The 65,175-nt window shown below is 36.9% G+C and overlaps 1 protein-coding gene across 1 annotated transcript; it reads left to right on the forward strand.

Moving 5' to 3' along the window:
* The first annotated feature begins 11,218 nt into the window (after window positions 1-11,218).
* On the forward strand, window positions 11,219-51,861 carry LOC112322896 (desmoglein-1-like). Its single transcript, XM_053913337.1, has 15 exons — window positions 11,219-11,431; window positions 21,673-21,708; window positions 22,141-22,272; window positions 23,507-23,662; window positions 25,087-25,231; window positions 27,613-27,779; window positions 29,069-29,203; window positions 29,505-29,690; window positions 31,831-32,090; window positions 33,527-33,666; window positions 38,543-38,779; window positions 42,336-42,469; window positions 42,801-42,858; window positions 45,167-45,375; window positions 47,616-51,861. Exons 1-15 carry the CDS (start codon window positions 11,387-11,389, stop codon window positions 48,675-48,677), a joined length of 3,102 nt encoding a protein of 1,033 aa, XP_053769312.1. The 5' UTR covers window positions 11,219-11,386; the 3' UTR covers window positions 48,678-51,861.
* The last annotated feature ends 13,314 nt before the right edge of the window (window positions 51,862-65,175 follow it).

Raw genomic sequence — 65,175 nt, forward strand, 5'->3', positions numbered from 1 at the left:
TTGGTCCCAACACTTTCCTTCTTAACGCTCTACACTATCTCTATGAGACTTCATCCAAGCCCTTTCTTAAATGTTCAAAATTTAACTTACACTTTTACCACACAAATATCCCTCATCCCAGTAAATGTGACCTCATTGACCCATTGCTCAGGCCAAAAACTAAGTACTTCTCCTGGATATCATCCTTTCCCTCATTTCTTAACTTTGATCTGTTAAGTCCTGTTGATTCTACAACCAAAATATATCTAAGTCCATCTAAGAGTTTCCAACCCCATTTGCCACCACCCTACCACAAGTGCCTCAAAAATAGTCTCTCTACTTCCATACAGGTCATCTCCAAATAATTTTCTACATATGATCTGGGTGGTCTTCTAAAACATTAATTAGATTAAGTAAATTCTTACTCTTTTGAGCAGATTAGTGGGTTCTCTAGAGAATTCTGTACAAATTTCTCTTACAGAACTTATTAACTTCTATAACATTTTATTCATGTAACATTTTAATTCATTTTTATTTGCATATTAAAAAAACAGTGTTAGTTATTAGCATGAATGTAACAGGGTACAGCCAGGGCCCACCCCGCAAAAGAGGGATTTGTAATGGGGTCCAGAACTCAGGGTATCCAGGAATTATAAAATATAGGATATCCTCACCCCCTCAAGTCTGACCTGGGGGATGGGACACATGGAACAGGGCCATTGAGAGCTATTTTGCATATCAACAGTTGGCCAGCTTCATAGCTGATATGCAAAAACAGTTATTTTACATATCTATAACTGTTGGCTGGCTTCACAGATATGTTAAGTAGCTGTGGCCATGCTTTGAGCCAGGGAGATGGGAGTGACTTCAACCCCTGACATAACTGGGAGGCAGCTCCCCCTGGTTACAGAGTCTGCATGAAAGCTTGGAGGTGGTTTGCTCCATGCCATGGGGCCATGCCTGCCCAGACTTACTATGGCAGCCCAGAAAAGCTGGGAAAAAATGTGGGAATGCTGGCAGGTGTAGCTAATTGTAGGAGGAATTGGAAATGGGGATGCAGAGGAAGATTTGTGACAGAATTTAAAACCCAGACATGGTAACAGCATGGTGTGGGGGCAGAACCACAGAGTTTTGGGAACTAACCACATGTTTTGGGAGCTCCGTTAGCCATGAAGCATAGGAAGCAGGAAAGCAAGATGTAGCAACCACACAGAGCTCTCTCTTAGCAGTTTGGAAGCATGCACGACAGACATTGCAGGAAGGAAGGTGGTGAAAGGACTCTTGCTGGTGGGCCATGAGAAGGTGCCACATGGGTTTGGATTAAGAATTGGAGAACCCGGCAACACAGCTGATGGTGCTGGGACCTGTGGGAGGCCTGCCAGCAGAGCACAGATTACTGGGAAGAACTGGGGGCTACCTGAGCCAGGGACTTTTCTTTTTTTCCTGAAATATGGTACCCCTGACTGGGCAAAGGGGGGAGGAAGGACTGTATGTGTTTGTGGGTGTTTTAAGGGACTTTGGGATTTTAACAAAGACATTAAGTCATTACTCTAAGTCCATATAACTTTTTAATAAATAGTTCCTTTCCTTTTCACCAAACTCTGGCACTGAGAGCCATTATTCCTAAGGGCTGCAGGCAAGGCAAACCTAGTACAGAGGGACCCCAGGTGGGAGGGGGCATGTTTTGGTAACACTATCTTGGCGCCCACCCCAGGCCAATTCTGTAGCATGCATACCTCACTTACATTCATGTCGCAGACCCTAGCACACGGCGTGCTCTGTCATGCTTAGTGATGCCTCCCAGCGCCAGTGAGTGCACCACTCTCCCCAACTCCCCAGCAGCCTCGGAGTCAGCCTGGTGTCCATGGAGAGGACGCAAGTTGTTACCGATGACCCCACTGACCAGCAGATTAGCACAATTCGTGTCCCTTCCGTGTTCTCTAGACTTCTCAGAGCAATGCCCCTGTCATCTTCTTCGGGATTCTTAGAGAGTGAGGCTCGAGTTCAATGGAGCTGAGTTTGTTGAAGGGGAGAAGAGAGGCACTACTTTGGTAATGCTAATAACGTAAAAACCATGAGACAAGGGTGTTTTGGATTTGGAAAACCATTAACGTCGGGCTTAAACGACTCCTTATGTCTATGAGGTCATTTACGACCTGGCTCCTGCTGGTCCCTCTGGTTTTCTCTCTCACACTTCTCTTCACAGGCTTCATTTAATCTTTGCTAAACTACTAAAAGATTCACAAATTCACTATCCAATTCATAGACCTGGGCATTTCTCTTATACTTACTTCTCTATCAATATCCCTGAATATAAGCAGATTTTACTGGGTGTTCTTCTCCCTGACTCCAAGTCCACCATTCTATGACTCATAATATACACGCCTGACCGCTCGCATGTGCGGTTCCACAAGTTAGTCATCAGCACTTCGTAGCACCAGCTTGATTACATGGAATTTTGAAGATGTTTGCAGTTGCTTGTGCTAGAAAACCCTCCCAAGAACTAGAAACATATCTTAAATCTGTGACCAGGTTTCCTGTTGTAACTCTGTCATAATTGCCAAAAGGTATATAGTGCTCACTGATAACAACCACAACTTTATTCTTGAAATCCTCAATAATAAAAAAATAAAGAAAAAATTTACTGTTTGAGATCAAGCGATAAGGAACTGAATGTAACTAATACTAATTGTTTTTCAAAAGTTGGGATGAAAGAGAGTTTCTATGGACATGGAGACTAGAAACATGCTATAAGAGCTAAGGTGGTAGAATTTCTGGAAAATGGGCTTTTAACTTAATTAAACTTAAAATATTTATTGGGCATGTATAGGGTCACAAGACATGACAAAGAAGCACAGGGAAGACGACAGATTTCCCAACTTTAAGGAGCTTTTAATTACTCAGGAAGCCTGTTCATAATATCTACAGTACAAATCATACCGTCATAAATGACAGTTGCTATGGCCACACCCTAAGCCTTGAGAGATTGTTCCACGTCTAACATTTAAATTACAACACAAAAGCTTTAGGACAACAACCAGCTCTGCTTCCAGAAGTCTCATCCTTTTGCTTCTAACACACATATCTTTGACTGCATTCAGACTCCCAGACATTTATGCTCTGCATTTCTTCAGAATCAATCACTCAGGGGATATAGTCCTTTTTTTTCTCCTTTCTAGAGCAAACTCCACAGTCTTTCTCTTTGGATACGCTTTCACATTACCCATATTCAGTACCCACTTTCACATTATTCTAGGTGTCTCTGGAATTCACTAACCATCACCTATTTTCAAAATTTGCGGCTTCATCATCTTAGCTGTCACACAAAGTTTGAAACACACATCTTTCCTTCTTGAAACTCCACATTCTTGGGGTTATTTATTAATTCAAAAATATTTATTAAGCACACTATCATGTGTCAGGTGTCAGGAATACAATTTTAATTTTCAAAAAATATGATTTATTTTCATGGATATAACATCCTAGTCATGAGGACAGAGTAACCGTAACACAAATACACATGAACTTGGAACTATGATAATTGCAAAAAAGAAGATGTACAAGGACCCAGACTTTTGTTCCTATTTTTCTAAAAGTCATTGAAAGTTTCTTTAAGGAGATGCTACACTTAAGTTTACTCTTGGAAATACTTTTTTAAGCACTAGTGTAGTAAACAGGTAAGAAACAGGCCAGAACAGATGCTGGTCTGTTTGGAAGTTAACAGCAACAATCCAGGTGACGCACAATAATTACTTGGTAAAGACAGTGGTTGTCAATGGAGGAAAGGAAATGAAGCTGAGAGAGATGTATTGGATTTAATATTAATAGAATGTGGTGGTGGATAGGAAACAGAAGGGTAAGGGAAAATGTATTGATAATATCACTTGGGCTTCTCTCTTGCACAACTAGATAGATGGGCAGTCTTATTGCCTGGTCAAAGGGAAAGAACCTTTTCTGAGAGGAAGAACACAAATTTTCCGCATGTTGAATTTGAACTATAATTGAAACTTTCAAGAGGAGATTTCGGGCAGGCTTTGGAGGTCCAGAGTTCAGAATAAAAAGAGCCTGGCCTGGATAGATCTACGTGCCGGTAGTTCTTGCATGAGACCAATGAGAGACTACAGACAGGGGAGAGGGGTGTAGATGCAGGGCCACACCTACAAGGAAACAGTGCATCGAATGAGTGCTAGAGAAGAATTTGTCTAAAGAGAAACAGAGAGTAAGAGCCGGATTGTGGGGGAAGAAATCAGAAGAATGTTGCACTCTTTTTATTTTCCTCCTGTCTTCAGGACTGTTTTGGAACCTGTTCATCTCAACATTCTTCCTTTGATCTAAATTACCTTGGTCCAAACTGGTTCTACCACTTTGGAACTAGTCCTTTGAAGGACTATTTCTGTCTGTTTTGTTGACTTTTCTTCCCGTTTCCTAAACAAATGTAAGTATGCAAATTGTCTCTTCAGGTATTTTCCTGTCTTTCTTTTCATGCTCCCCTAAGTGATCTCCTCCACTCTGCAATTTCAATGTCACCTTCAAACTTACAACGTTCACATACATATCTCCAATCCTATCTCTCTACCTGTCTTCAGACAGACACTTAACATTAATTCATTTCTAAATGGTCAATTATAAAGCTTAAAATATTTTTACATTTTGTTACATAATGAAGTCCTACTAATAATAAAACATAGAAATGGACAAGCAGAATGCAAAATCAAATATACAATTTGTTTTCCAATACACAGGTTTTTGTAAATGTTTCCAGAAAATATTTATGCATATATAAAAGTGTGTTATATACACATTTATACACAAAATATATATACATATATACACAAAATATATGTTTACACACGTGTGTTCATACTCTTCTACATCTTGATTTTAAACTTACTGTAACCTGTACTGCTTTCCATATAGGTAATAAGGATCTGTTTCACTTTTTTATTCCACTATACAAATATGTCTTAATTCATTTAACAAATTCTGCTCTGATAGACATTTCAGTTATTACCTTTTTTCACTAGTACAACAATAATGCAAAATCTTCCTTTTACGTGGGTTTTTAATCAGTTGTACCCAAAGTACATGGGGTTAAATGAGACAATAGAAATTGTTACATCAAAGTGTGCGCATACCTAAATTTTTGTTTGCTATTGTGAAATTGCCTTCCCAAAACATTGTACCAACTTTCACATCCACATTCAGGCAAGACAATGATTTCCTATTTTCCTACTTCCTCCACAGCAATGGGTGTCATCTACTGTTTTTGTTCTCAAATGCTAATCTGATGCATGAAATATTTTACCTGTATTTGTTGTACTTATTTGTATACCTAATTCTGACTAAGGTTGGGCATCTTTTCTTCTCTTTATTAACCATTCTGTGTCTTTTCAAGTAAAAGATCTGTTTATGTCCTTTGCCTATTTATATATTTTGGGTTGTCAAACTTATTACAGATTTGCAATAGCTCATTGTATGTTATGGAACTGAACTTTCATTGTTACATGTAAAAAATCTTTATTCTAACTTATCACCTTCACCCCCGCTTTGGTTATACTTGTTTGCTATGTACACATCCTGATTCTTATACTTCTCAAATTCATCAATTCTTTACTTTCTGGGGTCTGGAGGTAGGTAAACATTCCTAACTTCAAAATATTTAAAGTTTTACTCAGTTGTTTTCTTCTATGATGAGTTTCCTTTACAAAAAAAAAAAACACCTTTTTTGCATCTTGCTTTTTCCATTACAAGGAGAACATTAATTTTGTTCTAAATATCTAGTCACATGCTCAACACCATCTTTGGAATTGTGTGCCATTTCCTCGCTGCTTTGAAAACCCATCTGCATTTAAGAGGAGAGACCTTCTCTTATCCACACATTAAGTCTATTCCTGGATCCCTTAACCTACTTCATTGATCTTTTCATCTATTTTCCAATTCCAACGTGTGTTTTTTACTGCAGCATTAAGCTGAACTCTTGTCAGGCTTGACTTTACTCGTTACTGTATTTTTCACATATTAGAATTTTAATTTGTATTCTTGATTATTTGTTACTCTATATGAAATTATATTGTCAAGTTCCAAAAAATAGAGTATGAGGGATTTCTTAATCATATTAGATCTTCCTATAAAGTAAACAAAGTATAGCTTCCTATTTATTTATGTCTTCTTTTTGTCCCTCTGCAAAGCTTAAAAGCTTAAAGGTTTTCAGGATGCAAGTTCTACATATTTCTTCTCTACTTCATTATGAACTAATTTACATTTATAGTCGCTACTATAAACTATTTTATTACATTTCTTTCATGATATCCCCTAACTAATAACTGTAGATTACTAAACATTGTTTATTAATTTGCTATTCAGCCACCTTAATACATTTTTATGTCATTTGTACTATTTTTAATTGATTCTCTTAAAATTCTTATGTAGAAAAATTTATGATCTGGGATTAGTCATCATGATAATATCTTGTAATATTTATATTTGGTTATGCCACAGAAATATTAAGTAATGTAATAGTGGGATTTTTAAAAATTGTAATAAAAATGTGTTTACCATTTCACACTAAGCATAACGGTAGATTTTTGTAAGATACACCATTTTTATCAAGTTAGTGACCATTTCTTTATATTTTAAAAAACCCATGAAAGCTATTTTTTAAATTTTAGTTGTTATAATGATTAAACATTGTAATTAAGCTTTCTAAAATTGAACCACCTTACATTCCTAGAGACAATATCAACTGGTCTCCAAATTCATCTTTCTCTGTATCTAGTATCTCTTCTTCCTCCATTCATCACAAAATATCCATCACAAATTCTTTAAACACAACTATGACTCGGTCAATACCTTGCTCTGAAGCCCACCGTGGTTATCTGTCTGCCATAGAATGTCATCCAAATTCCTCAGGAGGGCATTCAAAGTCCTCCACATTGTGTTAACTCATCAGCACTACAACCTCTCACAAATCTTACACTTAGGTCAGATAAGACTCCCTTTTGGCCTAAAAAAAAAATACATATTCCCTTCTGTCTTCTTTTTCATCTATATCTTCATTTATTAAAAATATAGTCATCCTGAAAATCTCAAAGCTACCTTTTCCATGAAGTGGTCTACAATATCTTTCATATGGAAATCATTTCCCTTTTGCTGGACTCATAAAACACTATAGGCCTTTCTTATAACACATATATTAATGTGCCTTGTAGTAGAGACTTCATCACCCCTTTGAGATGCAATTAATAACATAGCATTTGTAAAGAAAGAAACTTCTGTTACATAATTTTATCTCCCTTGTCAATTATCACCATCTCTAGAGTGACTCAGAAAAACTAAAGTGGAATTCAATTTTTAAACCTTCAGTCAACAACATAGTGAAGTAAAATTTTTACTTGTTCATAGACTATAAGCACACACTCAAATAATAAGTATTCTAGGCAAATATTAATTAATACCTTACCCTATATCATGTTGGTATCATCATCACCAAAAGCAGGCTCTTGAAAAATGAAAATCAAAGGCAGAAAATCTTAAGACTGTAGAGGTGATTGCATTTTGTTTCCACCAGATATAGTAAATAACCTGAGGATATAGAAGCTGAAATACAAAGATACTTTGACCTGGGAGGAAATATGGAGTTCCTTTGGTTTCTTGAGAAGAGGCGTGATACATGGAAAGTGACGTTTCAGAAACACTACTCTGGACAATGAACACAAAACGGATTTGGAAGGAAGAGTGAGAGGTGGAATTAGAAGTGTGGCACAGCAACGCCAGGTGGAGAGGAACACGAGCAGATCTATAGCAACACAAACTAAGACAGAAAGACAAAGTTGAGATAAAGCAAGAAATAAATTTGAAAGTATAATGTGGGTTGATTTAGGTAAGCAACAAAGAAAAGAGGAAATCGAGCATTTCAGAAATCAATTTTATCATGTTGAGGGTGTAACCTTCAATAGTAGAATAAGTCCTCACTTAACGTCATGATAGGTTCTGCAACCTTAAGAGAGATGACATATAACAAAATCAGTTTCATCATGGGCTACTTATAAAACAAGAATTAAGTTTCTACAGTATCATCACCATTAACGAAATGATGTTGAAATGGCCTCCTTATTCAAAGACCTGCATGCTTCCAATTAGCAAGTTGGGAAAAAGTCTGTTGTCTTTCTCACTCAGCTAACCTGGAGCCACTTGAGGGTGAGGACCAGGACATCCATGTTTGTGACTCTAGTACTCAGCATAGTGCAAGGCAGACAGTAGAACAAAGAAAAAATATTGTAGAACTTAACTGATGATCATTTATTATAAGAAGAACTTAAATTGTATCTTTAACATAGTTCCCTCAATGTCTTCTCTATTTAGGATTTATGTTTATGTTTCATTTATTTTTAAATAATTTATAGAACTGATTATGTTAGATTAGACAAATACATGAACACAGAGGTTCACATACAGCATAAAAGCGTATCCATGGAAATATATGATCCACGCTATGGGTGCTGTGTAAATAAATAGGGATGAAATAGCCAGTTACTTTTATTTGGCTCAAAAAATTCAAGATCAGTAGAATCCATCATCTTCGGTGAAAGATGCTGATTATTTTGTCTTTCAGGAAAGACATGACAGTACCCCAGGCTGTGAGCAAATGTAGAAATGCAGACAACTAAGATGCCATTCAAGAGTTTGCAGTGCCTTAGGAAAGAGAAGAAAATCCTTTCCCGGGAAAAGCTTGGTGCCTTTAAGAAAAATCTGTTAGTTTACCAGGAAAATTCCAAAGAGAAAATCACTCCAAATTTCATAAAATTTCCATAAAATGAGGACTGCTGGTACGTATGTGGAGGAACACTTAAAAAACATATTCAGAATAGAAACAGGGCATTGTGAAACCATATGGAAGAAACAACCTTGAGTAGTACAGGTATGTGTGTGACAGTGTAGTGTGAGCTCACAGATAAGGTGGCTGGAAAATGTGAACATGGAAATGAGAGGGGTTTGTGTTGCCTGTGATTTAAAGCCTCTTAACTTGTTAGCATTAGAGAATAGGATCAACAAAAGTCAGAAAAATGGATTGGGCCAACCGAGATAATAGGACTACACAAAGAAAAGGGAACCAAGAGGTGCTGATTGAAAACTGGAGCAAAGTTAGGGTGCCCTCAGTAGAGAAAAGGAGTTGAATGTATGAAGAACAGACAGAGTTGGTGCAAAAATGTTAGAAGATAAAAGCATTCCGCAATATAGTAACTGCAGGCCACATGTGGTTATTTAAATTCACTAAATTGAAATAAAGTTAAAAATTCAGTTCCTCAGTCATAGCAGCCACTTGTAAATGATCAATAGCCATATATGGTTAGTGGCTAACCTTGTATCGGAGAGCACAGGGAGAGACCATTTCCACATCTCAGAGAGTTCTATGAGATAGTACGGGACTGAGGACATTAAAATGAGTAGGAACGAGAAAACAGCAGAGGAAGAGGTGAAGGAGGAGGGATGGTGATTCAGAATCTCGATTTCCCATTCATGCTTAATTTCTCACATGACCAGTCAAGACAGTGGCTGCTCTGCAACAGTGGGGTCTGCCACACCCCCTCTCACAAAGGTGCTGGAGAGGTTGCTGCTTTATTGACGCTCTAAGTGTTGGGATCTTTGGAGCAGGGCATTGAGTTAGGGGTGGAGCCAAGGTTGGTTCTGGATGAAGAGGGCTTGTGCAGACCTTCGTGCCATGCCCAGAATTCAAGGTCGATAAAGCACTCACTTGGCCCTCAAAGGCTGCAAGAGTAGGTTCCTTCATCTCTGGCGTCCAGTGAGTCATTCATGGTCATGCAACCCTCCTGCTCATACATTGCTCAGCCTAAGTCATAGGGTGACACTCACTTTTTATCTTCTTCCACTATGAAGAAATTCATAGAAATTTGACCTGACCATCTCCTTATATTTTATTTATTCATATCAACCACTTGTAATTATAAGCATTCATATTCACTGCACGTAAATTGAGGCAGCCTATCTCTTCCATCTAAGCTCTTGAGGAATAGCATGAATATTCAAACCTCTGTTGAGTAACCTTCTTTGTCACACATCTGCAGTGACATGACAGCATCCTGTATAAGATCTGACCTTCAGATCATTCTTCCTTTCTAGGATATTTTTAGCACCCTTTGGTCAGAACCAACTTCTTATACAATCCACTAGGTCTTTTGTTCCAGACTGCTATTTCAAATTCCAGAGACTTCCTGCCACACACAATGTTCATACCTGACATTAGGAGGTGAAGAGAACATATCCCAAGAACACTGTCAAATGCTGCCTGCCTTGTGGGAGTCACTGTTTATTTCACAAACTCAGGGCTGCTCAGTTTCCCACTTGCATGTGTGGGCGGCTGTCTCTTCAATGTATCCCTTGTGTTGTAATTGGCTCACTATACAGGTTCTTGGCTCTGTGCTTGGGAATTGTCACTGACTTTTAACCCACCTCACCTGAAGAGGTTTCTGTGTGTCCATTAGTATTTCAGGCACCGATCCTCATCTTAAAAATTATCAACAGGATTTTAATTGGAGGTTTTGATTGTTTACTTTTAATCTAACTTAGTGATATTTTTCTTCAGTGATATTTTACGGCAGTTGAAAAAGGCAAAACTTGAGAGAAAAAATGTTGGGGAGAGAAGACAATCATTTAGAGACAAAAACAGAGACTACCCTGGACTTAGGCTGGTCACTTAAAGGCAGACGACCTTATAATTGTAAGTATCAGAGTTTTGTTTATATGAACTAATGTTTTAAAAATATCCTCCCTCTTAATGTTAGCAAATTTTCTGTCTCATAAAGAACAACTTTGAAAGTGACTGGATATTTCTTAACGTCTACTGAAATGGAAAGTTTATAGTTTTCTACTGTGTCCTGAGTGGCTATGAGCATGGGCCAGATAATGCTCTTGGAATACTATAAGCTCACATACAGACTCTGCTTGGCTTTTAATAGGGAAAGAACCTAAACAACCTGCAAATAGAGCTTAGTATGAAAAGCCCCTATCAATTGCAGCATTCTCCACACACCTGATCGTTTTAAAGGCCTGCCCTGAAAACCTTCAGTAAAGGAGTGAATCTGCCATCCCCTACGGAGAGCTGCCTTGCAGCTGGAAGAAGGGTGTGTCCCCATCTTTTACCTGGGAGCAAGGATGATCTTGTTAAGCATCTTCATGAGACCAGCCCAAGTTTTTAGGGTGGGGATCTAGACTGGTTATACCTACCTTCAGTCCTTCTCCCAGCAAAGGCAGAAACACCTCAAAGCCTGCATGTGGAACGTCTACTGAGAAGTTGTTTTCATCAGACATCATCTGATTGGGGGGAAAGAAAAAGAACAGAGAAGAACAGACAGCACTGCCCTGGTCTTGGATGTGAGAGCACCCAGCAGCAATGGACTGGCACTTCGGAACAGCTGCAGTGCTGTTCATTTTTCTGGTGAGTGGATTCTGTTAAAAACCCTTCATGATCACTCTTGTTGTCAGCAGGTGAGAACTTTTTTAATAGTGTATATTTATTTATTTTTAGAGCAAGGGGAAGGGAGGGAGAAAGAGAGTGAGAGCAATATCAATATGAGAGAGAAACATCCATCCGTTTCCTCTCATATGTGCCCTGACTGGGGACCAAACCGGGTACCCAGGCACATCCCCTAACTTGGAATTGAACAGGTGACCTTTTGCTTTGGTTGATGATGCCCAATATAGAGCCACATTGGTCAGGGCAACAAGTCAGAACTTTTTAGACAATGTTGTTTAGTATTATTTCTAACCTAAACCCGTTAAAAGTTTATGTCAATGACAATGTGATTTTATGAACCAGATTTTTAAATAGTGTTTCTCTCTTTAATTGAAGGCTCAAGATCATATTAATGCATCAGTGTCAACTCATCAGATGAAATCTCTGACATCAAAGACATTGCTATGTCACTTAGGGAAAATATTGAATTGGGGGTAGTCATCTCACCATTTAATTGCACTTTGTCATTCAAATTCTCTTTTGCAGTTGGGCTTTTAAAGTGATATCACAGACATGTCCTGACTTTTAACCCAAACAATTTTCATTCTTTTGCTATCTTTGCAGGATGCATGTAGTGTTGTGGTTCATATTTGTTTCTACTTGCTTAAGTTTTAACTGGATTGTTGGGTTTCTATAATAACAAGTTACATCTTTGATTCAAAGTATGCTGGTTAGTTTTAATTCAGTTCATTAATTAAGACACATCATAACCAGTGGATTTAGTTATAAATGAGCATCAGCAAGCTGGCAGCTTTAGAGCCAAGTTGCCCTTTGAACATGAGCTCTATTCCAGGGACTTTCTAAGGGATCTTTAGGGCCAATTGAAATCATAACTTGGGACGCGTCAGGGCTTAATGAACATTATGTAGTATGTGTGTGAACAGAGGGGAATTTATTTGTACATTGTGAAATAATGTAATACTTTCCTTTTTAATTTTATACAAATTTGATCTATTAAGGCCTATTAGTGTTTCAGTTGATTAAAGATTATTCAGATGCTTATGTACATTCATAAATCTGTAAGATACCTTATTTGATTTTATTTATGATTATTTTTAATTAACTACATCCTATAAAAATGTCTTTAAACAGCCATTTTCAATTAGTCATTCTTTAGTAAAATATATCATTTTATTAAAAGCATAGTGAACTTTCTCTGTACAGAGGTTTCTGCGCATTTGTACTCTGTTTTCTGAGTCGGATGGGTGTCTTCTGTGTGCATAATTTGGTTTTCGCTGTATTTTTCTTTGGAATCAATCACAAGTTTCTCATATGTCTTATGAAAATTATTTCTCAAAGAACTTATTCTATAATGAATTCAAATGTTTCACTTTTAGGTTATTGTAACATTTTTGAAAAACATTTCAGTTTCTAAGATTTGGAAAATCGTAATTTATTTTCACTACTGATTTTACCAGATGATTTAGATAAATGTACTTAGAAGTTCTGCTGTCTATTTTTGCTTTAAAATACTTTTTACTCTGAAAATTAACCACCACTATAGAAGACTTTTCCACTAATCTTTTTGCTAGCCTGTAAATGTTTACTTTTACAAAAAAAAAAGAAAGAAAAGAAAATGAAGAGAAAAATATTTATGTAAAGCATTTATATTCTACTCTGCTCAAAGTGAAAGTGAGGGAGAGTAGTTGAACAATTTGGAATATCTTTAATACATTTAAACTGACCGCACCTTTAATGCAAATCCATTTGAGAAGTGGGCAGCCATCTACTTGCAAATATGTTGTGTAGTCTTCTCAATATCCTGAAGCTATAGACCTTGTTCAAATTAGTGGGTTAGAGCTGGGAAAATAAAAATGAAAAATCTGCTCTTACAGAGTCCAGCATTGTCAGGTGATTCTTCTATTATTTAGACAAATCTCTTGGACAAAAAAAATAGCTTACACTTATTATAACATAGCAAGCCAAGTAAATGTTTTTGATTCTGCATTTATTTTTCGTTCTTTTTTGTTGCCATGAAATTTTTGTATGGGGGCGGAGTGGGAGTATTCTAGGCCAGAGAACAAAGTTACCTATGCACCAAGTACAAGGAGTCTCTGAGAGTGTTTGTGACGATGGTATGAGGTGTGTCATGGTCACTGTGGGAAAGCAAAACGGAACCAGTGGAATTTTTATGGTTCCAGTGACTTCTAAAACTTATTTGTAACATTGTCAGTTCCAGTGAGTACGATCAACATACTTTCAAGGTGTCTTTTTCTAGAAAGCAAACTTGTGCAGCAAAGAACTCAAAAAAATGTTTTTATCCAGTACCTAGAATGATCCAATTTCTTCAGTATATAATATCCATCTAACTTTGTCTCTTTCCATGGTTAATATTTCCTTTCCCAAAAGCCCTGTGACAATGTGACTACCTGATAAACTAAGCCCTCACTTTGAACTTAGCTAAATTACTTAGTCTTTAAGCAGGAGTTTACCTGATTATTTCTCAACACTCTGTCAAAAATACACAAAAAATGACATAGGCAGGAAAAGTCAGGTTTATAGTCATGAATAACCTAAGCACAGAATTTATCCTTGCATTATTACTTACTAATTATTATATTATTTATTTGAATGAAAACAGTAAACCTACTTTTGTCCACGCCTGTATATGCTTTATTACATAGTTCATCAACTTATTTGAACTGGACATCTTAAATACCCACAACTGTGTTCACTGATGCATAAAGCAAAGGAAGGATTAGCAAACTCCTAGGACTGAGAGAAGACAAACAAAAAAGAGGATTCTTTAGGATTTCTTGAGTACATGTTATAATAACATATTATAGATATAAGTACTTCAATAAAACATTTTATAGAAAATGAAAGCAATATTTCTGTTCACATTTACTAAAATTTATAAATAATATTTAAGCAAAATCCTTTCCACTTACATGGGGCTCTTAACTGCAGATTTTATGGCACATTTAAGACCAGCATCTTCTTTCACCTTTATGAAAATGGAGACCTCAAATGTATCATCATTTAATTGGTTTTTATTGCTGCAGAGTAAATACATTGTGCCATGCCTGATTTAGACAATAGAAAAACTTAAAATGCTGCCCCTTGATAAATCTGAAGGCTTGGCCCCAAGGGGACAAGATACACCTATTTAACGGGGCTCATGAATCTAGAAAAACAACACTCTTGTCTCTACCCAGAGGACTGAACTCCTGATAACTCTTTCTTCAACATGCCTTCTTCAAGGACATTATTGCTGAATATCCCCATGTCCTAACAGGAATTGCCTAACATATGAACAGGAAGCATGCTTGATGATGCAGTTAGGCTCACTGTGCTCCCATCAGTGAGGGAACACCCTTACAGAATGCTGTGTCATCCACCCTTGCTGATGATGCTTGGCATGCAAATTCTTTTAATGGACTTGGGTGGGTCAAAGTCATTTAAATGCCATTGGCTGTTGATCTTGCCCTCAACTAGTCTATAAGAATAAAGCTCAGTCCTTTACACATGTCTAATGAAAAACCACATGGCCACAAATTAATGGGTTTCTGTTGCTCATAAAATAACTTGACCGTAAGTTATTCTAGGGCAGGTTCTGTCTGATTCACTTTTGTACCTTTCATAGCACATTGCACCAGTGCAAGATTGCTCAGTAGGTACCTAGTCACACAACATGGAGTCATCAGAAGGGAATGTTTGGATAGTTCATTTTTTCCTTCACCTACACTCCAAAAATTGTCAAGGTAATAAACCTGGATATCGCCATGTCCAGTTTCCCTACCACTTACTTTGATAATGTACTATTACACTTCCTTTACATTTTATCTAAAGCTTACCATAATATTTTTAGTGCTTAAGGCCTTTCAATGTCTTAATCTGGCCTTGGATTCACATAATATACATTCAATAAATATTTGTCAAATAAATATATAAACCAACGAACAAATAAGAGAAATCAACCTATCAAGAAGTCAGCTAGTGACTGATAGCTTCTGTCCAGTACTACAATGGAAACACAAAAGAGAAGTTTCTTAAAATAAACAAATTATATTTTCACTTTGTCTCAAGTTCATTCTTGTGATGTTTAGAACAGTTAAATACCTTAGAATTTGATGTGTAACAAGAGCTGTTAAGTAACTGGAAGACCTCCTCATAATTGTTAAATGGAAGATGTTTTCCTTATAAAAATTATAAATTACTACATTTAGAAGGTTTTTGTTAAATGCAAAGAAATGTGAAACTGAATTTAAAGGAAAATAACTAAAAATGAGTGTAATTAGTAAATCATTGAAATTGGCATGCAATGTTGTATCCTGTGGTAGTTGGGTTTTGCTTTTGTTTGTTTATTGTTGTTTTCAGATTTTTTAAATACATGAATCAGCCTCTAAAATAGAGATGAAGGGGAGAAATATTGAGGATTCACTTGAAGTGAATTACTCACTGTTCTCGTTTTTGGATAAAATGGGCTTTAATCTCATAGAGAAAAGAGGACTGCGTGACTTACCCCAATGCCCATAGTCAGGGGGCAAAAGGCTGAGAGGTATTCAGTGTGTTTGACCACCCTGTATTCATCTCTAAGTAAATCTTTTTACAGCCTCCACACAACGAATTCCCAACTTATTTTGGAATCCAAAGCATGCCCCTAATTACCAGAAAACAACCTTACCCTTACCCTAGGGACAAGGTCTGGATCATCCAGTGCAATGTCCTTCAATCTCCCTGTCCTAATCGATTGATTTCAATATCCATCATTTCATCTTCCTTACTCTCTGTCTTCAAAGCCCTTTCTCTCTGCTGCTTCCCTCGTGCTCATCACATATCTCCAGCAAGTACTTTCTCAACCTCTCCTGTTTCAAATCAAAATCTCCTTTTCTCCTCATTCTCTGTCTTCAAAACCTACATCTCCTTCTCCCCAAATATCTCCTTGTATACTTCATCTTATCTACTATCACTTCTGTTTCCTTATATTACCAAATTTCTCAAAAAAGTGGTATCTTTACGCGTGCCTTGTCAGTCAGGAAGGGCCAATTCCATCCAACTGAAAGCATTCTCCTGAAGGCACAGAAACACTCAGAGTTTCTCAGGATTCACTCTGCTCAACTTTTGTATATCATCTGACACTTGCTCACAGTCCATCTGTCTTTCAATTCTCCTTCCTTTGACACCCATGACATTGCATTGTATTTTCCTCCTATTTCTTTGGCCACTTCTCTTCTCTCTTTTGATGTTTCTTGTTTACTGTCATGGTTCCCAGTTACATAAATGCAGGAGTTCCCCTGGTTTCATCCTCAGCCATGGGCTATTTCTTTCCTGTGTTCTCTACTTTAGGGATTTCAAATTCTCCCATGATTCCAACCATTCTACCTGAGCTGGTTTCCCTCAAATCTGTGTATCAGGCCTAAACATTTGTTCACGGTGCTGACACATATTCCAAATTCCTAAACATCTTCACCAGGCATTGCTCTGGCATCCCACACTGGATGTGTTCCACCCCTGATTGTGCTTCTGCCTTGCTCCTCATCTCCTAGTTTGTAACTGCAGTGGTCTCAGACTCTCTCTCTCATCACACCCACACACCACTTGTTCTCCAACCTGTCCATTTCAATCCAGCTGTATCTCTCCGTGGATCTCTCCATGGACTGACTTGATGCAGAAGTCCAATGTCCTTTCCTATAATCACTGCCTCTTCCCACCATTTCCGCCAATTATTATCAGAGGCTCCATTAAAATCCACAACTTTATCATGTCCTTCTCATGATCAAGAAACTACAATATTTTCCTACTGCACAGAGATTTGGTGTTAGAATTCAAAAAGTAACTGTATGTAATATAGTCAATGCCTATCATTTTATGAATGAGAAAACTAAAGATCACAGAATGTTGGTAGTACAGTGAACGTTTTCTGAGTCTACCTAATGCTCCTTGAATCTCATCATTTTGCCTTAAAGGTCAAAGAATGACTTTGTTTCAGAGTTTATTTTACACTCTGAGCAAAAGGCACTATGGATATGTCAGCACAATGTATTTTTAAGAAGACCTGGCAGCTTTCTAATTGCTAATCCAATTGAGAGCCTGATTATACAGTGAAACCTACTTGGTCTTCTGCCTAAGTTGCCTCTCATGGCAAAAAGAACAACCCAGGTTCATAAAGTGAGAAGGTAGTGGCCTCTGGCATGGTTCTCCAAAACAAACGGAGGCGCTGACACTTCAGTGTGGTGAGGGAAGCGCAAGAGAGAGAGGAGGTGAATACACAATCCTGTAGAGATGAAGAATAGGCTTCCAAACAGACAAATGAGGTGTCCCCACACCCGCCTCCAACACCCACAAATGAGAGGAGTAAGTGTTCACGAGTTCAAGGTAGCAAGAAGCACATAGGTGAACTATCATTTCAACTCTGCACCCAAGCGGAACAGTATCATTTTGGTTACTTGTCCAAAGCATTGGACTATTCACTTTTCTTTCTTGCCTTCCTAATATGACTATTACTGTTGCTGTATTATTGTATGTAAGCATTCTTAGTCAAAAGGATAATATGAGATTAGACCAAAATTCAGAATTTTTTTGAATTCCTAAAATTGCAATGTCAGTTCTCTGTAGTATATTTTACTTAGGGTTTTACATAAAATTGGCTATTTTGTACTTAATTATAAAACACACATCTCAACCACATATTTAGGCTGAATACTATTGGGTTGTATTAAGTCATTGAATTCAAAACCTCAATTTCTCATCTTTAAAATGAGATAATTATGGTATTGACCACATGTTCTTGTTAAGATTAAATGCATGGATTTCTCTAAACTTGTTGTCTAGTACTTAGTTATCATTTAGTGCATTGTAATGATGATAATGATAATGATAATGATTAACATCAACTATATACCATGAATAGATAACTCCTATAATAAAAATATTATCTTTTTTAAAGATTTTATTTATTTATTTTTAGAGAGAGGGGAAGGGAAGGAGAAAGAGAGGGAGAGAAATATCAGTGTGTGGTTGCCTCTCACGCATCCCCTACTGCAGACTTGGCCAGCAACACAGGCATGTTCCCTGACTAGGAATCGAACTGGCAACTCTTTGGTTCACAGGCCAGCACTCAATCCACTGAGCCACACCAGCCAGGGCAAAATGTTATCTTTTTAAACCATTCATATTAACCATAAATACAAATTTTCTTGACTTATCAATAATGGGATTTAAAAAAATATACTTAGACATTAAAATATATTTTAATTTAATGATGAAATTAGAGCTCACTGCTTAAAGTCATTACTATATTTTGAATATACTATTATTAGTATTTTTAAAACTATAATTTTATTTTTCAATAATTCAAATAGTGTGTATTTATAACAACACTTTTCATATTTTGCAATTCTAAAATTAATTCAAGTTGAAATTTAAAATGTCTTATTTAGGCAGAAATAAGAACTAAAGGTTCATACTGTATTTATTAATTCTGAGTGCAATTTTTAATTGTTTTTCAGCTACAATTGTCCCCATTTTCTCCCACCACTCTCCCCTGCCCTACGCACCCCCACCTCCCACACTCCGTCCTACCACTCCCCTGTTGGTTTTATCCATGTATCCTTTATATATGGTACTTGACAACCCTCTTTTTCTTTCCCCGGTTATCCTCATCACCCGTCCCCTCTGGTTACTGTCAGTTTGTTCTTTATTTCAACGTCTCTGGTTATTTTTTGCTTGTTTGTGTTGTTAATTAGGTTCCACTTATAGGTGAGATCATAGGGTATTTTTCTTTCTCTGCCTGGTTTATTTCACTTAACATAATACTCTCCAGTTCCATCCATGCTGTTGTAAAGGGTAGGAGCTCCTTCTTTCTTTGTTGTGTATTATTCCATTGTGTAAATGTACCACAGTTTTTTGACCACTCATTTACTGATGGGCACTTAGGCTGGTTCCAGCACTTGGCTATTATAAATAACGCTGCTATGAACATTGGGGTGCATAGGTTCTTTTGAATTGGTGTTTCAAGATTCTTAAGATATAATCCCAGCTGTGGAAATGAAACCCATAAAAATCCTAGAAGAGAACATAGGCAGTAAAATCTCAGCAATTGCTCTTAGAAATTTTTATCAGATATATCTCCCCAGGCAAGGGAAACAAAACAAAAAATAAGTAAATGTGACTTCATCAAACTAAAAATTTTTTGCCAGCAAGGGAAATCATCAACAAATTAAAAAGGGAACCCACAGAAAGGGAGAACATACTCGCCATTACATCTGATAAGGGGTTAATATCCAAAATTTATAAAGTACTTACAAAACTCATTACCAAAAAACAAACAACCCAATTTAAAAATGGACAAAGGGCCTGAAGAGACACTTCTTCAAAGAAGGCATACAGATGGTCAATAGACATATGAAAAGATGCTCAACATCACTAATCATCAGAGAGGTGCAAATAAAACCCTGAATAAGATACCATCTCACACCTGTCAGAATGTCTATCATCAATAAAGCAACACATAACAAGTGCTGGCAAGGATGTGGAGAAAGGGGAACACTTTTGCACTGTTGGTGGGAATGCAGACTTGTGCAGCCACTGTACAAAGCAGTATGGAGATACCTCAAAAAATTAAAAGTGTATCTGCCTTTTGACCCAGCCATCCCACTTCTGGGAATATATCCAAAGAAACCCAAAATATCAATTTGAAAGAACATAAGCACCCCTATGTTCATTGCGGCATTATTTACAATTGCCAAGATACAGAAGCAGCCCAAGTGTCCATCAGCAGACGAGTAGATAAAATGACTATGAGATATTTACGCAGTAGAATTCTACTGAGCCATAAAAAAGAAGAAAATTTTACCCTTTGCAACAGTAGGGATGGATTTGGAGAACATTATGCTAAGAGAAATAACCTAGTCAGAGAAAGACAAATACCATATGATTTCACTCATACGTGGATGTAACGACCAAAGTGAACTAACAGGTAAAACAGAGACAGACTCATAGATGAAGAACAGATGACAGCTAGTGGTGGGGGTAAGGTGAGGGAGAGGGATTGAACAAAAAGGAAAAAAGACTCATGGACATGGACAACAGTGAGGTGATGGCTGGGGGGGAGGGGATATAAAGGGACAAAATGGTATGGAAAAAACACATAAAGATACATTAAAAAACTTATAAATGCAAAATAGCCTTCAAATCCACACCTAACTTTTTAGGAAGACATTTTACAATGCCTTAAGCATGCTCATGTATTATTAAACTTAATACATAAGTGTTGTGTTTTTAGAAATGCCTTTGGTTTTTAGAGAAAAATAAGTTAAATTACCCTGACTTAACATTAAAAATCATATGTAAAAGTCAAGGCCATGGCTGAGCTGAAACTAGGCAGAGCTGTGCTTGACTAGCTCACTTATTTAATGCAAGAGAAAAAAACTAATGGTGGTTGCTTACCCAGCAATTAGTCCCTGCACTCTGAAATTTCTTCTCCTTGCTATAGAAAGATGCATTTATATCATTGACTTTGATTAGTGTGAACACTGAAACATCACATATGAGCTCATTTATACATAGAGAAAAGTATTTGTTTTTATTTTAGAACTTTATATCTCATATTTCAAAGCAAATAATAAATTTATCATCTTAAGATTTTCAAGAATAATAAAAATTCATTCATTTAGAATTAGAAAATTAAGAAGCAAACATTATGAATCTTTCCAGATACTTTACTCTTCGCTATGCTTTCTTCACCCCCAAACATTTCTTTTTCTACTTCCATCTGAGTCTACTCAGGGGCTAAAACTATAGTCAAATGTTTTACTATCATAACTTATTGTTGAACATCACTAAATATAGCCAGCTCTTTAGGCGCAAGATTTACTAACAGGAGCCTGTTTTCCAACCCCCATATCCACTGGGTTCTAGCTTTAAATGTCCTCACTCATGTGAGTATCTGTATCTTCACAGGCTAAGAACGGGGAGGGGGGGAAGTTAGAATAAAAGTAACAAGAAGAAGAAGAGCAAAATTGAAAAGTAAAAACTAAAAGAAAAAAAGAATCATTAGCATCATTATCAGACCTGAGAGATTAAAACCAGGTCCACCTGCTATGTAGATTGAGAAAATAATTTTAATGACTCAGATTGTTCGATTTTTGAATGATTTGATAACATAAATTGTAAGGCATTTATTTAAAAGTTAAATATTGTGTTTATTGTATTTTTTATAGGTGGTGGTAGAAGTTAACAGTGAATTTCAAATCCAGGTAACATAGAAAATTTATTTTTTCAATTTAAAAAGATTGAGCAAAAAGGAAAAAGGGACTCATGGACATGGACAGCAGTGTGGTGATTGCTGAGGGGAGGACAGCATCAGGGCACTAAAGGGTAATGGAATAATACAATAAAGGGGAAAAATTAAAATATTTAAGGAAAAAATTATTAAATAATCCCCCCCCAAAGCCCAAAGAAAATGGTTTGGGAGTAACTATATATACCTGATGCCCCATACGCACCCCAGAATTCATTCTTATAAGAAAAGTTAATTTTAAATATAAATTAAGAGTATCAAAATTACCAATTTTCCCCAAAAGGCATCTTTTCTGGCTTTATAATTACTCCTCCTACCAATTCTTTAGTGGAATGTGATTTATGAATAAATGTTAATAGGTACCATTACTTTACCCTGACCATTCAAGGTGAGGGATTATAACACTAAAAATGGCACCATCAAGTGGCATTCAATCCGAAGGCAAAAACGTGAATGGATCAAGTTTGCTGCAGCCTGTCGTGAAGGTGAAGACAACTCAAAGAGGAATCCAATAGCCAAGGTAAGTCTCAACCCCAAAACATAAAATAAAAAATCAAATGGATGAAGTTAAAGTTTCAAAAGAACCTGTCTTTTAAATATTTTATGGACATATCTCACTGAGAAGATATGATATAAAACAGAATAATACTCAGTCAGGTTTTGAAAACTGAAGCCATTAGAAGGATAAATTAAGATTTTTAGGCACTCACATAAACAGTGAAACACTGACTCAGCTTACTGGTGAAAGTAATACACATGATCATGTGTTACCCTAAACTCTAGATTTTGAAATTATAGTGATTTAAGTAATGAACTTACCACTCAGCACAATTAGAGTAACTGTTTCAATGCATGCTCGTTCTGCCTCATAATCTACTAGAATTAAATTCCTACTTTTGGTTTGTTCATTTATGAACATTCACAATTCACTGTCTTTTGTAACCTTTTTCCTTTCACTTTCCTTTATATGCCTTTGTAAAGAACACACACATGTGCACACTCAAAAACACATCAACACACAGATTCACTCATATACAAATATATACATACATACACTGACACACATTCAAACATAACACTTTCACATAGATTCACACAGGGACACTCCCATACAGTAGTTTATTTAAAAAAAAAAAAGTCCTGATTTCTTTAGCCATTTATTTACACTGGTTTCTTTACTTTCCTGCTAAAATTTCCTCTCCATTTTCAGAATTAACAGCTTCTGCATGCAGTCAGATATCTTTTCTTACCTACATAAAATTACCTCAATCTTCTTTTAAAATAACATTTAAATTTCCTTTTTAATTGGAAGATCAAAGTTATGTAATAAAAAAACACTGGTCTACTCACTAAAATAGTAAGGCATTCACTCCTGTAGACCTTGTTGTAGCATAGAACCCCCAAATCATATAATCAAATTGTAAATGCTAAATGAATGAGTGAATGAATGAATGAATATATAAATGATGATTGCATAAACTTACATGTATTAGGGTGATATTTTACTTTCTTACTTTTTATTATTTGGTAGAAATATAAACTGAAATTCTAGTATTACATTAACAGTTACCACTGAAAAACTAAAGCTGTAACTATTCCCTTTATCTAGTAGGATAATTCTCTCCTTCCAGAATTTGCCCCAAAATAAAAAGGACAGAATATTCAACACTTGTCGAAAAAGACAGCAATTATATATCAAATATAACAGACTTATTTTGCATCCTGTAATATTTTCAAATGTATTCCTTTTGCAGATTCATTCAGATTGCGCTGCAAACCAGAAAGTTACATACCACATCTCCGGAGTAGGAATTGATCAACCACCTTATGGAATCTTTGTTGTTAATCAGAAAACGGGTGAAATTAACATAACATCCATAGTTGATCGAGAAGTCACTCCATTTTTCATTGTAAGTGGGTGCAGTGTGAATATACAAGTATATGTTCAGGCCTCCTAAATTACTTTTGGATTATCTCAAGCTCAGCTCATGCTTATTTCAAGAGTCTCAGTATAGATGTTTTTGGCTGTCCCTTAATTCATGAGCAGCTGTGACCCAGAGACACACAGATTTTGAGAGACAGATGAGTGTTTTGCTTAAGTGCCTTAGCAAAAATGCAAACCTGGGGTCTGGCCCCAGTGGCAGGCTAGAGCATTTGCGTGGAAGGGCAAGTACTCAACCTTTACTTCTTTTTCTTTAATCCAGTTGAGCATGTTGGTCTGTGATAACTCCAATGCCAAGTAATGATCCTATAGCTACTGCAGGAGCCTTCTCTGAGTGAACGCACTTTAGTATAAATGCACATTGCTCAAGCTCACCTGAGCACAGGCTGTGCCTTGGAAAGACTTAGATCCTCTTTAACAGAATCTTGCTCTGTCCCTTACAGTAGCTGTGACAAAGCTTAAGTGTTTACTCTTCAAACCCTTAACTTCATTCCTATTTTAAGCAGCTGACCTCATGCCAATTTCATTTAAAAATCTGAGTCCTCCTACAATTAACTCTTACAAATCAACAAACTCTTACAATTAATTCTCTCTACCTGCTCAGAAATGTTCTACATTAAATCCAAAAGGAAGATGAATTTCCTGTTTTTTAAATATATCTCAAGAGTTTCTATTGTCCCATAATTATCTGGTATTGAGGAATCTTATTCTATTAACTTTGACTTTTCATGTGTCTTCTGCCTGCTCTGTAGGTTGCTTCCATCATGGTTCACACTTGTTAATACTCAAAATTAAAAATAAAGAAAATCTTCCTTGATTTTCTAATTTAATATTCCTACCTTATTTCCCACAATGTTTTCCCAAAAGCTCTCTATGTCAGTATGCCAGCCTATTAGCTTTTGTTAAAGCACAGTGCATTTTGTATGAAATACACCAAATAGGTAAAATAGTATCCATTATATTGTACTCATGTGCACACCTAATAATAACGATAATACAAACACCCATATAGCCAGGACCTACTGATGAGTGCTGTTTCTTTGAAGCCCCCATGTGACTTTCCATGTGACCACAGCCTCCACCCCAATAGTCCCTATTCCTGACTTCAAACACTGAGTTTTCATTACTTTGTTTCTTCCTCACATGAATGCCTTTGCTTGGAACACCCAGCCAATTCCCAGCTCCACCTGTTGAAATTCTCTTTCAAGATCTACCTCAATCATCACATCCTCCTATGACATCACAGTGCTGTTGTTTTCCTTTTGTAACTGATCAAGCTACCTGTCATTGAAGTCTTATTTTTTTTTAGTTACACAGTGCCTAGTATAGTGTCCAAAGTAAAAATGTATTATTTGTTGCATCGTATAATTATTCCTTTTTATTTCTCTCTAGATTTACTGCCGGGCTCTAAATGCACAGGGCCAAGATTTGGAGAGGATTCTTGAGCTCAGAGTTAGGGTCTTGGATATAAATGACAACCCTCCAGTGTTTTCCATGTCTACTTTTCTAGGACAAATAGAAGAAAACTCTAATGCAAGTAAGTAATTAACTTTATTAAATTAACAAGAGTATGTTGGCTTCCAGATCATTCTAAACAGCCAGTCAACTTGAGGCTAAATGATGCCAATGTACACGTCACATATGTAACAGATAAGTATAGAAAAGCATACAGAAGACAGAGGCATGAGGAAATCTCCATAAAGGCTTTCCCTTCAAGGGCAGAAGCAGCTCCAATCTGTCATACACAAGGAGCAACTCCAAAGTAATGAAAACCGTTTTCTCATGTAATTCACGTATAAGCTGTGTCCTAGATTCCTAAGGAAAAATTCCAAAAGGACTTTGCACAGTGTTGGCAGGACCCCTTAGAGGAGAATTCAGCCCCCCAGCCTGACTGTTTTGAAAGGCAGTATCATCCACTTTTATTCATGCTGCCTTTTTTTTTATCATGGTTTAAAAAAAATTGAACAGCTTTAAAGAACCCATACAAATCACTTCTGGGCAATTTATTTTGTGGCCACAATCTTCAAGAGCTTTTTTGACAGCAGATAAATGCAAAAGAAGTATCTGGATAGATAAAAGTTAAGTAATGATATATAGATAGATAAATAGATAGACTGGCACAGATAGCACCCCTTTTTATTACATAAAAATTTTTATTACAAAATCACAAGCATGTAATTCTGTAACATAACAATATCACACTCAAACACACCATATGACACTTTAGATGAAATATTCAACATGTTGTCCATCTCCTGCAAGACAATCACGTACCCTACCAACCACACTCAATGGCATTACTTCTTCAGGACACTAAATAGATATATATTTATTGTTGTTTTGGGCTTTTTATTCAAGCTACTGATTTTATGTGTTTCAAATGTATTATAAACTGAATCCTGTTTGGCCCACCATGTACATTTAAAGCTGAATGTCTCAAGTGGTGCAGGTTGAGGGGCACCAGAAAATCTGTAACTAGACAGAGCATCGGCCTGCAAGAGCTGCGACCATCCACAGGTGCCATGGCCTCCTTATGGGTCACTGTAAATGGCAACATTTTGACTGCGAAATATTCAGTCTCTTGGAAGAGACAGTATATCAAGTGCTTAGCACACTATTGAAGGTTGTGCTACACATATTGAAAAATGCAGAGGTTATTTTTATTTGAATATTTATCAGAACTTAATTTACCATAGTTACTTTTAATATTTAAGTGGTATAACTTCTTATAAATTAAAAATCTTTACATTTTACTTTATGCATTAAAATATCTTGATAGTGTAAACTGTTAAAAATATCATTTTTAAAAAATGTGTATTAAAAATATTCACACAACATGGATAATAAAAATGGAATAGAAATTTGGCTTTTCTCTCTTCACTGGCAAGCACTGTCATAAGTTGCTTAAGTGGATATGTTCTATAATTACATAGATATATATAAGCATATTTTGAGGAACTTTTCTACATATTAATATACAATGTGAACATTGATTCAAACATATTCTGAACACTTTTCTACATAAAGTAATATTAGTTTTTTCAATCCTTTTGACAGTTGCATCAGATTCTTTGTATGGATGTACCACAACTAATCAATTGCATTTTGAAAACATTTTTTAAATGATGCTAAAATGAATACACACAGAGATGGAAAGAAAGAGAAAGAGATGGGAGATTGTCTAGTCATTTTTGCCTATAAGACACAGATTGTATTTAAAACAGTTTGAGTGTAGAAAAGAATTCTAGTTTATGAACACTGGCGGCTTTTCACATTCTCTGGCATCCTTCATCAAAACTGCTTATAGGATTAAAGATGAGGGATAGGACAAAGTAACTAGTTAAACAAGCTTGTCTTCAAAACTCCTAGTTACCCAGCACTAAACTAGGAACCAAACAAAACAGAACAATAATACATATTTACTGAGTATGCATTATTCAGTAGGAAGTGTATATAATTTTCTCTCTTTAAGCTGCTTAATTCTCTCATGAACTCAAAGAGGATTGTCCTACTGTCATCCACATTTACAGATGTGGAAACTGAGGCCAAGGTCGTATATCAAAAAAGTGCTAGAAAGTTTAGAAACTATTGGTCTGACCTTAATATCATTTTGTTTCACCACAGTGACCTTAAAACAATGCCATTATACTAGAATAGAAAGTGGAATGGCAGAACAAAACTTTTGTTTGTTTTCTAACTATCAGCAATATCTAGGTTCTTAGGAAAATGTGATGTTTTGTCAATGCTAAGCTATGCAAAGGAGCTGATATATGACTACGTTAGAGAAGGAGAAGGAAAAACTGGTAGAGTGCACTTGTAGGAACCGACCAACCCTAACATCATGCTGAGAAAGCAATATGCTGTGTTGTACCAAACATGCACACTGTCCAATCACAACCAATTTTCCTCGTGTTCTAGATACACTGGTGATGAGACTCAATGCTACTGACGCGGATGAACCCAATAATTTGAACTCGAAAATAGCCTTCAAGATCATAAGCCAGGAACCTTCTGATTCACCCATGTTTATTATCAACAGATACACTGGAGAAATTCGAACAATGAATAATTTTCTAGACAGAGAGGTAATTTCTTTTTTTTAAATGAGTTATTAATTCATATGAATTGATTCTAGAAGTTAGAGTACCTAAAAAGAAAAAAAGGAGACTATACTTTTAATTTCTATATACGTAATCTTTTCATATAATGGCAATGACATAAATATCTTTAAAATGAAGATATGGGGATCCCTCACATACATTTTATACTGTCACTTGTTTTCATTTAATCTTACTTAGGATTTGCCTTAAATTAAGAAAACTGTATTCTGAGAGTACATATAACATGCTTTCAGTATTTTGCTGTTACATCCCCCACCCTGCAGAGTCAATGCATGAACATGGTCGAGGCTCCAAGAAATTTTACACGTTAAGCAATTGGTTTCTCTTTCTTTAATGCAGCCCATTTTAAGCTCCTTTGACAAAAATCTTTTGCTCACTGTGTCACACCTACTGACAGCCCGTCGATTCTTTTGAGAGATGAATCAACAGCATGATTGATAAAAATTAAGCAACATCCATATCAATGTTTTATTTAGAAATGAGAAAACAAATCAGTGATTTATACTTCTTAGGAAATTATAATCAGAAGAAATTGACTATTTAGCTCTTTCTCAAAAGAGTTTTAGTGGTGAGGAGCTAGAAGAGGGAAGGAACTCTGCATTTGCTGGGACTCCACCAGAGCCGACATTCTTAACCTGGGGTCCAGGGAGAGACCTCAAGATGGCTCTAACTATGAATCCCCTAAGATCACATCGCATTTTCAAATGAGAATGCAGTTGTGCGTGCTTCCTGAAGAGCAGTCATAGCCCTTACCAGCTTCCAAAAATTTAAGCACCATTGAGTAGAATCAAGAAGACAGATCATCAGTAATTCCACCGCCACAACTGCCACCACCACCCCCCCAAAGTGCAAACCATTTTTGTCTCTTTATTTTTTCCACAATAAGGGCCTGATTATCCAAGGTATGGAATTTTTAAGCCAAAAATCTTGATAAAACTTAATCTCTGTACTCCTGATCATTTTGACCCACTCTACCCTTTATAAACATTTTCAAACATGAGCATAGAATAAGGAATGAGGCCTTTAAGAAATGTTGCTTTTTTAAAATGAGGCTGGATAAATATTTTGGGGACTAGAAGTGGAAACTTTCAAGTGATTCATGTGAGGTTTGTGAATTTTCAATAATCTGTGTTACCCGTATCCCCGCCATAGATTTATGTAACTGATGAGCCAACATTTTAAAAGAACTTTGCAAGAGACAGAATAAAGAGTGTCTATGTCAACTGTGCTGTGGTTTGTCATGTGTATTTTAGCAATATGGCCAATATTCTCTTGCTGTAAGAGGCTCAGACCGAGATGGCGGGGCAGATGGTTTGTCAGCAGAGAGTGAATGCAGCATTAAAATCCTCGATGTCAACGACAACATCCCATACTTGGAACTGTCCTCAGTAAGTATTTGTCTCTGAAATTAATAATTTTTAACTTACCACATTCTGAAACTTGTCTGAATATTCCTACTTACAGATGTATATGTAATCCTTAATCACATGCAACCGAAATGTAGACGTGTACTTTGTCAGTGCTTGTTTATAAAATGCAAGGGGGAAAACATTTGAACAATGAAACGTCTGACTATAAACACAGATCCCTTTTCTAAATAATGAGTAACTATAAACATTTAATATAAGTCTACTATAGTTCTCTCTCACACATACTTGGTGCTATGTTTTTTTTTCCTTCTTGTTCCAGTATTCCATACGTATCGAAGAAAATGCTCTGTATTCAGATCTGCTCCAAATCAGAGTCATCGATTTGGATGAGGAGTTCTCAGCTAACTGGATGGCAGTCATTTTCTTTATCTCTGGAAATGAGGGAAATTGGTTTGACATAGAAATGAATGAAAGAACAAATGTGGGAATTTTAAAGGTTATTAAGGTATGGTATCATTATATTACATATTTTTTCTCCTTGTCATTTTGTAAATGGTAATATTAAAATAAAATGTTAAGATTCCAGAAATTTGAGCCAGAGAAAGAAAAGAATTCCTGTTTTAAAATGGTATATACAATAGAGCTTTTGCATAGAGTACTTTTGCTTATATAATTTAATGAAAACAAGCACTGAATTCTAACTCATAACACTTGTATCTATACAGTACTCCACCACTGATCATATGACTTTTAAGAATTTTTAAACATGAGAGGTACTTAATGCTTACAATGAAGTATGATCAATCATTAAGGTCTTGTTTTAGAATATTTAGAAAAATATTTTTAAAATCAGATTTAACATTAATCTTTAAAAAATGTGACAACTATTATGCACTAAGAATACTCACCACATAAATGAAAGTTCTTTATTCCTCCAGTGTCTTTGTATGAAGTTAACATTCAATTGGTGCAACTGTAGAATCACATTCCCATTTCATTGTGGCTGCTGACCACAGTTTCTTATGACATAAATGCACTAGAGATTCCATCCAAGTCCCTAGAGTCCTCCTGTGTCCCTCTTACACTGACGATGCACCACATTCACCTGCAGTGAATTGCCTCTGAGAGGTGGGGGGACATGTCGGACTCCTAGGGAGCTGGTGGTGAAAGTTTCACCCTGTGCTGCAAGACCTGCCCAGTCTGCGTGAAAATTCGTGACAGCTGTACATGGACTGTAGGTGGTGCGTGCACTATGGACCTTTATAGCAAACTGTAACTCCTTTTCCACTATTTCCTCCCTTCAGAATAATCCTCAGAAACACACTCCTAAGGCATTCTGTCCTCCTAGGAAGGTGTGATCACCTGTTTCTTGTCTTCATAAAGCGTCACCATGTCTATAGCTTCCGTTTAGTGAGGCCATGAGCAGAGGCTTTAGGCTGTTCCCCACAGCATCCCTGTGATGGGTTATATGCCCCCATTACAGATAAATGCATTGGGGTTCAGCGAGAGTACGTAACCTGCTCGAGTTCTCATAACTAGTAAGTGGTACCTCTGGCATTCACACCTACACCTCTCTGGCTACTCAGTCCATATTCTTTCCATGACACTACCTGGGATTCCATGCTGGGTAACTGAGTCCTAAACCATTTCACAGAAAACTTCTATATTACTTTAGAAAATTAATCTTTCCTCACTAACCCTATCTGTGAAACAGGAATGATTTTGATTTTCTCCTATATATGGCATCATATATTATTTCCTTTTTTGAATATATACTATATATAATATATATTTGTGTTTCTGTGTAATATATATGTACACATGATTTTATAGCCATTCTTGGAACTGCAGTACAGCCCATATTAGAGCAAAGACTAAACACTTTCACTAAGTGAAGAGTTCAGTTTGTGAATAAATGGTCATCTAAGTTACTCTCATGTGAAAACTTAGAAAAATATATTTGGCATAATGCATAGTTAGAGGATTATATGAGGAGTTGATATTGAAACCACCCTTTATAATAAAAATGACTACTTGATTATTTCATAATATGAAAAAAATTTTCCAGAATATATTGAAAATATAAGCATTTCTTCTCTCTCTCTGTGTGTGTGTGTGTGTGTATTACATTCTAACACCAGACTTATTGCAAGAAGTCACATTTATAGAAGTAAAATTCTTCTAAATTGTTCTTTATGGATAAACCAGTCAAATGATGGAACCTACAATGTATCCTCCCATAGTTTGTGTACATAGAACTACTTTCTATTAACACGAAGTGATACAAGCTAACATAAACTGTCTTTGCCACACAAAGTGCAAGGATTGACCATATTAAGTTTTTTATTTGGTTTTCATTTTAAAAATGGTTCTATATGAAGTTTTTAATTTGATGAACAACTAGGACTCATGTCAGACATTATCAATTTTTGCAACAAGGATCTAACACAATTGGATTTTTTCTTACTATGCATACTTTATGTGTTTGTGCTCAATTAGAGATAAAAAGAGAATATATTCTATGTTTATATGTATCTATATTTAATTTAAAAAGAAGCCTAAAGTTTTCCTTGTCAAAGGATTTATTTCCCTTCGACAATTTCTTTTCCTCTGTTAGTAAAATTATTTGACTCTGTATTTTCTAGCCCTTAGATTATGAAGCTATGAAGAACCTACAACTTAGTATCGGTGTTAGAAATAAAGCTGAGTTTCATCATTCCATTATGTCCCAATACAAGCTCACAGCAACTGCAATCTCGGTGACTGTGTTAAATGTAATCGAAGGCTCAGTGTTCCGTCCAGGTTCAAAGACGTATGTAGTGACTAGTAATATGGGACAAAATTACCAAGTGGGAGATTTTGTAGCTACTGATCTGGACACTGGTCTCCCTTCAACAACTGCTAGGTAAGACTGACCTTTTCAACTAATTTTCATCACATGTTGAATGAAGTACATATATTTTTAAACAAATGTTAAGTATGAATTAAAATATTTTTTATTATTTTGAAACCATCATCTAATAATAAAAAGTACTAACCACTCAATTATTACTTAATTTAGTGCTTAACTTAAGAACATATAAAAATGTGTTCAAAGTGCAAGATGTAAAGTGTGAAGCTGTAAATTGTGAAAATATTACATCTTTAGAGTTTGACACTCCTGTGTTTATATATTTTATTGACCAATTAGCTGATTACCACATGCCAAGGTTATTTACCCTGCAACATTGTATGGACTGATTTTCCCATTGCCTGTTTGCCCAGATTGAAATCCATTACATTTAGTTACTCCCTTTGCTTTAATCAGCACTTAGTTGGTATTGGCCTTTAATAACTTTGGCATGAAAAATGAGGTAGATTAAGGAAAAATCATGTTATGTAATTTTTGTAACTTTGCATATCAAAATATTTCGACTTGATCATAGAAAATCAGTGTGGCTACGTGCACACATGTTTTACACGTGTGCTTGTGATCAAGAATTACAGTGGGGGAAAGGCCTCACAAATGAGTTCTACAAGGTCTTTCCTGCACTCTGCTCACACCACGTGAGTACTTCTGGCAGACTCTTGTCACACTGTACCCCCACTGCTGGTAAAGTCCTCATACCCTGCAGACGTGAGTCACTGAGGGCAGACCACCCCAACCGCACCCCTGGGTCCTCTTAAAGTTCTCTTCCCTGGGTCTGGTGCAATGCCTGAGACAGAGTTACTAACCAGTATTTCTTTAACAAAAATTAAATGAGGGGAAAAACCACATGGAAGTGAAAGACGAGGAGGAGAGAAAAGAGAATAGAAATAGGGCAGAAGCACAAGGAAAGGACATACGTAGTTTAGTATTCAAATGAAGTTCTGTGAAGTCATTGTGTATATGGAGAGGGGGAGTGGAAATAGGGAGGCCAAGCTAATGATGAAGTAACTTCTTTGGTAAGAGAATACTTTAGAAGTATTAATGAGCTCAGGAAGTCCTAGGATCTGGGTCTTCCAGGATAGCGCTGATGGTACCAAAACCAAATGAAATGAGACTGCAAGTATCAATGGAAAACTCCAACATCCAAGTGGTCATAAGAGACATTCCATCAGAAATGGCTGCTCAGAAACTCTTTTTCCTTAAATTTACATCTTTGTGTATTTGAATGTCCTCAAACACCTGGAACCGCCCTGAAAAAAAAAACATTGTCTGTAATAACTGAAAAGTACATACAGGGGTCATAACTACTGACCTACTGACCAGAAACATGTGTTTTATAAACAAAATCTCTCTCTCTCTCTCTCTCTCTCTCTCTCTCTCTCTCTCCTGTTAGAGAGCTGACATTAATGTGTACTGTTATCTTTCAAATACAGATATGTGATGGGGAATAATCCAGCCAATCTGCTCGCTGTGGACTCAAGGACGGGCATAATTACTTTGAGAAATAAAATTACCTGGGATCAATATAATATGCTTAATGGAAAATACGAAGGAACAATTCTGTCTATAGATGGTAAGAGATTAATTGATCAATTTATTACTTTTCCTTTGGATGGAGTTATGTATAACTCAGAAATTAAAATTTAACCATTGTATTTTGAAGTAATTATCTTTCTAACAAAACTTGTTATATTGGGTTTTATAGAACCAAATCTCTAATGATATGAAAGGCAGTGTAATTTAGTGGATAAGACCATCAGCTCTGGAGTGAGACTGGATTGGCATCCTGCACTTACTAGATACAGGATTTTAGATAACTTATTTAACCCATTTTTCCCTCACTCTTCAGTATGTATTTAAGGAGTTTCTACATGTAAAGCACTTAGATGTTCAATAAATGTTAGCTCTGTTTAATGTAAATAATTGAATATTTTAAATTGTATGTTTGTAAAATTATTTTCAAATAGGCCAGAAGCCAAGCTAACTGAATTTTACATAATCTTTAGACAGTTGATGTAAAACTTTGTGTAAAAATTTTGGAAGTAGCATCCTTATGTCACTCTTCCAAACCAATACAATTACATTATGCTGGTCACTGAACTAGGGAAGTTCCTGAGCTAATTCTAGTAAGCAGTACTGCTACTTCAGTCATCCTCCTCCCTTCCTTCTCCCTCTCTTTTTTCCTCTTTCAGTCATCCTACAACAGGGTTGACAGTTTCCACTTGCTTTACAGATGAGAAAGTAATAATAATAAAATAACATTGTTTAAGTCATTAAACAATTCAAAATTATAATGTTTTTTCCACAATCAATGAAAAATAAATGTAGTGCCTGGCTGGTATAGCTCAGTGCATTGAGGGAGGGCTGTGAACCAAACGGTCGCCTGTTCAATTCCCAGTCAGGGCACATGCCTGGGTTGCAGGCCCAGCATGGTGCATGCGAGAGGCAACCACACGTTGATGTTTCTCTCCCTTCCCGTCTCTCTAAAAATGAATGAATAAAATCTTTTAAAAAATAACTAAATGTAGTTTTAAAACTAATATTACAAATGAAAATGGGATTCCATCTATCAATAAACCTTATTTTGATTCAGTGCTGAAATAGGCTTAGGTGATTACTGGTTTACTCCTTTTCTTACATCCTGATGTGGATCCCGGCCCACGGGACCCGTGTGCTGTGGCTGCAGTGGACAAATGCACGCAGACTACAGAAATCCTGTGGAGAAAAAGGGGCGGCATGGCCACTCTCTAAGTGAGAGAGAGGGTGAGAGGGCCAGAGAGCCTGACCCCTGCCTGGACAGGCTTTTATTGCTTTTCTGGGTGCATTACATCTAGGATGATATACATTTACTATGCACAGGTTCACTGTAGGTGATTACCTTTTAGAGATAACAAAGGAAAGAATGTTGCTAATTACATCAAAGAGAAGGGTGTTACAGATCAAGGGGGAAAGTGGTTGAACTGGTTACACTCCATGCTAGGGAGGTTTAGCAGACTTTAGGAAGTTAAAGATACTCAGTAAACATTTGCTGCCTCAATTCAGGGTGAGGGAGTTTTAGCAAAAGCAAGTCTCATAGCAGCCTAGGTACACTGCAGGTCTGATTCCCCACAGGAGAACCTGTCTGTGGGCGTGGGTCCTGTGTGCCAGACCTTCTACCCCACTGGCTTCTCTGAGTGGGGGCTGGGCTACATTTCCCACGTGTGGAACGGTTCCCTATAACATCCAACATCAAGCTTAATTGGAGACATGAAGGGAAAATTGGAACTTAGCTTACAAAATTGTTAGGCTCCTGGCAAGGAGAAAGAATGCTTTTTCTCTTCAAAAATTGCAACCTTCTGGAACTAAATATTACATGTGATGGTAATGATAAAAGTAACAACAAAACAATAACATTAGAATTAACAGAGCTGAGATGAAAGGCATGGGATTTGCTATCATGGACTGGATTTAAATTTCTCTGGGATGTACTTCCAGGGGTATCTTTATTCATTAACTCTGAAACTATATATTGAATCCCAACCAAACATCAGCCATTGTGCCTGGTTCTAGGGTTACACCAATGGACAAAGGCTGACCACTGAACTCACATGTATATTAATATGATAGAGGTGAAAATGATTATGCCAAACAAAATCATTCCTTTATTTTTATCAAATTTCAAGAGTCTTAGGAAAATCCCTTAATATAGAAGATAATGCATATAGCTATTCCTTGTAGCATTATGTATAATAAGTAAATATAGAGGGCAATGTCAATAACAGGGACCTGGGTGGGTAAACCATTGTCTGCTTTATATGAAATTAGGTAGTCATCAGAAATTACTTTCATTAAATGCTTTTTTTAAATATGGAAGAATTCTTAAATGCAAAATAAAAAAATATAAAATGGAATGAGCTATATGATCTATCAATGAAACTTAAATATGTAAATTATAGGTGTTATAATTAAGGCCAAAAGATAATAAAACAGAATACCAACAGAGGTTGTCCTTGGGTAGTGCAATTATCAGTTTGTTTTTTCTTTGCTTTTGTTTTGCTCCTTTATATAATACTATGTTTCAAATTATATACAGTATCCATTTATTTATAATATAAGGAAATAAGCCAATAGTGTTACTAGTAATAATTCATAGTAAGATAGGTTGTAATAATTCCAACAGTAGTTTAGCATATATGCTACACACATGTGAAATACTATGGCAGGCACATAAATATTTCTACTTCTCTTCCCTTGCAGCTGGATGAAATTAGCTTTACATGACCTGAGTTTATAGACAGGAGTAGTACAGTATGTTAATAATTTGAATAATAAATCACATTTTCTTTCTTTAAACAATGTGCTATAATGACTTTTGTGGCAAACTTAGCTTCATAAATATAGGTTGCATAATATTTAAAAGACTAAGTGTTCAAAATATTAAAAATAACCTATGTGGCACAAAAACATTTAAAATAGCAGGAAAAAAGCTGGCGAAAGGGGCAAAAGGGGAGATGTTTCTCAAAAACTACAACTTCCAGTTACTAAATAAATATTTTCTGGGGACCTAATCTACAGCAGTGTAATTATAGATAACAATATTGTACTAATGATATATCCTTGGAAGAGTAGATCTTGAATTTTCTCACCACCAAAAGAAAAGAAATGGAAACTGTGTGATGTGATGGAAATGTTAGCTAACACCATCGTGGTAATAATCCTATTGTAATATATAAGTGTATCAAGCCAGCACATGGTACCACTTAAATTACATGATGTGACATGTCAATTATAGTTTCTCAATAAAGTTGGGGAAATAAATGGGGGGGGAAAGATTATGTTGGATTTTAAAAATTCCTTTAGTAATAACCACATGTAAATAATTGCAAGTGGGTTGGAGAAAAAGCTAATGTTCCATCCACATCATCCCGACGCTGCAGCAAGAATTACTGTGACCACTGAAGTCTGGCCTGCTAGCACCTGCTGATGAGGAAACTTTCCTACATGGTAGATGCTGCCTTTGGAAATCTCACCTCTAAAGGAGAAAACAGTCACCCCTGGAACTTTCAGTAACGTGGTTTTTCTGGAGTGAGCAATTCCATGCATTTTCACATTCAAGTCCTACAGAAAACAAATAGTGCAGATGTGATGAATAAATCTCTTTTAAGGTATCGTAGGAGAGAATAGGTGGAACAACTGTATACAAAATACAAATACAAGGAGCTTCCATTCATTTCAATAGGTGCAAAATATGACTGACTTTGTAAATCAAAGGTAAATGATCACAATAATGTGTTTTTAATATTGGTCTGAGCAACTTTTTTCATTTAAAATATCTTTTTTATCATCTTTCACATATACTATTTTTGGGTTAAATTGTAATAGATTGAATACATGGTTACTTTGATAGCTTTTAATGGACTAGTTTTGTTGCAAGATAAGGACACAAGTATAGATTCAAATATATTTCTCATTCAACTTTATTGAGGTATAATTTATATTTAATAAATACACCTCATTCAAGTGTAGAGCTTGATGGGTGTTGGCAGATGTATGCATGCATATATACTGTACATTGCCACAAACAAGATCTAGAGCATATTCATCACCACGAAGAGTTCCCTAGCACCCTTTTGCAGTCATTACTACCTGTCTGCCTCAGCCCATGTGCCTGCTGATCCAAATGTAGATGCCTTTTGATGTACTGCCCTTTGTACCACAAGCGCTCGAAATCAGCCTACTGTTTTGAAATATGGGTTGCTTGGTTGGTTGAAATAAACAGCAAATGTAGAGCAATTAAGTTGAAACAAATAACAAATATCCCTACCCCTGTGTTTAGTCAAGAAACACAGTGACACATGTAAACTTCAAAGGACAAGAAGAAAGGAAATTAGGAATGTTTGCTTGAGAAACAAAGTGTTTTACCTTCTGTTTGAAATGAAAGTTTGCCCCCACTTCCAATACTGTCAGCTCCCTCTCCTATAAGTTATTGGTTGTGAGTTTGGAATATGCTGCTTTATCACTAATAAATTTTTGTAGAAATGATATACCAGCCTGCTTGAACATGTTCATTTTGTCAGCCCATAAACAGAGAAGCACAAACATAATTGAAGAAGAAAGACAGTAAAATAACCAACAAGAAAACTGCTCTCTAATATAAGAAATGTGTAAGAACATAGTCTAGAAATGCCTCCACTGTGTCTTTTAACACACCACTGGCCAATACGTACTTTCTGTGGCATTTGCTGTTTATGCTTCTCAATACATGAGACCGGTTTTCCGGAGCACTAGTAGTCACAATGGTTTGATTTAAAACTGAGTCACGAACAAGGGATGATTCAGGAAGTTACTGATGGATGGGACTAAAGACGTTGAAATAAGTATTGATGCAAAAAGAAAATAGTTTTGTATTGTCCAATAATTATTATACTAAATGTATAAAATATTTCTTCCATTTTCAAACCTTGTTTCAGATGCTCTTCAAAGAACATGTACCGGTACAATTATTGTGAACCTAGAAGGTGGTGGCTGGAAAGGTCCTGAATCTACTACTATAAGAGTTATCGACAGAGATAAACCTGAACTTACTACTGTTGATACTTTTAAAAACACAGTTGGCATAGAGACGAGGCTGCCCGTTATCAGAGATAATGTACATTTTGGTCCTGCTGGCATTGGACTACTGATCATGGGATTCTTGGTCCTGGGATGTAAGTACTTTAACAGTTCAATTCCTATGTACCACACCTCAAAAATTGTTTTTGATCTTTTGAATAAATGCATTTTACAAATGCTTATTTTGTTCAACTATCAAGATATTTCTAGATTTGGTGCTGGATTGATAAAAAAAAAAAAAAAAACCAGCTGCTTGGCAGTGGAGGAGAAAAACTCTTTTGCATTAAACTTCAGTGTAATCGGAAGTCCCATAATAGGCAGGTCAAATTGATATTTGAGTGAAGAAGATAATGAGAAATAATCAGCTAAAAGAGAAAAGCCTACATAAAGAAAATAAATTCTCAGTGGGGTAATAACAGCATTAGCCTGATGAACAAGAAAAAGGAAACACAATATAAGGAGAAGAAAAATCTATGGGCAAACCGCCCACAGAATGAAGTGCTGGTCACTGACGTAAAGGACTCCAACAGGAAGAAGCAGAGGACCAGCCAGACTGCATGGGGACAGCTGAGACTGGAAAGATAGGCAGGCCCCAGACCCTGAAGGGATTTCATGCTATGCTAAGACTTACTGGAAGGGAGGCAGAGAGACGTAGGGTTAAACTTCAGCTCCTAAATGTAATTGTCTGAGTCTTTCAAAGCTTACTTAACTTGCTGAGCCTCACCTTTGTTGCCCATTATGACACAACATGGCTTTGTTGATGAGAAAGAAGTACCCCACAAGGAAACATTAGAGATAGATCATATTTAGAGTCACTACAGTGGAACTCATGAAGTATCTCGCCATTAGGGTGTAATACCCAAGGGACTCTCTAACTGGTCTTCAGCGTTCCCTTGGAGGACGGTAGATATTAGAGTGGAGATGAGCTGGCCCTACAGTCGCTGAGGAAGGAGAAGGGAGCTCTGAAGTAAGTAGGTTGATGTCCTCACATTGGTATTAAAGTAAATATTGCCATTTTTCAAGTATAGAATCATAAAATCGTAGTGACAGAGGATACCTCAGGTATTATTTAAGTAAAACATACACATATAAAATATGAAATCAGAGCAGTCCACATTGAAACATTTTTTCTGCCTTCATTTTCTTTTAGTGTATAAACAGCAATACAAGATAGTTCACACTATGTTTATTAGTGAACTGGATTTTCTCTGATTTTAAATAACTTTAACCCTTTTGAAATTATGAGGAAAATTGAATTCATCTGAAACACAAAGACTTTGGACATGCTATTAACACAACTTAACGTGGAGGATCTTTTCCTACAACTGAAAATTAAGTCCAAGAAACAAGAAACTAATAGGTCAAGTATTAGGATTTAATTCTTATTTGTTTGTAAGAAATGGAAATGAAAATTTCTATTAGAGGAGGAAAAGAGTTAGAGTTAATAATTCTAAAAGGTTATTAGAGGAGAAAAAAGACAACATTCTTATCAAAATAAACCAAGGCAATAAAAATGCTACTGAATTTGCAGAATATAACATAAAATATATAAGAACATGTGATTCCCAAATTTCCCTGTCTTGGACATATTAATTATTAACCAACATTTTAAAACTTTAAATGTTTTTCAAGATAACAATTTACCCAGGTGCTGATTACCTCTACTGCAGAAAAACAAAAACGTTAACTTTGAACTTCCCTTTCTATTGATGACTATGTTTGAGTAGTGTACTTAATAAAAGATTTATAAATAATATTTGGGCTTTAGAATCAAATACCTCTAGATTCAAAGCTATCTCTAAGCCTGATGTATTTTCAAGAAAGCAAAACACCAGGAATTACTTTTCTCCTTTTTTTCTCCTTTTCTCTCTCTCCCTCCGTCCTTCTCTCTCCCCCTCTCCCCACCTCTCTTTAGGAAAACAAATGTGCATATTATTTATTACACTAACAAAAATGATCACTAATAGTCATACCTTCTAGAAGATAAAATCCATTGAATTAAATACATTAACAATAATTTACATACAACAAATATAGTTTCCCAAACACCATAGATAAATCATTTTAAATGCACATTTTAAATATAGTATATATTTAGGGCTCAGAAGTAACCTTGAACATTTTAAACAGCAAAAATATACAAAAGAGTGACAATTAGAAATCATACTGGCAAAGTGCCCCATGTTTTCATCCAGAGACACACCATACAAATCTCAGGTCAAGAAAACATTAAAAACTGTTTGGTATATAAGAATATTTGGGGCGGAGGGCAGGTGGAGAGAATAACAGCTTTCCCTTTGGCTTAAGGGAGTCAACAGTTTGAAGTCATTGAACCTGCATTAGAACCCCCTAAAGGAGTCAGAATTCAGAGACAGAAAACTCAGAGAGGCAGAGAGCTCGGTGGGTTCTTCACTCCCTTCACCAGGCCCAGCCCAGGTTCCCGCCTAGAAAGAGCTGCTGAGGCCTCTTCTGTCTCAGAAGGGTTATCACGTGATGCTGTGGGTGGTGCTTTCATCTTACCGTCTGCAATGAAAGATGATTTGTGAGATGCTTTTTCATTTAAAGCACAAATGTCTGTATCCCAGCAGATGAATCTGCAGGCCCTGCTGGGAGTGTCAGGGCAGCCTCTGCTCCTACAGGAGGGGTCCTGTGAGCAGGGAGCCTGGAGGGGGCCCAGCAGCCAGGAGCTCAGCTGTCAGTGGGCACCCCAGAGCTGACTGTAGTCACCTTTCTACCATCAACTTTAATCAGCGCTGCCCTCTTTTCTGAGCATTACAATCTGACTGCAGGCTGATCCCTGTGAATACATTTGGGTACAACACATTGTCCTCCAGGTGGGGGGGGGTAGTGACAGGCAGGTACCAAGAAGGGTGCAGACACTTTCTCTTCTTCTCAGGAAACCAGGCTTGTCCAGCATTTCCCCCTGTCTTATTACTCTCCTTACCGCGTTCCTCCCTGCTTACCTTGCTTTCTTCTTTCCCTCCTTCCTCACTCTTTAAAAAATCTACACATCCTTTCCTTCATACACCTATTCATTCCAAATCACTATTTAAGATCATATCATGTAAAATTCCCTGGAATAGAAACTTCTGTAGGTAAGAAAAATCCTTGCTTAATAGAAAAAGACATTGTTAAGCAGTGTAATGTTCTTCATCTCTGCATGAGTAAGTTCAAGAAAAGGTGTCTGTCTAGGGGCAAGTATTAGCCTCACAGAGGATAATGGCTGAAAGCATGAAGAAGGTGTTACTGTTGAAATAAAAGATCAGGCATGTATGAAGGGACAAATTAAAGACAGGGAAGAGGAAACACAAAAAATCAACCCTCTGGACTGGCCTTCCCAGCTCTCTTTTCCTCTCCTTTACTATTTTCCTGAGTAATGACGGGGGGGAAGACGCATCTGTCTCAATAGTATCACACTATTTGCAATCTGAATCCCGTATAACAAACGAAAATTAATTGTAATCTAGTATACTGAAACTCGCATTGATTTTGATACCTCACCATTACTCAGTTTATTTTCTGACACCTTCATAATAATTTAGGACCAAATTGGGTTATATTAGGGGTTCAAATTTAATCACAAAAAGCAAGTCATTTTGTTTTAATATGGCCCCACTGCTAATTTCAATATTCCCATCCTCTCCTCACCAGTGGTCCCACTTTTGCTGATCTGCTGTGATTGCGGAGGGGCACCCGGTGGGGGAGCTGGCTTTGAGCCTGTTCCTGAGTGTTCAGATGGAGCGATTCATTCATGGGCAGTAGAAGGACCCCAGCCTCAGCTGATGGTGAGTGCTTCTGTAAGAAAGGGCCTATGGTGGTCACCTGAACCCAGCCTTGTGCGCATGAAACCCGATGTGGTGATCACCTCCAGTGCATGCCATTCTCTGCTCTGGGCTAGCCAGTGGGGAAGATGGAGAGGAGTCAGAGATGCATCAAAATTAGGTGGAAGTAATCGGGGGAGGCTTTCTGAATGAGGTTCTTGTTTTACATGGATTTCAGAAGGTTTCTAAGTAGTATTTGTTCAGGAAATCTGAGTTAGTTTGACAACTAACCCAATGTGTAATTATAGACAAACAAGCCACTACAAATGAGAAAATGTTGTTTCTTGTTTTTCAGGATTTGACACAAATACCACTGGATAATGCAAATGTGATTGAATGTATTGACACTTCAGGTAGAATTTTATTTTTTTTAATTTTAATAACTCAAATGACTCAGATGGAATTTTGTTCTCTTTTAGCATACTTCACTGTTCTTCAATTATTTTATTTATCTTAAAAGTGTCCTTATTATTCCTTTTTATTTTATTTTTTTATTGGTGTTCAAGAACAGTTGTCTCCATTTCACCCCACCCACTCCCCCTCACCACACACATCCCCACCTCCCACCCTGGATCCTATCTCCATTTGGCTTTGTCCTTGTGTCCTTTCACCAGGAACATGTTTATTATTCTTTTTTAAATGACTGGTTGCAAAATAAATGATAAGGAAAACCCTATAGTAAGTAATATGCTTATAGGTTAAATTTTTAAAATCATTCTCAGTCCTCAGAGAACATTTAGGAGATGATGACCTAATTAGGATGTCTATAAATAGGAAAGAATAACTAAATTGTAACCACAAGTCAATATCGGTTGTGGTTTCTGTTGTTGTTGTTGTTGTTCAATAGAGTAAATCTTATTTACCCCAAAAATATGAATTAGAATTAAAGTACAACCCAATTAACATAAATCTGTGCATATTTATTGAGACTAAAATCTACACTCACAAACACTGATTAGAACTAAAGTGCAACACCATTAAAATAGATCTGTGCTCATTTCCTGAGACTGGAATCTACCTCCACAATTCATGGATGGTTCAAAATCACTCTCACTTCCGCTGCTCTCATGACAGAATTAAATACCGCAACCGTTCTCGGTGTCTCCATAAATCGTGACCTGAAGAGGGTTGTCCATGTTATGAAAATGAAAGTAAGTGGATGAAACACTATTAAAATCTTTCAAAGCTCTCATCTGAGGTTGTGGGCATGCGGTCGAGTCTCTCCCTGCAGGTGGGTAAAACTATCAGTGTAGCTTACTTTACAGGGGTCTAGACCAATTGACAGGCAGACACCAGGGGACAATTAGATTTTCACAGTAAGTGAACAACTACCCCTGTCATAAAAAAGAACCATTAAAGTTTTAAAACTTCTTATACTTTTGAAAAGAGTTATGCCATCTTTCCTTGTTTCAAGGTAAGTAAATATTATTGATTCTCTTATTTTTCTCTCAGTTTTCAACAAGCTTGTAATCATGACCCTTCTTCTTTAAACTCTTTGAAATGTAAGAGGCACAACACATTTGTAACTTGTAGAACTGGACCTTACTAAAAAGTGGACATGCCTCTCTTTACACCTATTTCTCCTCCTGATGAATCGATTTTTGTTAATAAGACCAATGCCCCCCTCCTCAGAAGTAGCAACTCATTCTCTTATGTCTTCTTATTTATTGATATACAATCAGCTCTCAAAACTTGTCAAATCTACCAGCATATGTTTATACCTTTATTGTCTCATTAAGTCTCAAATCATTACCCAAACTTGAAGAAAGCACAGTGAGAGGCACCAAAGTATTAATTAATTAATTAATTAATTAATAATGTATTAAAGTAATACATTAAGGGTCAAAACACATTGACCCTTAAATCAAGATTTTTAATATATTGAACCATAGGACACCTTTCCCATGTCAATGTGTCCCTGTCCAAGGCACTTCTGTAGTCCAGGCTGTTGCTTTATCTCACGTACCCAGAATACTGTAGCAGACTCCTACTCGCCCCTCACATCCCACTGCACAGTCAAGATCCCATGCAAACCTTTCCCCTGGCCGTGGCCATGGCTGCTTCTCTGAAAGCCATTGTTCAGGGCCTTCACTGGAGGCTCTGTATTTTGAGTACATTGGGGTATTATCATACTATTTAACTACAAGAATTTAGGATAATCCCCCAAGTTTTGTTGCTTTAAATTTAAAATATTGCAATAACTATGTGTGGTGCCTGCTAGATACTGGAAATTTTAGGGGAAACACTAAAGTATAGGATGGTCTAATCAACATGTAGGAAGTCTGTAACTAATACAAAATAATATTGAAGGTAAACAGAACTTGAAAAAATATTTTACTTAAAAATAAATAAAAAATGAATAAATAAAATAATCTCTAAAGCATAGGTTTTCATTACCTCTATGCTTTTTGTAAGCCCTCTTCTAGTACAACTTATACCTACCAAAGAATAATTAACAAGGTAATTAACAGATTAGTTAACAATGGTATTTTGAACTCAATATCACATTTATTATTCTTGCATTTAAATTTCACCTTCATTTTTTCCTTTCTTATAAATGCATATTTAAATGAAGGAACCATACATTGAAGTAAGTTATAGACTGATGTTCAGTCTATAATACCCTACATGAAGTAAATTTAATTTGATTTACATTTTCAGGGGTTTACACAAATGAGTATTATGGTAGAGAAATGCAAGACATGGGAGAAGAAGAAAGAATGAGAGGATTTGAACTAACTGATGGAGTTAAAACATCAGGGGCACATGAGACATGTCAAGAATATTCTGGAACATTAAGAAGAAATTCTATGAGGGAATGTAGAGAAGGAGGTCTGAATATGAACTTCATGGAAAGTTACTTCTGTCAGGTAAGGGCTCCAGCCCCCACGCCTTCCTGTCCATCCCAGACCCACTGCTGTGCCCCAGGCTCCCACACTTTCCCTGCGGGGCTTTGGCAGGCATCTCCTAGCTGGGCTTCCAGCCTCGAGTCTTTATGGCTGGAGATGCATAGTGCTGCTAAATAATACAGCTAAGACTCGGACTGAGGCCTGTCACTCCCCACTTAAAAACAGCCAATGGTTTCTGTATGGCATGAGGTCCAACATGGCAAATAAGCGTATTCACATATTGACCCCTGCCCTCTGATCCCCAATTTCCCCTTACTATTAATTGCACTTGCCAAGTGCCTTGCCTTAGTCACACCAGTCTGTTGCCCTCCATGTCTTTGCTTATGCTGCGCCTGTACTGGAATGCTTTCATCTGGTCATCACTCTCATAAACCCCTACCCACCTCCAAAAACCCATTCAAATATCACTGCCTCTGAAGTTTTATTGTTAACTGTTTCATTGAAAATAGGATGGTGTTTCCTTGTCAGTATTTCTGTAATACACATTCTCCTCAACTTGCAGTGGTATTATGTCCCCTAAAGCCCCTCATAAGTTGAAAAGGTTTAAATTGAAAATACATTGAATACACCTAACCTATCAAATATTCTAGCTTGGCCTAGCCCATATCCACTGAATGCTCATCACTTTTACACCATCATACATTAAAATATTGTTAAGTTGAGCCAATGTATGCCAGGGACCATATATACTTGGTTTATACCTTTTATAGAAAATACCATTGCTAAAACCTGTAAGTTTATATGCTACCACACTTTTTGGTGCCTTAAATAAATGTTCTCCATATTATGTTGCTATTACCTAGTTCAGTACAATGCACAAAATAAACATTCTATAAGAGTGTGTTCAAGACCTGTAGTACAATTCCAGAACAGTATAAGAACCTGTAAGAATCAATTTTGCCATCCTCAGGTAGAGACAGAATTGCCTGTGGTTACATGCCATGTGATACTAAAGCTTTAAGGAATTTACTTTTTGATACACATATGCCCTTCTACATCCTGGCTGAAAATGCCTTCATGAACTCTCCTAAGTGTCTAGATGGTGGCTGATATTTTGAAATAAGATACTAGTAAAAGCCTTTCAAATCCCAGTGGATAATAATAAGAGCTCTGTTCCTGAAATCCATAAGAATGTTACCTATCCAGGTCCCAAAAAATTAATATATTTTCATGAAAAGTACAATTTGGCCTCCCAACTTCTGCACTTATAGCTCTTTCTGCCCAGATCATTCTCTCTGCTTTACTTGCCATCGTGTGATTCAAATCTCCGATCAAACATCACTTTGGGGGATGCCATGCCTGACCATTGTACCGGAAAGAGCAACCCCCATCACTGTCTGTCCCTCTACCCAGCACTCACCACCTCCTGACAAACATGTTTCTGTGTTGTCTGCCTCATCCTGCTCAGCTGTAAGCCCTGCCAGAAAAGGACTTTATCTAGTTCTGTTCATTACTTCATGGCCAAGTTCCTAACAGAGTGTATTGCAAATAGTAAGGACTCAGAAACTACTTGTGAATGAAATGGCTCCACGAGTTGGTTTTCCAATAAATGCATTTCTGATACTCAGCCTGAAAGTTTGCAGTCCATTATCACGAACACCAAAGATGAACTAAAAGTACACATGTCTGTGGGTTTTACTTTGAATTGAAGGAGATCTAGTTTTAAAAGTCGTCATTGCTCACCTTCAGTTCTAAATCCAAAAATTGTATAGATCCAGAGTTAAATTTTTCTGCTGTTTTGCTGAAAGAGCCACATTGAAATAAATTTCACAGATTCACCATAATCGCTCAATGAGGAAAGGAAAGCACAATCCTGAATGAATTCAAACCAGCTACATTTATAAATAAACCCAAAAAATACACAATTTGGTGAACTTCAAATTCAGCATTTTTAATTACCTCCCTCTAACTTGGTCGCAAAGTATTTCATGCTATTTCTTTATGTGCTTTTGTGTCCATTGCACACTAATACAAAGTCTATTTAAATAAATCTTAAAATTCAAAATGTTATTGGAATGATAGTTGAAATAATTTCTCAGCATATTATTTCATTTTATTATATGATTTTTAGAGCATCTCTAGTAGCTGTTAGAATTTTCTTTTTTCCTTTGGTAATGTCATGTAAAAAAATTAATGATAAGGACTTCCATTACTGTTAAATATGTGTTCATGACTTCCTTTTCTCTCCTCTGCCAACTTAGAAAGCATACGCCTATGCAGATGAAGAAGAAGGACGCCCATCCAATGACTGTTTGCTCATATATGATAATGAAGGGGTAGGTTCCCCCGCTGGCTCTGTGGGTTGTTGTAGCTTCATTGGAGAAGACTTGGATGACAGCTTCTTGGATACTCTGGGGCCTAAATTTAAGAAGTTGGCAGATATCACCCTGGGAAAAAATGTTGAACCATATCCAGACCTTGATCCCTCGTGGCCACCTGAGAGCACTGGACCCATTTACCCTCCACAGGAAACAGAGCCCCTTGCTAGTGGGCCCCCTCCCATCTCCCCATGCTATGGCACTACCACAGTCATTTCTGAGAGCACCTACCCCTCAGGACCTGGTGTACAGCATCCTATGCCTATTCCTGATCCTCTGGGCTATGGGAATGTCACGGTGACCGAGTCTTACACCACCTCTGGCACCCTGAAGCCCTCTGTCCACGTCCATGATAACAGACACACCTCAAACATGATGGTAACAGAGAGGGTAGTCGGCCCGATCTCTGGTGCCGATTTGCATGGAATGTTAGAGATGACTGACTTGAGAGATGGCTCCAACGTTATAGTGACAGAAAGAGTAGTAGCACCAGGTTCAAGCCTACCCACCACTTTGACCATCCCTGATCCTAGAGAGTCTTCAAACGTGGTAGTGACAGAAAGAGTAATCCGACCCACTTCTGGCATGATGGGCACTTTGGGTATGCACCCCGACTTATCCAATGCCCACAACGTGATTGTGACAGAGAGAGTTGTCTCTGGCTCTGGTGTAACTGGAATTAGTGGCCCAGCCAGGATAATTGGAGGCAGTGGCACAGTCAGCAGTGGCTTCATTGGCAGTGAAGCTGGAATTAGTGGTGGTGGCATGGGGCTGAGTAGTCTGGAAGGAGGCGGGGGCCTGAGCAGCAGCATGGGGAGGACAGCCACCATTGGCCACATGAGGAGCTCCTCTGACCATCACTTCAGCCAGACCCTTGGGTCCGCCTCCCCTAGCACAGCCCGAAGTCGAACCACCAAGTACAGTACAGTGCAATATACTAAGTAGCCAGGATCCCAGCACGCTTTTTCTCAACGGTTGTGACTGAGGTTCAATTCCCACCACCAAAGACCTGACAATGTCATTTTTGATGCACAACCCGGTGCTACGGTAGCTGTGGAGCAAGGTGCGAAACCACAGTGAGAAAAATAGGTGAAAACAGTGCTGCTGGGCAAGAGCTGTCCGTGGCATTGGTCAACTTTTTTGTTATGTTAATACTAATGGAGTCATGACAGGGAACTAAAACTTGATTCAGGGTTTTCTTCACTTCTGTGTGGCCTGTAGTGCATCTCTAGCATGTGGAAGAAATAAAACTGTCATATAAAAGCATGGGTCTTCTGATCACAATTGACATAATTCTCTTGCTCTTTTTTCACTTGCCACATAGCTCAGGCAACATTTAAAAAGAACTAAACATGCCATATGTATTCATGTATGTGGGACAGATTTGAAATTTGTGCCCAGTACCCTGTCCATTTCACAGATATTATAAATAAAAATCCAACCACATATTCAGACCAGAGTTAACCATTAGAGAAAAGGAATCTAGTTACATAGTGAAGTCCACCAGGCACCAAGCACTCCTAGTTTAGTGACCACACTAGGTAAAACAAACCTCAAATTGGAAAATGTTTTCTAGAAGGGATATTGCATAGGAGAGTGGCAACGGGGTGAGATCCTTTGGGGCAAACTGGGATTGTCTTGGGGTGTATCTTGAGATGGGGCTGCAGCTAAAATTTTTATGGAGTGTCTGTTTCTAGTGTAGGTGCAATATCAACTGCTTTGCCTACTGTGAGGTTGCAGGATATCACACTCATTTTTCCCTTTACTGCTGTGGCTCTGACTTAAAGAAGGAAAACCTGCCAAGTGTACTTCTCACACTGAGGCAAGTAACAACTGACACGGTCGTCCTCACCCGTGATAAATGCCCTTCCAAGGAGGCGGATGGGAACAGCACTGTATTTTGATATTGCTTATATTTATATTCAGCTTCTTCATTTTACATCTCCTAAGTTTAAATGATTTACTTAAGCTGAGCTATATGGTTAAGTTGGGGGAATTTTCCTAATGGGATCTTAAAAAGTGTTTTTAGAACATTTAAAATGTTCAATGGGGTAACTTGGAATTTTTCCCTAAAGTAATAGGGTACTATTAGTTTGAATTGAGTTTAGTACTTTTTTAAACAACTCTCTGATGCTATTTTGAAAGGTCAGCCAGGAATTCTTAACCAAGTTGACAATATTGTGTTAACACAAATGAAATTATCCTAGACAACCCCATTTCCTTATTCTCTCCCTTCCCAACTGAATTTTCTCATTAGCATAAATTCTACATTCCCGATTTGATTTGTCAATGCACTCTTGGCTTATACATGCTCCATTTATAGATTCCATATTATATCCCGTGATATATTTTTTCCACCTTCAAAATTTAGTGATGTAGTATTTATAACATGTCATTTACATGGGTTTGCTATATAGTGTTCCCTGTTTAAATGTCTGTAAATTGAATCAACGCATTCTTAGCCAGAGGTAAATTTACCATTGCGTGGTAGAGGAATAGTTCTTCTCTTTTCTAAACTCAGTGTTATTATGAGTTTCACTAAAGTAAAACTATATATGACAAAATCTTTTAAGGATTATTACCCCCAATTACTCAAATTTCTCAGAGTCCTACAAGATCAAAGAATATTCAACTTCCAATACTTGTGAAAGAGGACTAGGGAATGAATTATTTTACCCAGGGCTATTTTGCTCTATGTTATAGCAGAAGACGTCAATATTTTCCAAGCCACAATATACACATTATTTTCACTCTGTAGCCTACATAAAACTGTGATGTTCTGTAGCATGCTGAAATGCAGAGGTGTAAATAAAGTCATTCACAGGGAGTCTTTCTTTTCTTTCTTTCTTCCATTTGGGGCTTCCAATAGTGATGGGTACTTTTTCCAGAAATAAAGGGTATTTATTGAAATATACTTGGGTATGCCTAGCTTGTGGAGTTTGATGAAATATCATCTTTATTATTTAATTATTAGTTAATTAAAGTGTCTGACTTCTTAAGAGGTAGTCCATGGGGAGGGGCAGAATTTAATGCATTATAAGTACTTATTTTATTATTTAATATCAACCAAAATACCATCTTGAGCTAATTTTTACAGTGAATTCCAGATATATCTGGTACATGTTATTAACCTCTCTTTACGTTGCCTTATTTAACTGAATAAACACTGAAAAACTACAAAAAGTAAAAGTGTACATTGAATTACTTAAAACTTTCATTAGGACATGTTTTATTTTCATGTGTAAAGTTTATAGTCTCATAATCTTCATTCAATGTAATATTCTGACAGAATTTTAATTATATAACTTCAAACTTACATATTCACTCTCACTGGATATTTTTGATTATGTACACAAATCATTTCTGGGTTTATATCAACACTTGAGTGTCCTCCAGGCTATGACATAGATGACACACTTGGACTTTAGTAGGAGTTTAAAGGTGTTATAATCATTGGCCAAAATGGCCACAGCTACTTGGGAAAGACATTTGAAGCCCAGAAGAAACTTAAAAGTATTGCCGTGTTATCTCATGCCTATTAATAAATTCTAACTTTTTATAAGATTATTAGCATTGTTAAGACCTACTTCACATTGCTCTTGAATACGCCAGTAGATTCCACATAGATAACACTATCTCCATTTTTCAAATGACAAAACTGAAACACAGGGACAGTGATTGGTTGAGCCAAGGCCATGCAGTAGAAGATCCAGAATGTAAACTGTTTCTCTGACTCCAAAATTTGTTCCTTTCCCTCTATGCCAAGCAATGTCTCCAAATTAATAGAAATATCCAGATTGTTCACCATTGCTGAAAATATCAGAAACTGGCAGAAACAGCTTAAATAAATAATACGATACATCCAGGACCACGGTGCCCTTGCTCATTTTGTAATAGTTGTGATATAGTAATCAAGACAATTTAGGAATAAACTCTTATTAACTAAGCCTCTATGTCAGAGATTTTCAAACTTTATTACATCCAATCCACTTTGGGCACTTACCAGTAATATAGCTTTCTGGGACACGCACTGTAAAATGTGGCTTAGTAAGTGTAAATAAGACCTAAAAATTGACATTTTAAGAATACTGTGAAAAATAGTTTTACATTATGTTTTATTGTGCAAAGCATTGATTACCATCAAATTTAATATCTCTGAATGTAAGTAAGTATTTTTGATGGTGACAAATTTTATTAAGTTCCTGTTGTTACTCTTTGATGTGATTGCAGTCTGAAATAAAAGTTGATGATATAATATTGATACAAGATCCCTATTAGAATTGGGCATTTCTCTTATATTTCTCAATCAATATCCCTGAATATATGCAGATTGTATTGGGTGTTCTTCTCCCTGACTCTAAGTCCACCATTCTATGACACATAATATACACGCCTGACCACTTGCATGTGCGGTTCCACAAGTTAGTCATCAGCACTTCGTAGCACCAGCTTGATGATATCACGGAATTTTGATGATGTTTGCAGTTGCTTGTGCTGGAAAACCCTCCCAAGAACCAGAAACATGTCTTACAAACCTGTTGCCAGGTTTCTTGTTACAACTCTGTCATAATTGCTGAAAGATATATATACTACTCACTGATGACAACCACAACTTTATTCTTAAAATCCTCAATAATAAAAAAATAAAAAATAAATCACTGTTTGAGATCAAGTGATGAGGAACTGAATGCAACTAATACTAATTATTTTTCAAAAGTTGAGATGAAAGAGAGTTTCTGTGGACACGGAGACTAGAGACATGCTATAAGATCTAAGGTGGCAGAAATTCTGGAAACTGGGCCTTTGATTCAATAGGACTTAAAATATTTATTGGGTGTATAAAGGGTCCAAAGCAATGCCAAGGAAGCACAGGGAAGAAGACATATTCCCCAACTTTAAAAAGCTTTAACTTCTCAGGAAGCCTGTTCATAATATCTACAGTACAAATCATACCATCATAAATGACAGTTCCTATGGCCACACCCTAAGCCTTGAGAAACTGACCCACTTCTAACATTTAAATCATAACACAAACATTTTGGGACAACAATCAGCTCTGCTTCCAGAAATCACATTCTTTTGCTTCTAACACACATGTCTCTGATGTCATTCAGACTCCCAGACATTTATATCCTGCATTTCTTCAGAATTAATCACTTAGGGGATCTAGTCCTCATTTTTTTTCCTCTCTAGAGCAAACTCCATGGTCTTTCTCTTTGGATACTCTTGTCAATACCCACTTTCACATTATTCTAGGTGTCTGTGGAATTCACTAATCATCATCCATTTTCAAAATTTGCGGCTTCATCCTCTTAGATGACACCTTTCCTTCTTGAAACTCCATGTTGCTTTCATTTCTTTTTTTATTAATTCAAAAATATTTATTGACACTATCATGTGCTAGGTGTCAGGAGTACAATTTTGATTTTTAAAAAATATGGTTCTTACTCTCATGGACATCACGTTCTAGTGGTGAGGACAGAGCGTGACAGTGACACAATATACATGTAAACTTGCAACTATGATAATGGCAAAAAAGATGTACAAGGACCCTGATTTTTGTTCCCTTTTTTGTCTAAAAGGCAATGAAAGTATCTTTAAGGAGATGATATGCTTAGGTTTGCTCTTGGAAATACCTTTTCTAGCACTAGTGTAGTTGGCAGATTAGAGACAGGCCAGAACAGATGCAGGTCTTTTAGGAAGTTAACAGTAGCAATCCAGGTGAGGGACAAAAATCACTTGGCAAAGACAGTGATTGTCAGATGGAGGAAAGGAAATTAATCTGAGAGAGATGTTTCAGATGTAAAATTAATAAAACTTAGTGCTGGATTGGAAATGTAAGGGTAAGGGAAAAAATGTATAGACAATATCCCTTGAGTTTCTGTGTTACACAACTAGATAGATGGGTAGTCTTATTGCCTGGTCCAAGGGAAAGAACCCTTTCTGAGAACATAAATTCGGCATGTTGGATTTGAGGTGTATTTGAAACTTTTAAGAGATTTCAGGCAGTCATTTGGATGTGGAGGTCCGGAGTTCAGAATAAAAAGAGCCTGGACTGGGTAGATCTACTTGCAGTTTGTTCTTGCATGAGACCAATGAGAGACTACACACAGGGGAGAGGGGTGTAGATGCAGGGCCATGCCTACAAGAAACTGTGCATCGAATGAGTGCTAGAGAAGAATTTGTCTAAAGAGAAACAGTAAAAGCCGGATTGTGGGGGAAGAAATCAGGAGAGTGTTGCACTCTTTTTATTTTCCTCCTGTCTTCAGGACTGTTTTGGAACCTGTTCATCTCAACGTTCTTCCTTTGATCTAAATTACCTTGGTCCAAACTGGTTCTACCACTCCTTTGAAGGACTTTTTTCTTGCTGTTTTGCTGACTTTTCTTTCCCTTTCCCAAACAAATGTAAGTATGCAAATTGTCCATTCAGATAATCTCATGTCTTTTTCTTCCTGCGCTCCTAAGTGATTTCCTTCACTTTGCAATTTCTTTTTTTTAGTATATTTTATTCATCATGCTATTACAGTTGTCCCATTTTTTCTCCCATTTATCCCCTTCTGCCTGGTACCCCTGTTCCCTCCAGGATTCCCCTCCCCACCCCTAGCTCATGTGCATGGGTGGTACATATAAGCTTTTTGGCTTCTCCATTCCCTATATCATTCTTAACCTCCCCCTGTCTATTTTGTACCTACTAGTTATGCTTCTTATTCCCTGTACCTTTTTCCGCCTTCTCCCCCCTCCCCTTCCCCACTAATAACTCTCCATGTGATCCCCATTTCTGTGATTACGTTCCTATTCTAGTTGTTTGCTTAGTTTGTTTTTGTTTTTGGCTTCTTTTTTAGGTTCAGTTGTTGATAGTTGTGAGTTTGTTGTCATTTTACTGTTCATATTTTTGATCTTCTTCCATTGTTTAGATAAGTCCCTTCAACATTTCATATAATAAGGGCCTGGTGATGATGAACTTTTTTAACTTTACCTTATCTGGGAAGCACTTTATCAGCACCTTCCATTCTAAATGATGCCTTTGCTGGATAGTTATCTTGGATGTAGGTCCTTGCCTTTCATGACTTCAAACACTTCTTTCCAGCCCCTTCTTGCCTGCAAGGTTTCTTTTAAGAAACCAGCTGATAGTCTCCTGGGAACTCCTTTGCAGTTAACTACCTCCTTTCTTCTTGCTGCTTTTAAGATTCTCTCCTTATCTTTAATCTTGGCTAACGTAATTACGATGTGCCTTGGTGTATTCCTCCTTGGGTCCAATTTCTTTGGGACTCTCTGGGCTTCCTGGACTTCCTGGAAGTCTATTTCCTTCACCAGATTGGGTAAATTTTCCTTCTTTATTTTTTCAAATAAGTTTTTCATTTCTTGCTCTTCCTCTTCTCCTTCTGGCACCCCTATGATTCAGATGTTGGAACATTTAAAGTTGTCCTGGAAGTTCTTCAGCCTCTCCTCATTTTTTTGAATTCTTGTTTCTTCTGTTCTGTTCTGGTTGAATGTTTATTTCTTCCTTCTGCTCCAAATCATTGATTTGAGTCCCAGTTTCCTTTCCTTCACTGTTGGTTCCCTGTACATTTTCCTTTATTTCACTTTTCATAGCCCTCACTTTTTCCTCTATTTTGTGACCACACTCAACCAATTCTGTGAGCACCGTGATTACCAGTGTTTTGAACTGTGCATCTGATAGGGTAGCTATCTCTTCGTTGTTTAGTTGTATTTTTTCTGGAGCTTTGATCTATTCTTTCATTTTGGCCTTTTTTTTTTTTTTTTGTCTCAGGAGCCTAGTGCATAGTAAGAGGCAGAGCCTTAGGTATTCAATAGGGCGGGGCAACCCAGGTCCATGCGTAGTGACACTGTATGTGGGGGAGGGGTCCGAGAGGGAAAAATGCCACTTGTTCAGCTCTCTGCCAGCTTTCAGTCACTCCCTCTGCTACCCACAATCAAACTGGGCCCCTCTGGTGCTGATTCCCGAGTGGGTGGAGCTGTGCATGCTCGAGGCCCCTGTGGGTCTCTCCAATGAACTCTCGTGTGAGGCTGGGACTTTCTCCCGCTGCCACCTCAATCCCTATAGGTGTTTTCAGTCAGTGGTTTTGAGGCTTTATTTTCCCACACTAGAACCCTGGGTTATGCAATGTGTCTTGCTCCCCAGTTGTTCCTCCCCGTTTATCTGCACACTAATATGGGACCACCCCCTCTACCAGCTGGCACCTTGCTTGCCCACTCTTCCAGCCACTGCCTTGCTATGAGTTCTCTCTACCTGGCTGCCCATCTCCGCCCCTCCTACAGGTCTGGATGAATGTTTCTTCTTTAACTCCTTGGTTGTCGGACTTCCATACAATTAGATTTTCCATTAGTTCTGGTTACTTTTTTGTTTTAAAATTTGTTGTTCTCCTTTTGGTTGTGCAAGGAGGCACAGTGTATCTACCTATGCTTCCATCTTGGCCAGAAGTCCCATTTGTAATATTTTTTTAATTAATCTCTTGGAATTCCCATGTAGAAAAATTTGTGACCTGTGAATAGTCATAATTTTGAATATCTTTCAATATTTGTATTTGGTTATACATCCAGAAAATAAATAATACAATAGTGGGATCTTTCTCTTGATTGTAATAAAAATGTGTTTTCCATTTCACACTAAGCTTAATGGTAGATTTTTATATGATATATCATTTTTATCAAGTTAATGACCATCTTTCATATTTTGTTTATATTTTATTCTTTTGATTAAAAGCATATGATATAGCATATCAAGCTTTTTTACTTTTTTATCTTCTTTATTCTATTATAGTGGTCCCAGTTTTTTCTCCTTTACCCTCCTCTGCCCAGCCCACCCCTTGCTCACAGTCAGTCCCCACACTATTGTCCATGTCTATGCTCACTCATACAGGCTTTTTGACTAATCCCTTCCCATTCTTTCCTCCATTCTCTCCCTGCCCCCCCAGTTTTTTTGGCAGCTGTCAGTCTGTTCCATGTTTCCATGTCTCTGGTTCTGTTTTGCCCATTAGTTTATTTTGTTCATTAGATTCCTCTCATAAGTGAGATTATATGGTATTTGTCTTACACCAACTGGCTTATATTTCACTTAGCATAATAGTCTCCATTTCCATCCATGCTGTCACAAAAGATAGGAATTTATTCTTTCTTTCTGCTGTGTAGTATTCCATTGTGTAAATGTACCACAGTTTTTAATTCCATTCATCTACTGATGGGCACTTAGACTGTTTCCAGTATTTGGATCTTGTATATAGTGCTGCTATGAACATAAGGGTGCGTAAGTTCTTCTGAATTGGTGTTAGGTATTCTCAGGGTCTATTCCCAGCAATGGAATTTCTGGGTCAAAAACCAGTTCCATTCTTATTTTTTTAAAGAAATTCCATAGTGTTTTCCACAGTGGCTGCACAAATCTGCATTCCCACCAACAGTGCACTAGGGTTCCCTTTTCTCTACCTCCTCGCTAGTACTTGTTGTTTGTTGATTTATTGATGATAGCCATTCATACAGGTATGAGGTGATATTTCATTGTGGTTTTAATTTGCATCTCTCTGATGGCTAGTAATGTTGAACATTTTTTATATGTCTATGGGCCACTTATATGTCCTCCTTGGAGAAGTGTCTATTCAAGTCCTTTGTCTATTTTTTAATTGGATTGTTTGTCTTCCTGTTGTTGAGTCATATGGGTTCTTTATATATTTTGGAGATTAAACCCTTGTCCATTGTATCATTGGCAAATATGTTCTCCCATACAGTTGATTCCTTTTTCATTTTGGTCATGATTTCTTTAGCTGTGCAGAAGCTTTTTAATTTTATGTACTCCCATTTTTAATTTTTTTCCTTTATTTCCCTTGCCCTAAAGGATGTATCAATGAAAATATTACTGCTTGGGATATCTGAAATTTTATTGCCTATGTTTTTCTCTAGGAATTTTATGAGGTTATGGTTAAGGTTTTTATCCATTTTGAGTTTATTCAGGTATATGGTGTAAGTTGGTGGTCTAGTTTCATTTGTTTGCATGTGCCAGTACAGATCTCCCCATACCATTTGTTGAAAAGGCTATTCTTACTCCATTGTATGCTCATGCCCCCTTTGTCAAATAGTAATTGACCATAGAGACATGGGTTTATTTCTGGGCTCTCTATCCTGTTCCATTGATCTATGTGTCTGTTCTTATGACAGTACTAGACTGTTTTGGTTACAGTGGCCTTGTAATATAGTTTGATATCAGGTATTGTGATCTCTTCTACTTTGTTCTTCTTTCTCAAGTTGCTGAGGCTACTTGGGGTCTTTTTTGGTTCCATATAAATTTTTGAAGTATTTGCTTTAGATCTGTGAAATATATAGTTGGTATTTTAATAGGAATTGCATTGAATCTATAGATTGCTTTGGGTAGTATGGACATTTTAATTATGTTAATTCTTCCAATCCATGAATGGTATATGCTTCCATTTATTTGAGTTTGTCTCAATTTCTTTCTTCAGTGTTCCATATTTTCTGAGTACAGTCTTTTTCTTCCTGGGTTAAATTTATTCCTATGTATTTTTTTTTCCTTGTTGCTATGGGATTTTTTTCTGTCTCTCTTTCTGATATTTCATTGCTGGTGTACAAAAATGCCATTGACTTCTGAATATTGACTTTGTATCCCACTATTTTGTCAAATTCACTTATTAAGTAAGTCAAGTAGTTTTTTGATGGAGCCTACAAGGTCTTCTAGGTATGCTATCATGCTTTAAAAAAAAACCTATGGAAGCCATGTTTTAAATTTTAGTTGTTATAAGGGTTAAATATTGTAATTAAACTTTCTAACATTGAACCACCTTACATTCCTAGAGACAATTTCAATTGGTCTCCAAATTCATCTTTCTCTTCCTAGTGTCTCTTCTCCCTCCATTTATCAGAAAGTTTCCAGGAAAAATTCTTTAAACACAACTTTAACTAGGTTGTACCTTGCTCTGAAACCCACAGTGGTTATGTGTCCAGGTTAGAATACCATCCAAATTCCTCAGGAGGTCGTTCAAAGTCCTCCACATTATGTTAACTCATCAGCACTGCTATCTTTCACAAGTCTTATCCTTGGGTCCAATCTGACTCCCTTTTGGCCTGAAAAAAACACATATTCCTTTCTGCTTTCTCTTTCATCTACATCTTCATTTCTTGAGAATGTAGTAATCCTTAAAATTGCAAAGCTACCTTTTCCATGGAGTGGTCTCTAATGTACATAATATGGAAATTAATTTCCCTTTTGCAGGGCTCATAAAACACTATAGGCTTTTCCTATGGCACACATGTCAATGTGCCTTGTAACAGAGGTTCATCACCCTTTGGGATCCAATCAAGATTATAGCCTTTGTAAAGCAAGAAACTTCTGTTACATTTTGTTATCTCAACTGTCAACTAGAACAATCCCTATTAGGGCTCAAAAAAAGAAATGAAGGTAGAATTTAATTTTTAAACCACAGTCAACAACAGGGTAAAGTAAAATTTTTACTTGTTCATAGACTATAAACACACTTAAATAATAAATATTCTAGGCAAATATCAATTAATGTCTTACCCTAAATCATGTTGATATCACCATCATCAAAAGCAGGCTCTTTAAAAATGAAAACCAAAGGGAGAAAATCTTAAGACTGTGGAGGTGATTTCATTTTCCCCCACCAGATATAGTAAATAACCTGAGGATATAGAAGCTGACATATAAAGATATTTTGACCTGGGAAGAAATATGGAGTTACTGTGGTTTCTTGAGAAGAGGCATGATACAGGGAAAGCGATGTTTCAGAAACACTATTCTTGACAATGAACACAAAACGGATTAAGAGGAAAGAGTGAGAGGTGGAATTAGAAGTGTGGCACAGCAACGCCAGGTGGAGAGGAACACGAGCAGCTCTGTAGCAGTGGAAACAAAGGCTGAAAACCAAAGTTGAGACAAAACAAGATATAAATTTGAAAGTATAACATAGGTTGATTTAGGTAAGCAACAAAGAAAAGAGAAAATCAAGCATTTCAGAAATCAATTTTATCATGTCATAAAGGTGTAACCTTCAACAGTAGAGTAAGTCCTCACTTAACATCATTGATAGGTTCTGCAACTTTAAGTGAGATGACATATAATAAAATCAATTTTACCATAACCTAATTGTATAAACAAGAGTTGTTTCTATAGCATCTCATCACCATTAATGAAATGACAGTGAAATGACATTGTGTTGACCTTATTCGAGGACCTTCTGTATAAGATTTGTTTAATGTCACCTCCAACAACACTGGACTGAGGGTTCCCAAAGCCCACTATGCATGCTTCCAGTTAGCAAGTTGGGAAAAAGTCTGTTGTCTTTCTTATTTAGCTAACCTGCAGCCACTTGAGGGTGAGGACCAGGACATACCCATGTTTATAACTCTGTTCCTAGCATAGTGCAAGGCATAAAGTAGGCCAAAGAAAATAATATCACAGAACTGAAATGATATAAATTTATTTTAAGTAAAAGGAAGAACTTAACTTGCATTTACCATCTAAAGAGTTTACTGGTGGGTTAGCAGATACATGTACATGTGTGAGCAGGGAAATCTTCCAGAGGGAGTAGTAATACTTCTATGTCAGTACATTTGTGCTACAGTGTTACCTCTTTAAGGGCAGAGTTCAAATTTATTTTTAATGTTCCACTGCAACTATCACAGTAATGAACTTGCAGGGGATGCTCAATTAAAATTATTTTTTCATTTTTTAAAGAAACAGACAATAGTAAGTTAGTCTCTTTCATTTATCTTACTTTATTATAAAATATTTAAGTATTTAAAGAGACTCCAACATTCTCAAAATCACCTGAGGCATTCCTTACTCAAGAATATTCTCTTTTGTATAGAGACTTCAAGATGTGACATGATTTAACACATTCTAGAAATGATTAAAGAAAAGTAAATTTAAGATTTTCCTTAAATCTGGTATAAAAAAGAGGAAGAGTTAGACTGTAGATTATTTTAATCTATTGAACAAAGTCTCTGAAAATATAAAACTATAATTTGATGATAAAATTTATCCTTTCTTCAGCAATTGATTGCTTTAATTATAGTGGTTACTTTCAGTCAAGATTTCTATTAACACTCTTTAGATTAATATTGTAGATTTTTCCTATTTGTCATATTTTGTAGGACAAATTGTAATCGATTCACCTAGTCCAGGAGTCAGCGTACATTTTCTGTACAGGGCAGATGAGTAATTATTTTAGACTTTGCAAGCCACATGATCCCTGTCATAACTACTTACCTCTGCTGTTATCATGGGAAAGAAGCCATGATAATACAGTAGCATGTGAGTATGGTTTTGTTAAGGAAGAGAAAGGGAAGCAAAGGAATGGAGAGAAGGGGAGGGAATGGGAAAGGGGGGAGGGGAGAGAGAAAGAAAAAGAAGTTTTGGTCTAGATTTAGCCCATGGGTATAATTTGCCAACTGGTACTTTAGTTCAATATTCTTACATTTATTATGAAAATTGTCAAATAAAAAAAGAGAAATCCATATACTACATAAGAACATTTAACAATTGTTAATATTTTGCCATATTATTACCATAAAGAAACTTTCTGTCATCATGAGATTTTGCCTCTACATAATTAACCATGTATCTTTAAAAATGAAGACATATTACTACATAAACTAATAAAGTTGATAGTAACCCCTTAACAGCCCATATTTAAATGTCTCCAAATATCCCCCAAATTATTTCTATAGTTGTTTTGTTTTGATCAGAAATCTTATTAAAGATCAGACATTGCATTTGATTATTAAATATTAAAAGAAAGTCTTTTGTAATCTCAAACAGCAGCCTCCAACACACAGACACTTTTGTATGACTCATTGAGGAATAGTCTATTTTTTAATTACATTTTAATGATTATGCTATTACAGTTTTCCTGATTTTCCCCCTATGCCACCTTCCACCCAGCCTCCCCCACTCCCTCAGGCAATCCCACACTACTGTGCATGTCCAGACTCATGTGTATAAGTTCTTTTCCTACTTCCTTTCCTATACTGTATTTTACTTCCCTATGGCTATTCTGTAACTACCTATTTGTACTTCTTAATCCCTTCATCTCTTCACCCATTCCTCCACTCCCATCTAGCCACCATCAAAACACTCCATATCCATGATTCTGTCTCTGTTCTTCTTTTTTGCTTAATTTGTTTTTAGATTCAATTGTTGATAGATATGTATTCATTGCCATTTTATTGTTCATAGTTTTGATCTCCTTTTTCTTAAATGAAGTCCCTTTAACATTTCATAAATAATGGTTTGGTGATGATGAAATCCTTCAATTTTTTCTTGTCTGGGAAGCTCTTTATCTTCCCTTCAATTCTAAATAATATCTTTAATAGGTAGAGAAATCTTGGCTGTTAGGTCCCTGCTATTCATCACTTTGACTATTTCTTGCCGATCCCTTCTAGCCTGCAAAGTTTCTTTTGAGAAATCAGCTGACAGTCTTATGGGAACTCCCCTGTAGCTAACTGACTGCTTTTCTCTTTCTGCTTTTAAGCTTCTCTCTTCTTTGTGCATTTTAATTATGATGTGTCTTGGAGTGGGCCTCTTTGCATCCATCTTATTTGGGACTCTCTCTGCTTCCTGTACTTGCATGTCTATTTCCTTTACCAAATTAAGGAACTTTTCTTTCATTAATTTTTAAATAATTTCCAATTTCGTCCTCATTTTCTTCTCGTTCTGGTATCCCTATAATGTGAAGGCTAGACCACTAGAAGTTGTCCCAGAGGCTGCTTATATTATCCTCATTTTTGGGGACTCTTCTTTCTTCTTGTTGTTCTGATTGGTTGTTTTCGCTTCCTTATGTTCCAAATCATTGATGTGATTCTCAGCTTCATCCACACTATGTTGTTTCCCTGTAAGTTGTTCTTTATTTCAATTAGCATCCTTCATTTCTGACTGGATCTTTTTTATGCTGTTGAATAATGTGCATAAGTACTGGAAACAATCCCTGTCCTAGGAACAAATGTCAAGATTTCCTTTATATTGTTCTCAACATATTTACCTCAATTTCTTCTTTATTTTTATGTGAGATTAGACAAAAATGTATACATGAATATAGAGATTCGCATACAACATAAAAGCATATCCATGGAAATGTATGATCCACACTATGGGCGCTGTGTAAATAAAGGGGGATGGAATAGCCAGTTACTTTTATTTGGCTCAAAAAATTATAGATCACTAGAATCCATCACCTTCAGTGAAAGATGCTGATTATTTGTCTTTCAGGAAGACATGACAGTATCCCAGCTGTGAGCAAATGTAGAAATGCAGACACTTGAGATGACATTTGAGAGTTTGCAGTGCCTTAGGAAAGAGGAAAATCCTTTCCCAGGAAAAGCTTGATGCCTGTGAGAAAATGTTAGTTTACCAGGGAAATTCCAAACAGAAAAATCACTACAAATCTTATAAAATTTCCATGAAATGAGAACTATTGGGAAATATGTGCAGGCACACTTAATAAACAATGTACAGCCCTGGCTCAGTGGACCCAGTGCCAGCCTGGGAACCAAAGGGTCACTGGTTCAATTACTAGTCTAGGGCACATGGCTGGGTTGCAGGCAAGGTCTCCGGGGGGGCATGTGAAAGGCCACTACACCTTGATGTTTCTCTCCCTCTCTTTCTTCCTCCATTCCCCTCTCTAAAAATAAATAAATAAAATCTTTAAAAAAGAAATGAGAAAGTTTTGTATTGCCTTAAAGCATCTTAAGTCATTAACAATAGAGAATAGGATCAACAAAAGTCAGAAAAATGGATTGGGCCAACCGAGATCATAGGACTACACAAAGAAAAGGGAACCAAGAGGTGCTGATTGAAAACTGGGGCAAAGTTAGGGTGCCCTCAGTAGAGAAAAGGAGTTGAATGTATGAAGAACAAAGTTGGTGCAAAAATGTTAGAAGATAAAAGCATTCCGCAATATAGTAACTGCAGGCCACATGTGGTTATTTAGATTTAAATTCACTAAAATGAAATAAAGTTAAAAATTCAGTTCCTCAGTCATAGCAGCCACTTGTAAATGATCAATAGCCATATATGGTTAGTGGCTAACCTTATATCGGAGAGCACAGGGAGAGACCATTTCCACATCTCAGAGAGTTCTATGAGATAGTACGGGACTGAGGACATTAAAATGAGTAGGAACGAGAAAACAGCAGAGGAAGAGGTGAAGGAGGAGGGATGGTGATTCAGAATCTCCCTTTCCCATTCGTGCTTAATTTCTCACATGACCAGTCAAGACAGTGGCTGCTCTGCAACAGTGGGGTCTGCCACACCCCCTGTCACAAAGGTGCTGGAGAGGTTGCTGCTTTATTGACGCTCTAGGTGTTGGGATCTTTGGAGCAGGGCATTGAGTTAGGGGTGGAGCCAAGGTTGGTTCTGGATGAAGAGGAATTGTGCAGACCCTCAGGACATGCCCAGAATTCAAGTTCAATAAAGCACTCACTTGGCCCTCAAAGGCTGCAAGAGTAGGTTCCTTCATCTCTGGCATCCAGTGAGTCTTCAGTCATTCATGGTCATGCAACCCTCCTGCTCATATATTGCTCAGCCTAAGTCATAAGGTGACATTCACTTTTTGTCTTCTTCCACTAATCAGAAATTTGGTCTGGCCATCTCCTTTTATTTTATTTGGTCATACAAATGAATTCTAATTATAAGCACTTTTACTCCTTGCAAGTAAATAAGGCAGAATATTTCCCCTCTAATCTCATGAAGAATAGCATGAATATTCAAACCTTCATTGAGTAACCTTCTTTACCACACATCTGCAGTGACATGACAGCATCCTCTAGAAATGACAGTGTTCTGTAGATGCTCAGATTATCCTTCCTTTCTAGGACATTTTAGCATTCTTTTGGTCAAAATCAACTTCTTATACAATCCACTAGGTCTTTTGTTCCAGACTGCTATTTCAAATTCCAGAGACTTCCTGCCACACACAATGTTCATACCTGACATTAGGAGGTGAAGAGAACATATCCCGACAACACTGTCAAATGCTGCCTGCCTTGTGGGAGTCACTATTTATTTCACAAACTCAGGGCTGCTCGGTTTCCCATTTGCATGTGTGGGCAGCTGTCTCTTCAATGTATTCCCTGTCTTCTAATTGGCTCACTATACAGGTTCTTGGCTCTGTGCTTGGGAATCGTCACTGACTTTTAACCCACCTCACCTGAAGAGCAGCTTCTGTGTGTCCATTAGTATTTCAGACAAAGATCCTAATCTTAAAAATTATCAACAGGATTTTAATTGGAGGTTTTGATTGTTTACTTTTAATCTGACTTAGTGATATTTTCTTTTATTTTTTACTGCCCTTGAAAAAAGGCAAAACTTAAAAGAGAGAAAAAACGTTGGAGACAAAAGGTATTCATTTAGAGCAAAAACTAGAGACTTCCCTGAACTTAGGCTGGTCACTTAAAAGCAGAT

This window comes from Desmodus rotundus, chromosome 10, assembly GCF_022682495.2.
Source record: "Desmodus rotundus isolate HL8 chromosome 10, HLdesRot8A.1, whole genome shotgun sequence".
Lineage (NCBI taxonomy): Eukaryota > Metazoa > Chordata > Mammalia > Chiroptera > Phyllostomidae > Desmodus > Desmodus rotundus.

Coding starts and splice junctions, on each gene's coding strand:
- LOC112322896 (XM_053913337.1), top strand. CDS start 11,387: ATGGACTGGCACTTCGGAACAGCTGCAGTGCTGTTCATTTTTCTG. Junction 23,663..25,086: donor AAGTCACTCCATTTTTCATT/GTAAGTGGGTGC, acceptor ATTTCTCTCTAG/ATTTACTGCCGGGCTCTAAA. Junction 29,691..31,830: donor GAATTTTAAAGGTTATTAAG/GTATGGTATCAT, acceptor TGTATTTTCTAG/CCCTTAGATTATGAAGCTAT.